Source organism: Lycium ferocissimum, chromosome 10 (genome assembly GCF_029784015.1).
Source record: "Lycium ferocissimum isolate CSIRO_LF1 chromosome 10, AGI_CSIRO_Lferr_CH_V1, whole genome shotgun sequence".
NCBI classification, from domain to species: Eukaryota; Viridiplantae; Streptophyta; class Magnoliopsida; order Solanales; family Solanaceae; genus Lycium; species Lycium ferocissimum.
Window position 1 is genome coordinate 37,364,207 of NC_081351.1, and position 70,884 is coordinate 37,435,090.

The 70,884-nt window shown below is 33.1% G+C and overlaps 5 protein-coding genes and 2 long non-coding RNA genes across 12 annotated transcripts; 2 read left to right on the top strand and 5 right to left on the bottom strand.

Annotated features, from left to right (window-relative positions):
* Nucleotides 1-9,752: 9,752 nt before the first annotated feature.
* Nucleotides 9,753-17,283, bottom strand: LOC132033735 (probable mitochondrial adenine nucleotide transporter BTL3). 3 transcript variants are annotated; one of them, XM_059423788.1, is made up of 5 exons: nt 16,709-16,842; nt 13,439-13,691; nt 12,871-13,174; nt 10,544-11,011; nt 9,753-9,973 (listed from the first exon to the last, which is right to left on the bottom strand). In XM_059423788.1, exons 2-5 carry the CDS (start codon nt 13,465-13,467, stop codon nt 9,905-9,907), a joined length of 870 nt encoding a protein of 289 aa, XP_059279771.1. In that variant the 5' UTR covers nt 13,468-13,691; nt 16,709-16,842; the 3' UTR covers nt 9,753-9,904. The 3 variants fall into 3 exon arrangements, with proteins under 3 accessions (XP_059279771.1, XP_059279768.1, XP_059279770.1); XM_059423785.1 differs by lacking the exon at nt 13,439-13,691 and having other exon boundaries at nt 12,871-13,210; nt 16,709-17,283; XM_059423787.1 differs by lacking the exon at nt 13,439-13,691 and having other exon boundaries at nt 16,709-17,280.
* Nucleotides 17,284-18,268: 985 nt separating this feature from the next.
* LOC132033736 (synaptonemal complex protein 1-like) lies at nt 18,269-27,351 on the top strand. Its single transcript, XM_059423789.1, has 20 exons — nt 18,269-18,899; nt 19,030-19,328; nt 19,421-19,470; nt 19,853-20,060; nt 20,149-20,274; nt 20,440-20,538; nt 21,614-22,290; nt 22,371-22,619; nt 22,709-22,837; nt 22,922-22,990; nt 23,068-23,178; nt 24,030-24,137; nt 24,227-24,337; nt 24,404-24,487; nt 25,351-25,440; nt 25,540-25,638; nt 25,892-25,978; nt 26,107-26,169; nt 26,567-26,670; nt 27,217-27,351. The coding sequence occupies exons 2-19, from the start codon at nt 19,175-19,177 to the stop codon at nt 26,666-26,668; spliced, it is 2,616 nt and encodes an 871-aa protein (XP_059279772.1). The 5' UTR covers nt 18,269-18,899; nt 19,030-19,174; the 3' UTR covers nt 26,669-26,670; nt 27,217-27,351.
* On the bottom strand, nt 27,338-27,978 carry LOC132033738 (uncharacterized). Its single transcript, XR_009408858.1, has 2 exons — nt 27,680-27,978; nt 27,338-27,519 (listed from the first exon to the last, which is right to left on the bottom strand). It is a non-coding gene; the product is annotated as an uncharacterized LOC132033738 (long non-coding RNA).
* A 1,164-nt stretch (nt 27,979-29,142) lies between these two features.
* LOC132033737 (probable carbohydrate esterase At4g34215) lies at nt 29,143-32,130 on the bottom strand. Its single transcript, XM_059423790.1, has 2 exons — nt 31,141-32,130; nt 29,143-29,869 (listed from the first exon to the last, which is right to left on the bottom strand). Exons 1-2 carry the CDS (start codon nt 31,756-31,758, stop codon nt 29,579-29,581), a joined length of 909 nt encoding a protein of 302 aa, XP_059279773.1. The 5' UTR covers nt 31,759-32,130; the 3' UTR covers nt 29,143-29,578.
* A 793-nt stretch (nt 32,131-32,923) lies between these two features.
* Nucleotides 32,924-33,738, bottom strand: LOC132035386 (uncharacterized). Its single transcript, XR_009409233.1, has 2 exons — nt 33,574-33,738; nt 32,924-33,220 (listed from the first exon to the last, which is right to left on the bottom strand). It is a non-coding gene; the product is annotated as an uncharacterized LOC132035386 (long non-coding RNA).
* Nucleotides 33,739-43,932: 10,194 nt separating this feature from the next.
* Nucleotides 43,933-58,353, top strand: LOC132033739 (nucleolar complex-associated protein 3). 3 transcript variants are annotated; one of them, XM_059423792.1, is made up of 14 exons: nt 43,933-44,018; nt 44,289-44,458; nt 47,004-47,173; nt 47,260-47,468; nt 48,875-49,083; nt 49,206-49,308; nt 50,193-50,356; nt 52,536-52,674; nt 53,051-53,230; nt 53,306-53,433; nt 56,220-56,543; nt 56,809-56,948; nt 57,049-57,146; nt 57,730-58,353. In XM_059423792.1, the coding sequence occupies exons 2-14, from the start codon at nt 44,301-44,303 to the stop codon at nt 58,195-58,197; spliced, it is 2,490 nt and encodes an 829-aa protein (XP_059279775.1). In that variant the 5' UTR covers nt 43,933-44,018; nt 44,289-44,300; the 3' UTR covers nt 58,198-58,353. The 3 variants fall into 3 exon arrangements, with proteins under 3 accessions (XP_059279775.1, XP_059279776.1, XP_059279774.1); XM_059423793.1 differs by lacking the exon at nt 43,933-44,018 and adding an exon at nt 44,035-44,194 and having other exon boundaries at nt 57,049-57,187; nt 57,730-57,870; XM_059423791.1 differs by lacking the exon at nt 43,933-44,018 and adding an exon at nt 44,036-44,194.
* Nucleotides 58,354-63,917: 5,564 nt separating this feature from the next.
* On the bottom strand, nt 63,918-65,619 carry LOC132035387 (protein CURLY FLAG LEAF 1-like). 2 transcript variants are annotated; one of them, XM_059425644.1, is made up of 2 exons: nt 65,238-65,619; nt 63,918-64,571 (listed from the first exon to the last, which is right to left on the bottom strand). In XM_059425644.1, exons 1-2 carry the CDS (start codon nt 65,433-65,435, stop codon nt 64,155-64,157), a joined length of 615 nt encoding a protein of 204 aa, XP_059281627.1. In that variant the 5' UTR covers nt 65,436-65,619; the 3' UTR covers nt 63,918-64,154. The 2 variants fall into 2 exon arrangements, with proteins under 2 accessions (XP_059281627.1, XP_059281626.1); XM_059425643.1 differs by having other exon boundaries at nt 63,918-64,568; nt 65,238-65,596.
* Nucleotides 65,620-70,884: the final 5,265 nt, after the last annotated feature.

Consider the following 70,884-nt stretch of genomic DNA (forward strand, 5'->3'; position numbering starts at 1 on the left):
AGACTAGTAGTTCCTTCTTAAACTAAAAGAGTCACCTAAAGAGGGGACATGGAGAATGAGAGTCAGTACAGTTAAAGAAAGTTGCCCAGTTTGGTATTTGAGTTGCTGGAAGTGGGTATTGCATTTTGAACTTTCAGTCTATTATAAGAAAATACTGAAACAGGCCCATATGGAGGTATTGTGTTATGTTTGAAATGTTATTGAATAACAAAATAAATAAGAAATGGAATTGAGAGGATATTAAGAAAGATTATGTGGTCTTTTTCGAATTATAGGAGGTCTGCTGGAGAAGGGGAGATAGAGGAGCTGAAAGGATAAGGTTTCTTTTAGCTCCCCAAGAACAGTTTAGTGCTCATAACAAATTTCCGTGGTCCTTTATATGCTAGTTCTTCATATCCTACAAGTTTCAGTTCTGTCCCCAACTCCCCATATCTGAAATAAGGGCCTATGCAAATGAGGCACCTCTCCGTGTATTTGATCCAACTTGGGCCCCAGTCAGTGTAAGATTGACCCAAGGCTATTTAAAGAATCTATGTTTACTTATATCACATGCACTATAGAGTTTTAGTAGCAGAAACATGTTGATAAGCTTCTTCTTGTTGATTTAACATTTGCTTCTTTGAAGTAAGAAATTTGTTATTTATGTAAAGGTCATTGTCTATAGAACTCCATCTTTCTTTATAAAACAGAATGACATGGAAAACTTTACTCTTTCTCCTTTATGTTGGAACTTATGGGAGAAAGTCTCTGTAATTGTGTTCCATTACCGTTAGAGAGCTGCAGTTGATTCTTGTTTCTGCATCTGTTATTTTCTTTTTGACATAAGTTTATTTCTATAGTTTCACTGCATTGAATGACATTCTGGAATCAACAAAATAGACTGTGCTACGTCTTGAATGGGTTAATACATGCCACATTCCAACATGTGCTATGTTTCAAGAACTTGAACAATAATAGAAATTATGGGAGATGGACAGTCAACCAGATTCAGGTTCTGTAATGCACCATTTGTTTACATAGCTTCATAAAGGGGAAAGACAATGGCTTAATTCTCTGTAAAAGGAAAGAGGAGAATACTGATTTATTGCTAGATAGCTCTGATGTAAATCTGCTTAGGAATTTTGGACCTTCTGTCAGGAGTGAAATCATAAAAAATAAAAAAAATAAAAAGTAGAAAAATAATCTCCAGACTTGCTCCTTGAAACGAAATCAAGTTGTTCTCATTCCCTTCCTGTAATAATAATCTACTCTCTAGATTTTATACCCAAAAAGGAAACAGGGAATGAGAGGACGAGTGACTGATGAAATGAGAGTTAGTAACTGAAAAAATCCTCTTGTATTAGAAATGGATTTGTGAACAAGTTTGACATTCTATAAGCTCGTCAGTTAATTTCTATCTAATGTAAATTCATCAGTCATTACAGGCGATTTTCTAATTTGTGTATCTTTCGCTGTGCAAAGTTATCAAATGAATGGTGATGCTTTTTGTTTTTGAGAAGGAAAATGGAGATGCTTTTTCCTTCCACTAAGTTCAAAAGTATTAGGACAGGACAACTGTGTTAGTTCTAGATATTACATATCGATATCTTCACACATTAGGTGTTGGTGTGACTGTTTTAGTCTGCAGTCTTCAACTGTAGGCACAGAAATCCAGTGATTTTGTCCGTTTCCCTTCAAGCGTATTGTCAAAGGGTGCTGCTATTTGGCACAACCTAAAATGGCATAACATCTATTAAAAAGTTCTAATTATCCTTAATGAAGATTTGGCTCCAATAAGTGGTATTTCCCTCTAAATTTTTCCCCTCCAATACCAAGCAATTATTACACATTAGTATGCTTAAGCTTTTCATTCTTCCAATACCTAGAACCCATAAATTTATCTCCCTCTAATATTTTTATATAATTTATACATACATAGGTCCCTCAGAAAGCTTTTTTGGTAGTCTTCTTAGGCTGGCATTTGATTTTGTTTGTTGTTTTAAGACTCTTTTTATTTTACATTTCTTTTTGTTTGGTTTCCTATAAAATATCCACTAAGTCTACTTAGTGGTTTGTTTTAAAAAAATTATACATACACTAATTTAGTTATTTGGTCAACCTATATATACGGTCTATCAATACAAACTACAAGTTAATGTATCCTATAAATATCTTTTAAACAATAGAAAAAAAGTCCTAAATTACATACAAAAATTGTTTAATTTTTTGACCAAATTGCATTTATTTTATATAAAAAATGATTGAATTGAATCAAAATTTAAAAATATTTACTCAATCCTATATAATATTTAGCTAAATTGAAGAATTCACGTTTGTCCTACGATCAATCAAAAAGGTCATTTTTTTTTAAATTGATTGAATTAAATTAAAACTTGCTAATTGTTCCTCAATTATATCTAATACTTATCTAAATTCTCTTTAATTCAAGTCAACAATAGTGTGAACTTGTTAAACCCACTATTTTTTTAAAAATAAAATAAAAAATTGATTGAAATAAATCGAAATTTGTAGGAATTCTACCTAATACTTAGCTAAATTGAGATAATTCAATATTTTCATTAAAGTCAACTCGGTGTTGACTAATTGTTACATTCACTATTTTTTATTTTCTTAAATTAATTTAATTAAATCAGGACTTACAAAATATTTATTCGATCTAATCATATCTAATGCTTAACAAATTGAGATAATTCGGTGTCAATCATCATTATTATTAATTTTTTTTAAAAAAAAGTTGATTGAATTAAATTAAATTGTTACTCAATCATATCTAATGTTAGCTAATTTGAGATAATTTAATATTTCAATTAAGTCAACCAAGTGTTGATAGCCAGATGGAATTAAATCACAACTTGCTAATGCTAACTCTTAGAAAAACTAAGATAATTCAACATGTCAATTAAAATTCTCTATTGTTATATCCACTTTTTTTTTTTCTTTTAAATGATTGAATTGAATCAACACTTGGAAATGTAATTGAGATAATTCAATTGGAAAGTACTGTTGACTACTTGTTACATTACTCTTTTATATCGTTTCAGATTTTATCGAATGTCGACGAAAAATACACCCAAAAAAAAAAAAAATTAAAATTAAATCAAAACTTGCTAATTGTTGTTCAATCTATCTAATGCTTAAGTAAATTGAGATAATTTAATATTGAATTAAAGTCAACCATAGTGTTGACACTACTTGTTACATCCATATTTTTAAAAATAATTGACTTAAATCAAAACTTCTTAATTGTTACTCAATGATATCTAATGAAATTGAGATAATTAAATATTCCAATCAAAGTCAATCATTATCATAGAACTCTCAAACATCTACTTTTTTTAATTGATTGAATTAAATCAAAAGTTGCTAATTGTTATCTAGCTAAATTGAAGCAATTCAATGTCTCAATTAAAGTCAATCATAGTGTTGACTACTTGTTACATCCACTATTTTATTGATTGAATTAGATCTAAACTTACTAATTGCTACTTAATTCTATAGAATACTTAATTGAGATAATTTTTATGTTTTAATTAAAGTTAATCATAGTGTTGACTACTTGTTACATTCATTATTTTTGTTTAGATTGATTAAATTAGATCAAAACTTGTCCAATTGTTATTCAATTTTATTTAATACTTGACTAATTGAGATAATCTAATTTTTCAATTAAAGTCAACCATATATTGACTACTTGTTGCGTCTATTTTTTTATTAAAAAAATAGATTGAATTAAATCAAGAGTTGCTAATTGTTACTCAATCCTATATAATGCTTATCTAAATTGAAGCCTCAATATTTCAATTAAAATCATCAGTCTACATTTTTGTTTAAATTGATTGAATTAGATCTACACTTTGGTCATTGTTACTCAATTCTATTTTATACTTAAATTGAGATAATTCAATTTTCAATTAAAGTCAACTATAGTATTGACTATTCGTTACATCTACTTTTACAACAAAAAAAATTTGATTGAATTAAATCAGAAGTTGCAAATTGTTATTCAGTCTTATCTAATACTTAGCTAAATTAATGGAATTCAATGTTTTTGATGAAAGTGGTGTTGTTGTTGACTACTTGTCTCATCATTTATTTTTGTTTAAATTGATTGAATTAGACCAAACTTGCTTTTTCTATTTAATCTAACTAATTGAGATAATTCTATGTTTTATTAAAGTCAACCATAGTATTGACTACTTGCTACATCTACTTTTAAAAAAATGATTGAATTAAATCAAAAGTTGCTAATTGTTATTCAATCCTATATAATACTTAGCTAAATTGAAGTAATTCATATTTCAATTAAAGTTAATCGTAATATTAACTTGTTACATCCATTGTTTTATTGATTTAATTAGATATAAACTTCTAATTGCTACTCAATTCTATCTAATTAATTGAGATAATTCATTGTTTCAATTAAAGTCAACGATAGTGGACTACTTATTACATCCACTAAAATTGCTCAGATGTTAGTTTTTCAATTTAATACTTAACTAAGCGAGATAATTCAATGTTTCAGTTAAAGTCAACCATAGTAATGACTACTAATTACATATATTTTTTTCTTTTAAAATTGATAGAATTAAATCAAAAGCTACTAATTGTTACTTAATCTTATATAATACTTAGGTGAATTGAAGCAATTCAATGTTTCAATCAGAGTCAATCATAGTATTGAGTACTTGTTACATCCACTGTTTTATTGATTAAATTAGATCTAAATTTACTAATTGTTACTTAATTCTATCTAATACTTAGCTAAGTTGAGATAATTTAATGTTTCAATTAAAGTCAACCATAGTGTTGACAAACTCTTACATCCATTTTTTTTTAATTGATGAAATTGAATCAATTGTTATCAACTTGTTGTATGTAATCTTATATAATACTTAGCTAAATTGAATCAATCATATATTTCAATTAAAGTCAACCATAGGGTTGAACACTTGTTACATCCACTATTTTTTTTTTTTAAAGTTAATGAATTAAATCAAAACTTGCTAACTATTACTCAATTATATCTAATCTTACTAAATTGCGATATATTAATGTGGGATTAAAGTCAACTAGTTGTGGCGACAGCCCCTCCGTTAGGTTTTAAATTAGATTATGTTCTAGTTGATTCATTTTTTTCGTCCCAACCATAGTGTTGATTACTTCACATTTTTTTTAATTGATGAAATTAAATCAACTCTTAGCAATTTTTTTTTACTCAATCCTAATCTAATCTTAGGTAATTTGCACTAATTCAATTTTGAATCGACCCATAAAACAGAACAGGCAAAAACATCATTTTCCAAAAATAAAAAATAAATAACAAAGAATTTTAATTAGAATAAAAAAAAAAAACGAAATCTATACCCTTTTGTTGTATTGAAAACCCCTCGAGTCTTATTAGCCGGTACAAAAAGTTAAGCGTTTGATCACCACCCGTTATTATAATAAGGAAGAAAAAATTCCTTAGCCATTCAATTGAGCTTGAATTTTTCAATATGTCAACAATATGTTGCATATGATAATTATACGATTTATCAAATGAAGATATTTTTGGAGTTGTATTTTAAAAAAAAAAAAATAGGCATGCAAATATGTATTTTTATCGGAATGTATACTTCATTAAACTTAATGAAGTGTAGTAGAACGTAAAGTATGTACAGATGTAAATTGAGTACATGTTCATTGACAATTTTTCAAACCTACAGAAAGAAAAAGAGAAGTCTCACTAGTATTGGTTATGGATTTAGAATAGGTGTATTGCACGTTTTTTCTTGTTGAATGTTATTGGGAAGAAAAAAGTAATTATGGTCTTGAAGAAAGAGAGAGTCAAATTTGAATTATTTTAACTTTTTCCTCTAACTTTTGAGGAAGGGTATCATGGAATAAAAAAAAAGATGAATTTACTGGTACACCCTCAAAGACCATGTAGAATTACATTAATACCCCTAAAAAGGTGGAATTGTGCCAAGTTGTGCCATTTGTGATTGTGCCAAATATATTTACCCATTGTCAAATTTCCAATCCAACTGGCCTACTAAGAAGCTTGGAATTGCTTGGGAAATCCTTCAACCTAAATCACTAGTTTTCCTGGGAATCTATTATTTTAGTCTAAAAGTCATGTCATAGCCAACCTAGTGCAGTTTACATCATGTGTGATTTGCGGGTATTATACGTAGGTGGGGTTTTTTTCTTGCAGGGAAAAAATAGGCGATTCGAATCCTTCGATTTCCTCTTGTCGGCTTTGCTCATTTCTGTCTTGTGATCGCGAAGGTAGCATGAGTGGCAGTTCCCTTGTAAAAAAAAAAAAAAAAAAAAGTCATAGCCAACTTTTGAAGCCAGATTGTTGTTTGGTTTCAATTTTTGGGCTCAGTCCCTATTTGCTTCTTTCAGACTATTGTCGATAGGTTATTCTTTGGGCAATGAACTAGTCGTCTCACTGCAACCTAGAGCATCGTATCTTTATTCTTCACTAAAAGTACTGTGCTTTTATTTTTTTGAGTACTGTGTTTTTTTGTTTTATTGTCTTCTACGAAGTCATCTTTTTAGGCAGTTCATCCTTTGTCTGAAGTCCATTCATAATTTCATGGCTTTAGTAAGAAATGCAATTCTTCGCTAAACGAATGCTATTTCTGTTTTTATAATTTCCAGAGCAATGTGAGCAGGTTATTCGAACCAAGAAGGCTTTCATGAGGTTGAAGTCGTCAATTCAGGAAGATATGCCCTTCGATTTCTGGACAATAGACCTTAGAGAGACTGCTTTGGCCCTTGGACAAATAAGTGGAGAAGATATCTCTGAAGAAATATTGTCCAACATATTTGCTAAATTTTGTATTGGCAAATAGTACATCTGAAACTTCGTTAGTGCTATATATGACTTTTTCAAGGAACCACACCTATCAATTATCGATGCATACACAATACATTCAGTATGAAAAAACTCGAAAGTTGGTCGTATGAGATTTGTCTTTGAGATGGCACTGAGTGTCTTAAGCGTTAACTTCATCGTCGTAACTTTCCTCAAGGAAAAAAGGGACACGCCACTTGACATTATAAATTACAAGAATTAGAAAACAAAATGCCAACACTAGCCGGAGGGCTGGCAATGTGTAAAACAAAGAGCCATGCAAATTATATATAAGTCCAAATTACCACATAGAAAATACGTAATTAACACAAATAATTTTGTAATTATTTGCTTCAAAGTGAAGAGAGAATTGACAAAGGAAGAATTGAAAGAGAGAAAGAAGAAAAAGAAGGAGAAGGGAAGGGAAAGAAAAGAAGAAGAAAAGAAAGAAAAGGAAAGGGAGAAAAAGAGGAAAGAAGAAGAGGAAAAGGAAAGGAAAGGAGAAGAAGAAACGCGAAGAACAAAAGCTCAAGGAAAAGAAAGAAGAAAAAAATGAGATTTGGAAATCGAATATTTCTTGTTCTTCTGTTTCCTTTTCTTTCCATTCATTTCGTTTAAAATCAGAAGCAATTCGTTGTTAGTATGAAACTGTTTTCCAGCTTCTTCTTTTTTCTGGTATGAATGAGTGTGGAAATGTGTCATGAAAACATATCATGAACTAGTGACATTGAAGTATTTTGTTTGTAAATTAACGACAGTGAGAAGTATATACATCCATTTGACGTTAAACATTCATATGAATTAAAAAGGATAAAAAGCTAACATTATTCTGCATACATTATCACAAAAATATGAATTAAAAAACTTATTTAAAATATAATTATCAAGAGAGTGTGTTTTTCTTTGAGAGAGTACATAAAAAAAGGAAAACTTAATTTTTTTTTTCTTAAAAATGTTTTTCTTAAAATTTGAAAATAAATCTAGTCTTCCACATTTAGTTTTAAAAAACGGTTTTTCCACATGTTAAGAAAATAATTAATTTTTTCAAAATTTTATAAAAATTGATTTTTCCACATTTTGGCCACAAAAACACAGGATTTTATTTGAAAAATAAAAGTGTACTAAGAAAATGAAATCATGAAAATCAAGATTTTTAAAGACATTTTAAAAAAATAATCAAGTTTTCCATATTTTTAACAAATCCATTTTTCCATATTTAAAAAAAAAAAATCATTTTCAGTTTTTTTTCTTTTTCAAAAACATAAAAAAAGAAAGCAAATTATCAATTTTTCTTTTAAAAAGGGTTTTAAAAATCATTTTTTTAAAAGAAAATTCAATTTTTTAATCCATTTTTTTATTTTTTTTTTTTTTTTTTAATGGGTTTAAAAAAAATCAAATTTTCAAATTAAAAAAAAAACGGGTTTTAAAACTCATTTTTTTTTAATGAAAATTTAATTTTTTATTTTTATTTTTAAAAAAATTAACACGTAAGCTGAAAAAATTAAAAAAAAAGAAGAAAATAAATAAATACACAAGGAGAGTGTATGTCACTCTCTTTGAAAAAATTATTCCGTTTTAAATAAGTTTAGGGGGTAATAGGACCCTGGAAAGGTAAGGTGTGTATTTTTTGGGTATAGTACGGGGGGTGTCGTATATCTCAATTAAAAAAAAAATATATTATCAAGATGTTTTTTTATACATGTTTACAACTAATGTTTGCCTTTTATTTTATTGCAAACAAGACTTAAAAAAAAAATAAAAAAATCCACACACAGTAATTGTATCACTAACAAGAGAATATGAAAAAACTAAATAAGATAAAGATTTTTCTAACATATATAAGCGGCTAAGTGTGGACTAACAATGCAGTACTTAAATGTACACAATGCTTTGAAAATTATACTCTATATTTGGGATTATTTCATTGATAAACAAACACGTGTACTGCACACTTTATTAAACCAAGCCACGTATAAAGTTATATAAATTGTCCACTTTAACCAGCTATTTTTTTATTCCGCGTGAACATATGTCATAGTACTGAATATTTATTCTCTTCTCATGTATACATGTATGAACTTCAATTTTAATTCTCCGACCCATTTATTTTCTCCGTGCACTTTTACTTGTTCACTTTTGACTTTTCACGTTCTTTAAGAATTAATAAATGAAGTACTCCTTCCGTCCCATATTACTTGGCCACATTTGTAAAAATATATGTCCAAATTACTTGTTCATTTACAAAACCAAAATAAAATTAATTAAATCTTTTCAATCTCCCCCTTAGTATTAAATGTTCTTGAAAATAATCAATTTTGATTAGAATGTATTTATTGAAGAGAGATAGAGATAAGATAGTAAAATATATCTTTTATTTATGATTTCTTAAGAGGCGTGCAAAAGGGAAAGTGGGCAAGTGAAAAGGAGCTTATCATTTTCTTAGAAACAATGAAGGAAAGGAGGAGAAATTGCCCATTTTCCTGGTATAATAACAACAGAAATTTGTGGTATATTAACCACCAAGTGTTTTTGCCTCAATTAGGGTTTGAATCTAAGAACTCGTGGTTCTCAACCCGACCATAGACCAACACCCTTGAATGCTAAAAAAAATAAGGAGTGCAATATGCCAATATGCATCCAAAACGTTGGTTCAACTTGAAAACTAGAGAATTCGATACACAATTAAATAGAGATAACAGACACCCGCTGTCCAATAACACAGTATCCTTATTTTCATTTTTCATTTTTTAAGATGTCAGTACTCATTGTGATGTTACCTCCATTGTTTTTGTTCATATAGCTCCTTTATCCTTTGATAAATCTTTTCTTTTTCAGTAGCACACCAGCCTGTGTTTGATAAACTTTTTTCTTTTGGGACACAGAAGAGTAAACTATAGAGTCTAGTCTGTGAGCCTGAATCTAAGCTAAGAATTTCATCAAGTGTTAGAGAAATTTTAGCTTTCATGTCCAACAAACTAGATCCTACCTCTTTAACAAAAAGTGATGAATAACACTGTAATACAATGCTGCTGTACCTCACTACTTAGCAACAGATATCCTTCATTCTACTTTGAGAACAATCTTCATGAACTCGTAGACGAAATAGCTTATGGAGGCTGAAGGTAACACCTGAAAATTCAGAACACGACAAGTGATAATGTGAAGTCTTGATAGTAACAGAGCTTTGAAAAGACGAAACTGAATTCAATCTGTCAAGATATGGTTGAATTTAGATTATTATAACCACAGAATGCGAATCAACTGAAATGAAATATGATATTCTCTCTAGTTCTAAAATGGAGTACTGTTTCTGCTACTTAAAGAAAAAGTCAGCCATAGGAGCTATCCAATAAAAGGAAAGGAAACGCTGAAGAGGAAGATAAAAGGCAGAAACTAGAGAGGCCACAACCCAGAATCTTGTTCTCTTAGTTTCCCCTCTTGATATCCATTTCATAGATAGTTTCTTCATTCGAAGAGAGGAGATGAAGCTTTACGCCTTAAGATTTAGTTAAACATAGCTGATAATACTTGTCCTAGTCTGATAATACTTGTTCTAGTTAACTATCTTGACCTAATGAAATATTGTGAATTCCACATGCGTAGTGAGGAGCACGACAATGGGGAAGAACATCGTTATTCAGTTTCTGATAATGAAATAAGTCATTTCCCAATAGGGATTAGCTATAGAGGTACTGATACCTGTAGTAAACTAGGAATTAGCCCTGCATATAGAGCTGGAACACCTCCATGTTCAATGATCTTCGCACAAGTTGCCAAGGAACTCAGTTTTGATGCTCGGCCTTGTAATTGAAGTTGCCTCCTAATGACTTCAAATGGATAGGTTGCAGCTTCAGCACAAGCACCAGCAATAGCACCATGAAGTAAGGTCCTCACAGGTCCCAACTCAAGCTGGTCAAAAGCATTGAGCTCTGCTCCCTGTTGCTTCATATACAGAATTCTTTTTCTGCCTTCAGGTGAATGCAAATAAGCTGATTTTAATATATCATATACACCATAGAAAACAGCCGCTGCTGGGGCCATACTCAAAATGGAGGGTACTAGTCCCTTATAAAGAGAGAAGAATCCTTCAGTTCGGATCACGTGTTGGAAAGCTCCAACGACACCACCCAAGGCTTCTCCACCCCGTGCCACTAACTTGGTCCGGACCTGAAAGGCTTTAAATTATCAGGCAACATTGGAAATAACAAAGCGGAAGACACAGAAAAATCAACTTCCCGAACCATAGGAGGATAATCAATTCTAATAAAGAAATCAGTTGATGTGAACACGTTACATATTCATATTTATTTAAAAAGAAGATCATCACACATTCTTACAGAAGAAGGAAATGCAAACTTCAGCGCAGCTGCTTCCGTTTTCAAATCAGAGGCGTGATGCTAATGGTTGACAGAATATTATTCCACGCACAAGTTCAAACATGCACGCGGTCTGTATTAACATTAACAGACTGAAAGATAAGGGAGAAACTAGTTTGGTCTTTATTAACATTAACAGACAATGTCCAGCACCCAGTTTGTTTTGCTGGTCCCCGGATGGAGGAAGAATTGCTCTATTCTTCCATCTCTTTCCTTGTTTTTCTCTCGGACAGAGCTCCTGAACTAAATCTTTTTTCTTATTTTGTTTCTGATCAATAGCAGCTGTACTAAATTTTAAACAGGAAATTTGCTTTTTGCCAGTCATATAAGTCATCTTCAGAGTGGGATCCTTCTATTATTTGATATAGAAGAAAATTAAATCCTCAACTTTCCGAGTAAGTCAGTTTTAGTCTAATCCTAAATGAAAAGTAAAAAATCTAAGATTCTTAATTTTATTTTATTCTTTACTCCAAAAGGTTTTCCTATCTTTCGGTACCTTGTATATCAATAAAGAGCAAAAACAAAAAGGGATGTGCTTCAGGGTCTTCGAATCATGATCACAATTTTGTGCTTTATAGTGTTTGTTCTTGCTCGAAAGTTAGTTTGCTTGAGGACGAGGACAGCTTTAAATCTTGCGGAAGTTGATAAGATTCTATTTATCACCAACCTCTTTGACTACAGCCCAAGGCTTTCCCTAAAGCACTGTACCACCTTCCAATCCTTTTCCTAAGTAAGGTCCCAACTCCTGAGTCCTCTTCTGCCAGTAACTGGCTTTGCTTTCCCCTTGTAACACCACTATCTTCTTCCACAACTCACCAACAAATACTATGAAGAAAACAAAAGTTTAGAGCAAACCTGCTTGAATAAATACAACTCATCAGCAGATGAACCAGAAACAGAGTAACTACCAAATTTATCATGTTTCCTTTCAGCAATTGTAAAGTACAGGAGAATTAGGACAGTTATGGATCAAAAATGGGATGAATACATGATTATGGACACTTGAAGACAATGGATCCAAAATATCAATCTACTTTCCTTCAATTCCTGAACTAATTGACTCATATAAAGGATCTCTTGATTTTTGGTTGCTGACTTTCCGATGCAAATCAAATTCTCTAACAAAAAGATGTCCTTTCTACTGGAAGAAACCTATAATCAACGAAACTGACAAACAGCTAGAATTTTGCAGAATTAAAACCATAAGATTATAGTGACAAAAAGCCTTTCTTTATAACTCCACATGTTAATTGTAGGAAACCTTTCTTTTTAACTCCACATGTTAATTGTAGGTCTCTTTTTGGATTGCTAGAGGGTGAGAGCCAGAAATTGTATTGAAGGAATGGAAGAACTATAAGGAACATATTAGAAGCTTTACGAAAGATGAGAAAAGAGCTCTCTTATTCTCCTTTACTGTTGCTATTTTTGGATTATAAAATCTACCAGTAAAGAAAGAAAACAATTACATAGAGAATTGGTATACTAGAAAAAAGTAGTTCTTAAATAATTAAATTTCACAATTCTGTAAACGGCTGGATCAAAAAGCTAAAACTAATGCACTGACAGTTTTATGTGCTTATACACGCAATCGATGGGCCTAGCTAAATATTATAAATATCAAAAGTACATATCTCATAACTCATGACTTACAGTGTCCAGTGGTAAGCACATCACTGTCGCAGTCACTCCAGCTGCGGCACCAGCAACAAACCGCTCAACATTAGTAGTTTCTTCATTTCCTGATAATCTTAGGAGTTGCTTTCTGTATGTGTCAAAAGCACAAAAATTAACTGCCTTAAAAGGAGCAGTACGAAGTATATTGACCAAGTTCCCTTTCCAAAAGCCTCTCAAGCCTTGAGTAACTGCAATCGTTTTGATGAGCTCCAACAGGTGCTTCTGTTCACCACGAACTATATATTCCAGCTTTAGTCTTTCAAGTGGAGCAACAACAGTTCTGCCACAACAAGATTTTTTTTCTTTTGATGAGTTTCTGCCACAACAAGATTTATTCATACAGAGTTGAAGCAAAAGATAATTGTAAGCAGAAACTGAGTTCAAGATCTATGTGAAGTCAACTACTTTAGAAGAAACTTCGAAACATGATTTATCTCAAACTTAAAATATAGAAAGTATATAGAAGGATCAAAACAAAACTATTTTAACAATGTCAAATAATAAAATATAAAGAAGTTAACAGGGCTGTGACGTTAGTTCATACTTCAAACATGAGTTGTCGACTCTGGCCATCAAAATGTCGGAGAGAAAATGGAAGGAAGAACTTAGAATTGGAAGTGCATGGAAACTAAAAAAAAAAAAAGTGTACAGAGAATCAAAAAGAATGAAGGGGTTGATTAGCCAGGAATGAGTGGACCAGCCCTTATTCTTAAGTCTCTCTCCTCAATATAAAGCTCCGAACAGTTTCTGAATATCAACCATTTCCAATATTTTATGTTGGTGCAAATTGCAGAAAACTGCAAGAGATGATAAAGGCAATATGTAAGCTTCAAATATGTACTTACGGAAAGGAGGAAAAAAAGGAAAATATCTTTAACTCGAGGAATAAAAAATTTAACTTCGTTGTATTCAGAAAAGTATGATTAAAAATTAGTTTAAAACTTAAGCATAAGGAATATCTAGACGCTTAATCCAAATTAAAGGATTTATTGAAAGTATTCAGATCATAATTGTTTTAGGTCAAAACGTGATGTTCCTCTTTCCAATTTGAACATCTTGTTTGACTTTTACAAAAGATTTAAACCACCTCTCCCGCCTCCAGCAAAAAAAAAAAAGAGGAAATAACACTAAACAACAATGATTTTAAATGATCATAGCATTGTCGAAATATGCATTATTTTATGAGTAACTGGTCGAAATTTTCAGGTAAAAGCTTACTTCTGATTCATCTATATGTCGGAATGAAGTATAAAAAGTGTGTCAAAGAATAACGTGATGCTTTTGGTTTAAGGTGACAAAATCCAAGAAAATCCACAATATTCATCTAAATGGAGAGTAACCTAAAAGTGAAGCAGGTTCAAAGTTTAAAATGGATGACTGTGCATGCCTTAAAACATTGATTTATGAGTTATGACTTAACAGAAAATAGGCCTTCGATTGTGAAAAGTAAGCCCAAGACAAGGGAGTGATAGCCTAGTAAAAAGAACCTTTACCTCCATGAGGTTGGGGTTTCGAGTCACCAAGGGAACAAAATAGGGGAAGGGCCATTGTTTGCTCCTGGATTTGGGGGCTTCAATGATAGGATTTTCCGTATCCAGAAAAAGAAGGTAAGACCAGACATCACACTATATCCTAATGCTTCAATCAAAAGCTTTGACCTTAAGACAACAACAGAAGCATAACTAGACGCATGACACTATCATTCATAATGGCAACATAGTGATATTGGATATCTAAAGTAAATATGTCCACATTGAGACTTGTTTGATATTGCCCCTAATCCTTTTTATTTTTATTATTGATTAACCATTATAGCTTCTTATCCCAAGGCAGAAGAATATCAGGATAAATCCAACAAGACTCATACATTTCCCGGCACTTATACATGTGGATAATAGTTTACGGAAAACATCCCCTTTTGTAGCCTTTTTCTCCATATTCACAGTTTATCCATATCCTATATTGAAAATTCAGGCCTCTCTGCATTACTTTTTTTCTGTCAATGGAAATCGACTCTCTTCTCCCACATATTCACAGCTTTTCCCTATCATATATTTGAAACTTCGTGGCACATTCTTTGTTTCTTAGCTTTCCAACTTTCAAGTGCAAACAAAGATATGGCGGTGTGTAGATAGGGTCAACTGGATTAAAGGTCTGAAAGCTTTCACAGACAACCAAATACCAAGAGAGCCAGTCGACTGCCACTAAACAAATAAGCCAGTTTATACATTCTTCTTACGGTAAACTAGTTGTGAAAAAATTAATTTGTCTCTCTGTTCACACTTAATAGTCTTTTTGTACTTATTTATGAGGACAAAACATATGAATGCATCACAGCTAGTTGCACCCCGTGGAAACCTCCTAACTGCCACTTAAGAGTTACCAGCAAGAAAAGACTAGAAAATGGAATCCTAACCATGGGTCAAACAATGTCCTCGAGAATTTAAAAAAATTTCCTCATATATTGTTAGAAGAACTCATCATCTAGCTCCCTGATCATTGTACTTTCTTTTGACATGTGCACAAGGAAGAAAGAAGGACAGCTGCAGATGGCAAGTAGTTTTACCTCAAAGGTAGTATGGGTAAATTCCCTACCACAGTTTAAGTATTTTGCGTAGGAGATCAAGTGCAGGGAAGCAATAAAAAAGTCAGCTATGTAATAATTCCTCTAGGCTATAATGAGAGGAGATTGACAAGTAAAGCTCTCTCTGTAGCACTTCTCGCTTTTTTCCCTCCTACAAAGCATTTGTCATTATTCTGCCGACTCGACCCGAAACGATTATGGAGTTACTCATTCTGTATAGAAGTTATGCATCTTGCGACGACTCTACTCAGCAAACACCAGAAGTAATCAATCATCAATCAACTACGAATTGGTCAACCAGTTGGTGTCGGCTATATATATCCTCTACATCTGTTCCACTATATCAGACCCATTTCGTTCCAATAAAAACTTCTAAATACTTTTTCGCTTTAATTAGGTTACGTTGGAGGTCTCTAAAACAGCTCTAAATCTCACATTAATTGCTACACAAACAGTGTCTAACCAAAAGGATCCTAGCAAACACCATATCCAATTTTAGTGATATAACAACAACTAAGCTTAATCCCAACTAGTTTGAATGCCAAAAATCAATGAGTAAGATTATGAATAAATTTCATATGCATTGTTCCAACTATTTAGACTCTCTCGCCATTAGCAATGAAGTCTTGCTAAAGTGGCAATGCTGAGGTGTTAAAATCCTCGAGGTTTTGGGTTCTAATTTTCCTGAAAGTAGGATACCTCTATTTATAATTACTTCTCCTCTTCATTATCAAGAAAATACCCCTTATATGGGTACTTATGAGTTCTGACTGTGTTACATTCGATCTTTTTGATCTGTAATCTCCCTAACAGCGGGTTTCCTTGTATTATGTCACTCCACTTGAAAGAAGAAAAGGTCCTCTCCGGTACTAAGAAATTATGAATACTCAACAATCTATACAGATAAAAATGACATCAATTAGCAAAAAACCATAAGCTAAAGTAAACTTTATTTCTTCAACCCAAAACTTGCACAGGCAAATTATTCCTATGTCACAACTCACAAGGAAGATAAATGTATTAAAAACTCTCTCCTCTACTTGAAGTTGCTTCCTTTTTCGTCTTATCCTTATCTCAAATTCCAATCACAACTTGCCAAATGGCACTTACAACATTTTAACACAAAATCCACAAAAAAATACACCTAACATTAGTATATATCAGCAACTAATTTCCAACAACTAACTTTGAATGCTTTCAGTGTTATAATTAAAATCTAATAACACTAACCTTGACACCATGGCAGCAATTGCTCCAGCCCACAAATGTTTAGTAGTGTTAACCGCACCACGTCCACGTAACCCAATAATTCGCTTACTGGGCTCCACCTTAGAACTCTCATCTCCATTACTCAACAAACATTCACTGGAATTTGTATTCTTCTTGGCTGACAAACTCAAACACAAAAAATTACCCCCAAAACCTGCACGAACACTCTTTTTTGGTCTACGACGACAAATGGGAGAATGTAACTCATTAGAATCATCAATTGATGATATTTTTAGGTAATTAGTTGTGGTTGTGGTAGTGGAAGAAGGAATTAATGGGTCAAGAAATAATCCACCAGAGAATAAAATTGTATCTGGGTTATCTATAAGATTTTGACTTTCTAAGTGTTTAAACCAGATAGTGTGTAGTCCTGTCATTCTAAATTCTAAAGCAAATTAAAGATAAGAAGAATATTGTTGGCATTCACAGTGTATAATGGGATAATGGAAAGGAAAAAATGGCGGTCAGCTTTGCTTATGTCGCCGTACTGAATGAGCGGATTCAGCCTTGTTAATTATTTTTTGTGTGGTATCAATGTACCATTATTAAAAAAAAAAAAAAAAAAAACAGTGCCATTATTAGTATTAAAATTTAAATGCAGGCCCTATATAGAGTAGTATATTCTCTGTTGGATAGCTAAAATCTGCTAGATGTGCCGGGACACCACAATTTAATAAGCAATGTTGCTAGTTCAAATTAGACTCTAGTCCTAACATTAATATTATCCATTTGGGATTAATTATTATATCCAATACGTATATGTGGATAATCAAATCGGGAGAAAAGAATATGCTATGCACTTACAATTTAAATAAACAATAATCACACAAAAACCTCTTGTAATGTATCTACGGAACTTTCATATATTTTTCTTTTATATAATACGAAGCCAAAAAATATTAATATTTCTAGGAATTCGTATTTTTAGAGTATAATATTTCAGGTAAACTATGATAATATCATTCTGTTTACCTATTTAAACTACACATTATATTGTCAAGGGTGGCTCAAGGGGCCCTTTTTTTCTTAGAGATGTATTTTATATAAACTGTTGGCTCAATCGGAAGAAGTTTTTTAAAATTAAAATTGATAAAATCTTATTCAAGATCAACAATGTCTCAAGAAAGATTGAACGGATTAACTATATTATTAATTAAAAAGGAATTGTTAGAACAAATTAATTATAAAACAATAATTAATGACTTCACACAAAAAAAATTAAAAAAGTAGACTTTAAATAAAAATATATATGATGATATTTCCTTTTTAAAAAATTGGCTAGGGCCTCTATTTGAAGTTTGACTTTAGACTTTCAACGTTGTTGAGACGGCCTATGTACTGTCTTCTCCTAATTACTTGATCAACTTGTGCCACTGAATTTAAATATTTATATGAATTAAACGAAATCCACTTGTATTGTCATTTTTCCACAAATAGATGATGTCAAGAGTTTCGCTGCATAATAAATTAATCATGAATTTTATTATGTTAAAGTCTTTATTTTTTTATTTTCTTAATTTCTTCAATATAGACGTGGAAATATTTTCGCAAGAAAAAGTTGAAAAGAAAACTAAAATCTAAAAATTTTATAGAATTATCTCACTATGTTTGCCTTCCCTTCCCCAGTTTCAACTTTCAAGCCAGTGAAAATCAACGAACCGAAAGATAAAATTACACGTTTCTAGGGACCAAATTGTAATTCTACCACCACTTTCTAAAAAAAACGAAAACGAGCCATCCAAAATATCCACCGACTTATAAATACCGCATTTCCCTTCGCGCCATCACATTTCAAATGTTCACTCTCACAGACTCGAAACGTTCAACTGAAAGAGAATTGCAGAAGACGATCGCTTCGAGATTCCTTTTCTAGAAACTTCTTCTCCGATACAGTATCTTTCTCAACACGAAAACTAAAAACTAAGTTCGCATATCCAATCGCAATTCGATTTTTCGATTTCTAGGGTTTATATCCGTGCTATGTGATCTACAAAGCAACAAAAATCAACATCGAACTGTTCCTACTTCGTGTATGTAGGAAATCTAAGTCCGCAGAGCTAATCGCTTCGATTTTTTCGATTTTTAAGGTTTAAATCCGTGCTATGTGATCGAAAAAGCCACAAAAATCAACATCTAACAGTTCCTATTTCGTGTATGTGAGAAAGCTAAGTTCACAGAGCTAATCGCTTCGATTTTTTGATTTCTAGGGTTTATATCGGTGCTATGTGATCGACTAAGGCACAAAAATCAACATATTAACGGTTCCTACATTGTGTATGTAGGAAATCTAAGTTCGCAGAGCTAATCACTTCGATTTTTTGATAATATCCTCGCTTTGTGATCGACAAGGTCACAAAAATTAACATTGAACGGTTTCTACTTCGTGTATGTAAGGGAAGTAGGAAAGTATTTGTGTTTGATTAGAAAATGAGCAAATTATTAGGATTATCAGGCATGAAAGGCCTAGATAACTTCAAATCGCTGTCGAGATCTGGTTTAGGAGCTGCAAAACCGATGTCAATAAGTACACGCTCTGATATGGTTTCTACTGGAAGTTTTGCGAATTTGAAGCTTACAGCAGGTAGTATTTTAATGTGTTAGGTTTTTAAATTTGCTGAAAAAATGGATACATTTTCTTATGCATTGCTTATTTTTTTTTCTTTACGTCAACAGAGAAATTGGTGAAGGAGCAAGCTTCTGCTAAAACTGATCTGCAATTGGCGGTAAATTGGTTCAACTGTTCGAATTTAATTCCAATGCGTGTGTGTGTGTTTTTGTGTGTGTGTGTGCGCGCGCGCTTTTGTGTGTGTGCTTGTGCTTTTGTGTGTGTGCTTGTGTGTGTTTGTGTGTGTGTGTTTCTATGCCTTCCCTACTCTGTGGGTATCATGTGCCGTAGATTCAGTTATCAGATGTAGGTTTCATGTCTAAATTTGAACTCAATAATTAGGTTACATGTTTAAATTTTTACTTAATAATTAGATTTCATGTTTAAATTTGAATTAATTAGGTTTCATATACTGTTACTGTATTAGGTTTCATGTTTAATTTTGAACTCAATAATTAGTAATTTCACTTGTTCTCTAACCATGTGCCATCATAATACAGAGCTCTAAATTGAAAAAGTTGACTGAAGATGTTCGTATGCTAGAAGAAAAGTTGCAAAATGCATACAATGAAAATGCTAAATTGAAAGTAAAGCAGAAAGAAGACGAGAAGCTATGGAAAGGACTAGAATCTAAATTTTCTTCAACAAAGACGTTGTGTGATCAGCTAACTGAAACCTTACAACACCTAGCTGGTGTGGTTCAGAATGGTATGTAAGCTGAACTGTCCATTGATGGAACAATCCTTTCTAGGTTTTTTAATTTATATATTTTGATTGTGCACTTGACTCTACACAGCTGAGAAAGACAAGGCATCTTTTGAAGATAGACAATCTGCAAGTTCTGTTGTTATTGATAACTTGCAAGACAACATGAAAGCCCTCTCTTTGAGGTTGGAATCATCCGAAGAAACTGTTAGAAAATGTAAGTTAATATAAATGCGTTATTTTGTAATATAGTTTATCCCCAATTGAGAATTTCTAAATAGTCAGAAACCGTATCTGCTGCTGAATAACTATAGATTTATGCTTCTTTATATAGATACTAATGTTTAAAGTTGCCTAACATGTTTTTGGGTTGTCATTAAAGGTACAAGGGAGCTGAATGAACTTGCTAACGAGAAGGAGAAAATGGAGAACTATTTCAGGGTTGAACAGAGCAAAAGTAGCCGTGTAATTGAGGAGAAAGGTTAGATCTTTTGTGCTTGCACCTTTAACTTTCCAGAAATAGCAGATGTTGCTTAAAAATTGGTTCTATTGTCTGCATCAGCAAGCTGATCCTCTCCTCTCTTTTATTTGTTTATTTTAGTTCTGTTGTCTATCAAATGCCAGTGCTCTTTGGTTGGATTCAGTATGGACTTCACTGGAAAAAATTACTTAAGCAGCTCATGTTCTATTTCACTTTTATTAGATGGTTGATTTGTTTGTGAACAATCTATGCATGACTGCTCTTAATTACATAAGAAAGGTGTTATACGGGTCTGTAGCTATACCAATGCCCACAGTTTCTCCTTTTGAACCTAGGGGGGAAATTCAAGTCTTTTTTGAGAGTATACTTGTTGAGTCCCACATCGTTGTAGGATGGAACACTTGGACTCCTTATATGGTCTTAGGCAATCCTCACCTCATGAGCTAGCTTTTCAGGTTGAATTAGACCCAAAGTCTATTTTCTCATTATGGAATCAGAGCAAGCAGAGGTCTTGGATTCGAGTCTTCCCGCCCCCATTAGCTTTTTAAAAAAATTCACGTGCTTAACCCATGAAAAACAATCAAGCCTGCATGTGAGGGGGCATGTTTGAAGAGATAATTAAGTAAATAAAAGTGTGCTCTCTCCAACAGCTTAAGCTTTTTTAGATGAGATGATCACACACTTCACAATAACATCTCTTTTTTATGTTACGCTGTAACTGAAACTGTTCGCAGTGTTTGGAAACAGTTCATTTGACAATTCACTTGACGTCATCTGTCATTGTACGTTCTCTATCCGTTGGAGTTCATACTGTGCACCTTAAGATTCTTTTAACGATAAAACTTTTCAGAGACATAGTTTCTCCAAAAAGGTGTTAGCTCTTTTGGAGTTTTTGCCTTGTTAATCAGTAAGGGAAATTTTTCTTGTTATGCTTCATTCTGTGTCACAAATGTCCTATTACTGACATAGATCTAAACATCTCTATTTTTGTGATAAGTTTATCTCTTGGTAGTTTCTCAGTTCCAAATATTTTTCTCCCTTTATTTACTTTTTACTTTGTTGTAATTTTTTTAAGATGCCATGATCAAGGAGTTTCAAGCTACCATAGCAGTTAATGGACTTGCAGTGGAGAATTTGAAGTCTAAGTTGGAAGAATTACATCTCGAATCAAGATTAAAAGAAGATGAACTGGAGGACTTGAGAACTACCAAAAAGAATTTGGAGGAAGAAAAGAGTGATCTTGTATCTAAAAATAGAAACTTCGCTGAACAATTAGATACATCACTTCAGGAGATAAAGAACCTTAATGAGTTTGTGAATGAAATGGTGGTAAAATTTACTGATTTGGATAGTCAAAGTCTTGCCTTTGCGGAGAAGATTATTCAGCTTAATGCTTTATTTGACTCTGGTTTTGAAATGATGAGAGAGAAGGGGGAACTTGTGGCTCAGCATGCTCAACAAAAGTTTGGCAAGCTCCAGGATCAATATACAAGCATTACATCAGAGAAAAATGCTCTACAGTTGGCTAATAATGACCTGAAGGAAAAGGTATCTGCACTTCAGAAAGAGCAAGAACATGCAATGGTGCAGCACGCTGAAGAATCCTGTTTAGCAGAAGATCAAATTAGAAAATTAGAGTCTGAAGTAGAACTGCTTCTTTCCAAGAAGATGGAGATGGAAGGGCTGATTAGCAAGTTGCAGGAGAATATTGTCACTTTATCAGAAAATTCAAAACTCTCGGAGAATGAAATGGTCAATTCTTCTCACAAGATATTCATGTCTAGTAGCAGTATCTGATTAAACATAACAAGCCCAATTTTGATATCTTGCAGCAAAATTTATCATTGAAACTCTCCGAGATGGAAACAGAGAACAAAGACCATATTGGAAAGCTTCAATCAGACATGCTGACAAAGGAAGATGAAATTCATCATTTACGCAAGGAAATTGACACCTACACAGGAACGGTTGATTCACTGGAGAAGCATGTTACAGAGATTAACAATAAATTGGAGGAGAAAGATCAGCTTGTTCAGGAACTTCAGGGCAGGGAGAAAGAGTTGGAAGCTGAGAGAGAAAAGGTTTTTCATAAGGATACTTTTAGTTCTACAAATCCAGTTATAACCAGTAGAATGTGTTTAAATGACTAGAGTTTTGCACCTTGTTGCAGATTCAGGCATCTTTGCTTGCTGCTGAAAGCAAGCTCGCAGAATCTAAAAGGCAGTGTGATCAAATGTTAGAAAGCAAACAGCTAGAACTTTCTAGGAATTTAAAGGAATTATCTCAGAAAAATGATCAGGTTAACCTTAAAATATTTTTCTGTTGTTTTCTTTGTATGTGTTTCCTCCTACCCTACAAGTTACACTTGTAAGATCTTGCTCAGGCCATCAGTGACATCCGGAGGAGGTACGACTTGGAGAAGTTGGAAAGTATCAATCTAGAGAAGGAGAAGGTAGCTAATAATTCTTATGATAAAGGACATCTAATGGAAGTATATTATCGCCTTTCACTTCATTTATTAATCTTCAGGCTGAAAAAATTGTTGGAGAGATGGAAAAGAATTGTGAGTTAAAGCTGTTGGAATGCAGAGAAGAATCTAAGCAGAACTTGAAGCGTGTACAGGAACAACATGCTAATTTGGTATGTATAGGAAAGGATGCACAATTATCATTTACTTGTATAGGGTCATGAAATCTTCTATAATTTCTTATGAATTCCAAAATTGACAGTCTAAATATTCTACTTCATCCCAAGTTATTCTTTGCACACAGTTCAGTTTTTTCTCTGTGTATAGAGTTCGACTCCTGTCAGATTTTAGTGTTGCAGTTGCATTGAAGTTCAATATTCTCTCATGATTCTCACGCTTATTCGTTAAGGTTGCAGGGAAACTATTGAGAATGATGATCTTTATCTAAAAAAATTGTGGTTATTTATTGGATTTCTCATGATTCTCTATGAAAATGAATTTTGGATCTTGCTTAGATCCTTTTAAGCAACAGCTTTTCAAGGCTTAAAATGATGTTTAATGCTCAAACATTATTCTTTTAGTTGCTTGTCAACTGGAATCACAATTGTGATCGGGCAACTTGAATGTGATTTGCGCGTTTGTTGAAGTTACCTTCTTCAAGGCAGCTTTGCCCAAAATTTAACTCTATTTAATTGCCTAAATAACCTTTTCTCATGCTAGAATGTAAATATCTATAGGAATATGTTGGATATAATTAACTTACAATCAGTTAGTAGGATCATCTAACAAATTAAAAGATTACTATACTAATCCCGTTTGTCACATGTAATGGATTCTCTTTTGCCCACCATGCATCCGGATGGGCAGTTAGGCTAAGTATGCTGCCTAAGAAACATAAAACCTTCTGTTTGCTACTATGTAATTCAGATAAGACTCCAACATTTCTTGGGCTTAAAAGATAGAAGTTTGTGAATATGTTGAAAACAGACTTCATTTAGCCTATAGCTGAAGCATTTTGTCGCAGGTATGTCAAATTCAGCAGGAGCACAGCAAGAAGGAAATAAGTCTTGTTGGCAGTCACAATGAAGAGCTAAAACGTGCCCGTCTTCAGTATGAAAATGAATTGAGAGAGGTAAATTCTTTTAAGCTCAGTTTTTGTGTCTTAGCTCATTATTCTGCATGTATATTGCCTTAGTCATTGATGTGTGATATTTATCTCAGAAAACAAATTCAATGAGGAATGAGCATGAAGCTCAGTTAAGAGCTCTGAGACTTGAGCATGAGGATGACTGCAGAAGACTGCAGGATGAGTTGGATATGCAGAAGTCTAAAGTATGTTCTAATTGATTTTCTGTTCACGTTGAATTTTTATCTTACTGTATTCATGTCTTATCTCAGGAGGAGAAGCAGAGGGCTCTTTTGCAGTTGCAGTGGAAAGTAATGGGAAATAATCCGGAAGAGGAAGAAGTGACTTCAAAGAAGGTTTGACTCGTATTCATTATATATTAGATATATGCACGGACCTTACCCCCCCGCACACCCTGCCACAAGAGGGAAGAAAGATTCCTATTCTCTGCTGTAAGAAGGTTCTGTTGTGTGATTTTCTTACAATATTTGCTCTCTGTTTCTTAAGATTTATACATGAATTATGCTTAAATGGAATAGTGAGGATTCATATAGCCGACCCCAACTTGTTTGGTACTGAGGTGTAGTTGTTTTACCCAGTTGCTGTCTGCAATCACTAGTTTAGTGGATCCTTTCTGATTTAATAGATGCTTCATGAGGAGTTAAATTTGATTATCAAATCTTATTATGGTATAATTAATGAACTATCTAATTGTCAGTAATCTAACCACATAGCTATACAAAGTCATTGCAGTCGAAACACTGGCATATAAATCTGCTAATTGATCAGTTTTGAATTTATATATACATATAAATTATGTTTTCTCCCATATCAGGTAACACTTTTTTGCCTTTTTAAGGTAAAGGTAAAGCCATATTAGGTAACACTACAACTGCAGAAAGTTATTTGTGTTTAGTGGTTGAACTGGTATCTTCTAATCTGTATCATGCTGATCACTGAGTTTAACTAGTTATACTCGTCTCCCTGAGATCCGTTTGATATGACTGGATCCAACATGCGAACAAATGAAAAAGACTCCAAAACTTAACCTATGATAGAGATTTTGACAACTTGTTATATTTCTGATCCGAACTGAAAGATATGTGGAAGGATCAATTTGATTGCTACTTATAGGGGATTCTGAACGCGTTAAATACAGCCAATTTGGTTAATAAACCTAACTTCAACCATCATTGCTGAAAATTTGTGAAATTCGCAGAACTACTCTGGCTCGGTGACCAAAAGAAACCAACCTGATAGTCACAAAAGGGGTCAGCTTGCACCTGAGAGAGCGGAAGCTAAGGATGTGGTAAACATAACATGCAAAGCAACAAATCATTCTGGTTTCCTTTCAATTTTCTAAAACTAGCATGTTGATCTTAGCTTATCTATTTCAATGTTTTGGTAGGATTCACATCATCTGGTAGGAAGTCAAACACCTGTATCAAATTTGTTGAGGAAAGTGGAGCAAGTGAATACAGGAAGTCTGGCCACACATAGTAGGAAGGTAAGTGGCTAACTGCAGTTATCGGTAACCAAACAGTTCGGCTTAATTAGCTTTCTGCAAAATTAGCTTGAGAATAAGTAGCACTTGGTTCTGTAGAATGCTTACACTCTGATTTCGTCACCCTTCGCTGGAGATACCTTTCTAAGATCTGGATGGTTAATTCAGCATTTTGCCTTTTCAGTTTATATCGACAGACACCTGCATTGGTCTACATGTCCTATCTCACTGTTCTTCCTAACTTCGTAAATTTCAGGTGACCCATCATGCATATGAAGTTGAAACCACAAATGGCAGAACAATTACGAAACGAAGGAAAACAAAAAGCACAGTCATGTTTGATGTATGTAAAATTGAATTCTTAACAGCATTGCTGGACTTCGTTGCCTGATTCCAGTATGCCAGTTACTAGACTGCTGGCCTGCCAATGTATATGGTGAGTCTAACTTTTATGTTACTGTATTATGAAAGGATCCATCAAAGCACAAGAAGAGAAGGACACCAAAGGTTAAGACTCCCAGAGAGGTTATCGGGGTATGACTCATTCATTTACCTGCTTTCTGTTCACTTGCCATCATTACCAGATTCCAGTATATTGAAGTTACTACCTGTCATTTTGCGACTATGCTGGTGTTTAGATAAGTTTAACCTTTATATTGCTGTATTATGAAAGGGCCCATTAAAGCACGATAAAGAAGTGACACCAAAATCAAGACCCCTAGAGACGTTATCAGGATATGAACCACTTTTTGACCTGTTATGTTTTCACTTCCCATTCATGGTCCTTCGTGCCTTAATCTAAGAAAATAGCGCGTCTCCTTGATGGGTGGTGCCTTGAGAGCTTAACTAGCTAAAAGAGTAACGAGAGACAGACAAATCTCCATACTTGAGCTCAACTTGTTCTAACATCCACTACTTAATTTTGGCACAGGGTATTAAAGGAGGAGGTCATCCAAAACCTGCAAACATAGGTGATTTGTTCTCAGAAGGATCTTTGAATCCATATGCTGATGATCCGTATGCATTTGATTAGAGGTACTATTAGTCATTCTGATTGCATATCTGATAAATAAACTTTTACACTATCAATCAGCTCCCAGTGCATTAAATAATTTGTCTCTCTAAAGATACCGAGAGAACACAGAGGTTTGAGCAAACATTTTTCACTTGTTATAAGCAAGAATAAAGTTTTATTTTATTCTGATTGCACAAACCTTTCAGAAATAATAATGTGCCGTCTTGCGGTCGTAACTGCGCTGTACACTATCAATCAGCCCTCCTCTGCATTGAATAACCCCACGCCCCCACTCCCGATTCAGCATGCACAGTTTTCATCAGACATTTCTTATAACTTGTTAGAAGAAGAATAAAAGAGTAATTAATTATGTGCTTTTGCAGCTTTATCAGGAGTGTCGAATGTAATCTGATTCACTTCCTGTTGTTATATCTTAATCTTATATCTGTACTGCCTTGGTCTTTCTTCCACATGCCTCACATCCTTGTTTAGTTTCTTGCTTTTATCAGTGTCTTTCCCACTATTATTTGGCAAAACTCTTAAATATTAATTTTATCCTTTCTCAGGTGTAGAAGTACTACTCCAGAGTGCTTATCTGAAGTGAACTGTGACCTGTAAATTCATGCATGCTGATTCTTTGATAGTAGACATAGATTTGGCTGTTTCCTATATAGAAAGGAATTATGATTTTTGTTTTGTCGGGAAAAAATGAAGTGTGTATACTATTGCAATTAGTATGCGAATAAACTGTGAGGGAAATTACGTGATTAGAGCTCGATTGGAGAGGAAGTGCACCAGTGTAAAGTCACTAGCTGCGTAGAACTGCATATATTTTTTGTTATGTGCTTTGAAACTGTAAACTGTATAAGCTTAGCATTTGTTGTACTTAAGCTTTGGTCGTCCTCGGTTTTAGAGGGCCAAGTGGAGATTCCACCCACAAGTAGCAAATTTGGCCAAACTTCCGAAAATCTGTTTATTTTGAAACCCTCTCATATTGCATTTTAGAAGGAAGAAAAAAATTATAGTAACTCTTGACCGTTGCCAATCACTCAACTATCCCACTTTCTTGAGATGTAATTGGACAAAGTATAGAAAGCATCCTCGTGCGCGGTCATAAATGCCTCTATTGGAGTTACACCATTAAGAAATAAAGATAGTACTTGAGACTTAAAACTTCTCCTCTCCCTTATGATTGTTGAATATATATTGTGTTGTACTGATTTTATATTCATCTGAAAAGTACTGCCGTTTACTCATGCCCACCGACAGGGGGAATTTACCACAATGCATTTGCGGTGGTAATGAAAAAAGATATAGTACTAGCACATATATTTCAATACCCATGCCTATGTGGCCATCTGAAAACGATTCGATTCGCATTATCACATAACGTGAATCATGTTTCCTTGTTCGGGAGCATTGTGGGTACTTACAATCTTATTAAACTATTCTCTTTGTCCCACTTCACGTGACACAATTGTTATTTGTAGAGTCAGGGTTTTCTTTGATTGCTATTATTTCATAAATCTTTTAAATATTTTGAATTATTAATTATTGTGACTTATAGTATTTTTTTTATATTTTCTAAATACATAAATTTTATAGATTTTATATCCGTCTTCAGATTGAAAATTATATAATTTGATCATTGCACTCTAAATCGTACTATCACATAAAGTGGGACTGGGGGAGTGGTAAGCAAAAGCAAATGACCTCTCGGAGGAAGTGACAAACGGATAATAATGTATCTTCTAGTAAAGTTAGCAGCATCAGCCAATACCTATTACAATCAAACCTTATGTAATGACAGTACTTATCTGAAAATTTTATGGTTGTTATAGTGAGGTGATGTTATGTATGTATACTGGAATTTGATGTTTGGATCTCATTTAGTTGTTATAAATAAATAAATATGCAAAACTTTATTTTTTCTGTATTTTTTATGTTATAAATGAAAATAAAATACTTGTTAAATCTCAATTAATTTTCATATTTCATTAATTAAAAACTAAAGTGACTAATAAATCCATAACTAGTTGTATTGTGCTGATAAATAATTAAAATCTAGAACATATGCATTTAAAATTAATTGAAAATATAAAGATTTCAAGTTTGACATAAGAATTCTACTATTGTAGGTTGTTTCTTAAATTCCAGTAGAACACTTGAATTGACGAAGTTTATTGTCCAAACTTTTAGCAAAAGAAATTCAATAGCTTTCTCTTGATGATTACCATACATATCTTAATATTTTATTTTTATACATAATATATTTCTTACAAAATATTATTACACAATATTTGAGTATGGCTGTTATAGAAAGGTAATTTTACAAAGAGTGTACCGCTATAATGAATGTCATTGTTGTTATAGAGAAGTAAAATATAACATGAAAAATTGGTTTCGGAGAAAATCAAAACGTTATAGTGAAATGTTGTGATAACTAACAACAATTATAGAGATGTTTGATTGTATTATCAACTTTTTTATTCCCCAGCATAATTCCAGGGAGAAGCTGAAGCATAAGGCCATTTTACAATTTCAGTGCCATACATTCAATATAACATCAACCATCAAGTTAAATCATGAAATAAATAGTTATTTAACTTATATACTATGTGTGCGAGTGAGATATACATCATCAAGACTTGAGCTTTATGAAACATGAAATAAATCTTTGGCTTTGCCTTTTGAAAGAACATAATTGAACGGAGTGAATAGAGTGTAACCAAGCAGATTCCACTTCTGCGCGCCCACTTGGGATGTGTTTGGCCTTCTCTGAGGTTTGATGAGTATCATCTACCTATAAAAAATTTGCACCCCTGTGAACAATATAATAAACTACTTGTTGATTTGGTAGGTTTGATGCAACCATAGACGGGTTGGATCTTGATCCCGCGAATAAATCTCTGATATCTGCAATCTGCATTATCTAAATGGACTAAGTAGAAGATCTAAAACAAAATTTGAGCAACTTTTGGGGGCATTGCTAGTCACTGTCTGAATAGGGAGAAGAACAGCCTGGGTGGTTTGAGTTTGAAGAAAGGCATCAGCTAACATCTGTCCAAGATGGACTTGTGCTATTGTTGTAATGTGCACATTATCCATCCCCACTGGAAGCCCTTTGGCATCAACAGTTCTTACATTTGGAAAATTAATACCCAGTTGAGCTTTTCTAACCTGCTCCCTATAAGGTCCTAGAGATGATGCCAATGCCACCTAACAAAATAAGCCAAATTATTCAAATTTTTGCCTCAATAAAGATGTGGACCACTCATAACTAACTCCAATAATGACATTAAAAGGATCTGCACAATTTTGAATTTTGAACTCCTTGTACTAAAAGCAAATTGGGCTTTCTGAAAAAGAAAGCAACCGTGCTAAGTCACCTTAAATTTTCATGTGGTACAAGAAGAAAGACTGACCAAAACAAGGTACATGGTAGTCCCCCCATCCCAGGAATTTTTAAAAAAAAAAATGACACTGAAAGTACGAAAGTCTAATCACTTATTTCCCGTCTTAATTCAATAATTAACCACTTACGTAGATGCTTACTTAAAAGTATTGATTAAAAACTAAGATGTACTTTAAGTTATAATTTTTATAAAAATATTTTAAATTTTTCAAAAAACAAAAAAAGAATTACTCCTAGTAGTAGAATACTTTTTCACCCCAAAATACTAATTGTCCTATTTTTTGACCGAAAGAGTAATACTCCCTAGTCCCTATGTTGTCATTTATGTGTCCAATATACTGATTTTTATTTTTTGTTTTTACTCGTTCATTTTAGCAAATCAATAAGTAACTATTTTTGTACCCTTATCATTAACTAATCATTTCCAAACTAATTGGGGTACGAGTAATCAAATTTACATTTCCGAAATGCTTTTAATAAGGATAGTTTTGTAAAAGGGGAAAGGGTCAAAAATACCCCTCTACTTTGGGAAAAGGGCTAAAAATATTCTCCGTTACAAATTTGGGTAAAAAATACTCCTCCCATAATTATAGTTTTCAAATATAGCCCTATCTTAACAGAAATCCCCAACTTAACCCGATTTCATTTTTAAACCCGGCTCAACTAAATAAAAAGACCCATATGAATTACCCGCTCTTGTGCCTAGTAGCTCCAGATGTAGGACTTGGGAACAAGTTGGTCGCATATGGGTTTTTTATGTAGTTGGGTCGGGTTTAAATGGAGCGGGTTTAAAAATGAAATAGGGTTATTTTGGGGGACTTGAGGATTTCCATTAAGATCCATATTTGAAAACTTTAATGACGGAAGGGGTATTTTTGACCCAAATTTACAACAGAAAATATTGTTAGTCCTTTTACCAAAGTAGAGGGGCATTTTTTATCCTTTTCCCTTTGTAAAATACACATCTAATTCATATAAGAAGTGCAAACTGCAAACGGGACAACTAAAAAAGAGGGTGAAGAGAGTATATTTCTGCCAACAAGTGTTTGAATGACTAAAAATATTTTCTTTTTACCTGAATCACAGGCAATGTAGGTGACTGTAGATCACGGAGCACATTCTTGAATAATCTCTTCAATCTAAATTTGTACAATTTGGCATCCTCAAGAGTCTGAGTATCACTCTCACCTTGGTACCACAGCAAAGCTTGAAGTTTCCCACCTCCTTGCAAAGCAGCCTCTGTTCTCCTTATCATATGATTATACAAAACACCCCCACGAGCCCATTCACTAATATTTGTTCCTCCAATAGCACAAGGGACCAAACCAATAACTCCAATACTTGGATCTCTTTTAAGAACTGAATTGGCAAATGACATTCCTGGTCCAACCCCACAAACTTTACCCAAATCTATGTCTTGGTGAAGTGGTTCTTGAGCTTCAACCCATGTAAGTCCTGCACTGAGTCTGAGGATGTTTGGATTGGATTGACACTCTGGTGGGATTACACCATCCCATGTTTCATTAACTATGCCATTTTGCCCATGGTTAATGACACCACCTCGGCCAGACATGTTGCTTTGTCCGGCTAATATGAATATGGTTTGGACCTGTGAAGTTTGAACATTTGCTAGATCTGCTGGATTCACCCATCTAATGTGTGTTAGAAGTATTAACCAAAGAAAGGGAATCATTGTTTTCTTGAAATTTAAGGCAAAATTGAGACATCAAACAAGTGATATCTCCATAGGAAAGAATATAGGAAGGGCAGGGTGGAGTGCTACTGGCCAATTCTTTACGCAAAGATGTGTTGATTTCTTTATTACAACTGTATAAGATTTATTTATTGATTCCAACCTACTACTACTTTTATTTATCAGCCGTTGATTAAGACTAGGAGACAAACTTTTTAGCTGTTCAAGTTTCCACATCTAAGCATATGTCAATTCCACCCATTAAGCATTTGGGCACTTTGTATCATCATTGTCCTTGATGATCACTTTCATTTCCATATCATAGTGTTAAAAAGTGACTCTTAACATTGATCTAGGTGTCTTTTCTTTCCTTTTAAAAGAACGCAACAAAAGTGAAGCCAATATATACACAATTACTGTAATCCACATCAGCTGGAACTAGATGCCCCTCCAAATCCCCCCAAAAAAGAGATTGTAACTTTACTTGCAATACCTATCCTAAAAAAAAAGGTTTTGGGGGTTGGTGGGGGGGGGGGGGGGGGGGGGGGGAATGAAGAAAAATAACTATCTTTTGCCCTACTAACTTTACCAATACTCGAGGGAAAAGAATGTACATATTAGATAGAAACAAGAAACTTATAATTAAAAAACAGTTCCTCCACCTATTTTTACAGGTGAATCCCTTTCTAGACTCGAGTTCTATTCAGAGAGAGCATTCAATTGGAAGTAAACAGCAAATGAGAAGTTATAGAAAACACAAGTTATTCTTTTTTTGGTTTCTCGCCCGATGTCCGATCTCCGCAATAAAACCCCGACTAATCTGGACTCGCACCACATGAGCTCATTAAGTGGCAAAGCGCTCCCTTTTTTTCCATATTCAGAGCTCGAACCCGAAATTTCTGATTTAAGGGTGAAGGAATCTTATCTATCCCACCACAATCTTCGATGGTGAAAACACAAATTACTTGCACAAGTGAAATGGAAATAGAAAATTAAAGCAAATGCAATCTATTGCTACAAAATACAAATACAGCAGCATTATCCACCACTCAATCTAACTAATCAGAAATACATTCCACGGCGAAAAAAATATTCTCATGCTAGATAACGAAGATTTGAACATTTTTTTCTCCAAAAATTTATCCACAAACTGAACACCAACTAATTAACCATAAAATCATGCAATTATTTCAAAAATCTGCACTACTTCATAGATCAAATCTCAGTTCTCACGTACTCCTAATTAACAAAAACACTTCAATGAAGAACTATTGAATCGAACAACAGTACTGAATCAACAATTAAAGGCGAGCAAAAGAAGCATAGTCCAAACAGAGAGTAAAACCACAACTTGAATGAGTAACTCCGTAGCGCTGCATAGTTTGAGCTTCTTATTCTTCAATTTCTGCTTCAATATCTCCATCTTCAGTTCCCACACGTCTTTCAAATTCTCCTCCTCATTCTGAAAATCATCAAAAATTCAAAAACTTCAACAACAAAACAAAAATTGCAATCCATGTAATCACAGGAAATTTTCAAAAATGTACAGCTTTTGAAAATATTTACGTCGTGTAGCCCAATATACAATACTTATTATACAACATTATACCTGGAGGAAATCATTATACATAATGTATTAACCTTGTGTAATAGTGTATAAAAGGTGTTTAAGCACAAATATGGGCTAAATCGAATGTTTCTACACAAAATACGGGCTACCTGGCGTAAATATTTTCAAAAATAGACATAAAACGTAATTTTCCGTATTATGATCAAACGCATGGAAACAGAGGGAAGGAAAATAGATTGAAAGACCTTGTATTGGTTAAGATTTGTAGACTTGAGAGTAGTAGTGTTTTTCAGTGATGAGATAAGATTGCAGATTTAGCACATTGAATTGCGAGTTTTGGCTTGACAGATTCACTTATTTCTCTTTCACTTGCAATGTCCTCCATTTTCTCTCTCTGTTTTTCGCGCTTTCGATAAATGCTTTTCCAATGAGTTCAATTTCAAATGGAAGCGACCCCGCAAAAGAAGAGTTATATATATTGTGAAAATTGCATGCTATGGCATTTTTATTGTGTCTTGTAAATTTTTAAAACTCAAAAATAAATTTTGTAACGTTGTGATATTACTAATCTTTTTCTACTTTATAAACGGTGAAGAATAATTAATCCCCGTGTAACGAGTTAATAGACATATGCAATAGTATATTTATGGGCAATTTGCATATTGTATAATAGTACTATTTTTGTGTAGGTATTTAAATTTTGTTCCTTCATTTGACATTTGTGGGAAAATAGCCTTTTCTAGGTTTAATGAAAATATACTGGCTGAAATACATTTAAGTTGAGCGGCAAATATAGTGAGTAAGTAAGTAACGGCAAATTAACATATTTCATGCTATGTTCAACATACCTATCATGTTGTATAATTACAATTAATTCTCATGATTTCAAGTTTTTAATCAAAGCACCTCAATTAAAAGCTTATTTCAAATCTTTACCTCTATATTATTCGTTTAGCTTCACTCATAATATCTCTTTACTTATTGTTTTTCATCATACTAATGATATCTCTCTTTTATGATCTCGAAGCTACAAAAAAAAAAATACATTTCAAAATGATGGCACGCAAGTTATGACAAATTAGTAGACTCATAATATATCCAACCTAGTTTTCCTGTTTGATAAATTATAAACTCTATCGGATTTTCAAAGTTTCTAGTTTTCACTCATGGACCTCATCTAAACTTATTTCACTTTTTTCTCTACCTCTCCTTTATTTACTCACTCACATGCGATACCTCTCTCATTAATTTATTTCATTTCACTTGTGATGCCTTTCTTTTATGATTCCAAAACTACAAAAGACAAAAAATCAAAATAATGACATACAAGTCATATAAGTTGGTAGGATTTCATGATATATTCAACCTAACTATCATACTGGATAACTTACAAACTCTATTGGACTGATATGATTTCAAGATTGTTCAATTGGTCACCAAATCCTGCCAGATTGAAATTACTTTGCGTTATCCGCATTCGATCAAATTATTGACATACTTGTGGATCGACATGTTTCTGTTGTTCAAGAAGATGTTTTTGAATATGCAATTCCAATTTTGAAACCCCAAGTCACGAGTGCGGGGCAAAATTAAAGACCAATGCCTTTGCAAATGACCCAACATTTGGAGTATATTTGATTGGATGAGCGAGTTTTTGTGCGAATTGTCCTTCATATGGACTGGTCTTTAATTTTTGCCCTGAAATCGCTGGTCTTTAATTTTTGCCCCTACTTCTTATTTAATGAAAATTTGTAGGCCAAAGTACCTTTATTCGCCCGTTTAAGAAACCAGACATTATGAGCTCGAACCCCAGCAGATTAAAAAAAATAAAAAAATCCAAGGCAGGGTTTCATAAAAACTATGCCTTGTTCGGCATAATTATGTGGGATAAGTTAATTTATACAAAACTATGCAGGACAAGACATAGTTTAATGTAACTACATGGAAACTATGCCTTTCAAAGTTACATAGAAACTATGCCTTTCGGGCATAGTTCTATGGAAATTAAGTTATCCTACAAAACTATGCGGAAGAGACATACGAGTAGTTTCTATGTAAATTTGTCCGAATAAGCATAGTTTTATGAAACCTTGCCTTGCGAAATTGTTTTTTCTTAACTTTGCTGGGTTCGAACCCAGAATGTCAAGGATAACTTTTAAGGAATTTTTACGCGTTATAGCTACTTCTAATACATAATTAGTGGTAATAACTACCTTTTATTTTAATTACTAATAATAACTAAATACTTTTCTAATTTAACTATTATAACTATACGCCATTTCACAAATACACCTAAAAATTAGCACCGCCCAATCCCATATCCACTTTTAATGGTAACAATATTAATCACTTAATATACATTACCATTCTCTCCTTTTTTCATAACTCTTACCTTTTATAATCGTCTTCTCTCTTGTTCGCAAAATTTCACTTCCATTCTCACCAATCAAATTGAAGATTCAAAAAAAGGAAAAAGTTTCAAATGGTTAAATATCCCATCTCGCTTTGTTTCGTGAAATTTTCGCTATTTGTGTTATTATTCTTCCACAAAATCAACTTGGTGGAAGTGATTGTTTTTCTTCAGTATATGGTTATTGCACACGAGAGAAGGGGAGAGAAATTTTTTTTTAGGGTTTGAGAAGACGAAAGTATATGTATTTGTGTATGTTCTATGATATAACTTTGTTGGTTGGTGGTGTATTTTTTTAAGTTTCTATATTTGTGTATTTTGTTCAAATTAATTAAATTAATCTAGTTTTAAATACGCGCGGGACGCAAATACATGGTAAGTTTTCTATATATTTATGTATTTTGTTCAAATTAATCCCATCAAATACATAGGTGATGCAAATTGTTACTCACACAAATACATGAGATTTAATTTAAAATACATGGGGTTTGATTGGAAACTTCAAATACATTAGTTATGCTATCAAATACACGGGTAAATAAAAAACGAAATCAATATTGAAAACTTCAAATACATTACCACTACATACATGGTGATGCAAATTGTTACTCACACAAATACATGATATTTAATATAAAATACGTAGGTTGTTTGATTGGAAACGCTAAATACATGTTATCTATCAAATACATGGGTAAATAAAAAACGAAATCAATATTGAAAACTTCAAATACATTGGTTGTTGATTGATCGTGTTTGTTTTGTCATGTATTTTGTATGTTGAAGATTTAATTTGAAATTTGAATTGTTACGTTTGAATGTTGAAGAATGCATGGAAGAAGAGAAACGGTAAGGAAGGGAATATTACGGAGATTTTGCGGAAAAGAAGGTAAAAAATATCTTAATTTCTCATTTAATACCACCTTCATTAGAGGAACATTTCCTTTTTTTACCGCATGCTCATGTATTTGGTTTGCAACAAATACATGGGAAAACATACACAAATCAGCTAATTTTTAGCTACGAATGGTAATATTAAAAGGGAAGGCATACAAATGGTAGGAAGTTTCTAGTCATTTGAGAAATTTTACCAACTTTTAACCACTTTTTTATTAGGGCCTGTTTAGAAAGCCATCTGGTAATTGGAATTGGTGTAATTACTAGGGTAGTAATTACACAGCCTAATAATTACACATAATTACAACGATTTGTTTGTCATAACGTAATTACGGTGTAATTACAAGCGTCTTATTTAGTTGCACAAGTGTAATTATACGCTTAGTTTAATTTAAAAATAAAATTTAACTTTATAAATGATATTAAATTATTTATTTAATAACACGTTGTTTCTTGAAAATAAATTAATTAATAATCATATATTTGTAACTAATTTTTTATTTTAATTAATTATAAACTTAAAAGAAGACTTTTTTTGTTTGTTTGTGAAAATATCATGGATTGGATGTTTGACAAAAAAATAATATTTATATAATGCCATAACATTATTCAAATGTTTGAAACAAAAATCCATCAAATGTAAGCGAAAAATAAACAAAATGCAATGTGAAAGCAAATAACTTAAAATTGAAAATATAACCTAAATTCAAAATCCAAAAGAAAAAGTTTAACATAATACTCTTATGTCAAATTCCAACATTGCATAAACAAGTTCCAACATAACTTAAGTAAATAATTCAAAAGAAAAAAAATATAAGTCTATATCATTCAAAATCTTTAATAACGTTACTGTTATATCGCCAAGTTTGTTAATGACTCATTCTTTCCAATATTAAGAGGTGTAATTTAAAAAATTAGAACAGGAATATGGTTTGCACTAAAAATTCTTTTGTACAACATGACTTTTGCTTTTCTCAACAAAGAGGAATTAAATTATCCTTAAACCACAATAGAGTCAAAATATATGCGTTGTAGAATCGAACCTATTGAATAAAATCATAATATAATCTCTTGAAAAGTATTTTTCGCACAATTGAATCAAGAGATAAAGACATAATATAACATAAGTGAAGAAGGGGAGTGAGAGGAGACCTTTTGACATTTCTTGGAGCGAAAATTTGATAATGAATAGACTCGTGTTGACGCTTTTCAGCCTATGTCTTGGTTTGTAACTCAAAAAAAAAAAAAATGAACTGGATAATAGATAAATATAATAATTGATTCAATCGCAAAGAGAATAAAGATAACGAAAATAAAGAAACTTGATTCATGAGTAACAATGTATGAATGAAGTTGAAGAGATGAAGTAAATAGGTGGAAACCATTGCAAGGTAATAGCAAGCAAGAAAAACATATTTGATGGAAAATCTTCTAATAGAAATTCACATTAATGAGAAAGTGATACATCAACCTTATTTTGGTGTCAACATGATCTTCCCCAATTGAATATGCACAAGTACATACCATTGTTTTAAAAGGCGTGAACCGAGACATTTTACTAAGCATTGGTCGAGGCGTAAGCCCTATAAAGCTTTAATTTTGTTTAATAAATTTCTAAAATACTGAAAATGAAAAAAATATGAAATTAAGTACATAAAAGAAGTTATATAAAATTTCAAACAATTAGTTAGGAAAAAAGAATGGTAGTAAAGATAGACACATAATTATAATCAAGTTAATAGTTTAAACATTAGTAATTACTGATAGTCCATCATGTTAGGGTTTGCCCTGAATTTCCTACCTTATTTGAATTTTACCATAATTGTGTTTTACTTCAAAAATGATTTCTCAGTAGAAAAGTTTTTCTTTGTAAAAAAGAATTCTACCATATTTATTCTTTTTCTTGTAGGAGAAGATTTAGAAACATAAATAGAAGATTTATTCTTCTCATTCACAACACAATAACATCCACAGTCTCATTTGTCCGTCAATAGTTTATGCTTTTATATTAGTTTTTCATGTGTAGGCCAATTGGTCAAACCATATTAGAAAATTATGTCTCTTTTTAGTTTATTTTCTTTTGTTATTTGATTTATCGTTTTCAAGGTTTGTAATTGTAAGCTTCCGCATGACGCCCATATTATTTCGATCCCAACACAACACGCTCAAATATAAGGACTTACATATCAACTTCCGTGTTCACAGTATTCTACTTTTAGTCACTAAGCTTTGTCACTAATCATTTTTTTTTTTACATACTGGCAAAAGAACTAAAATGGAAAACTGATATAGACTTACTTTAAGAAATGTTTTTTGTTAAAGAAAGATGAGGCTTGAAAATTAAAGCAAATGTAATCTATTGCTGCAATTACAAAATACAAATACAGAAGCATTATCCACCACTCAATCTAACTAATCAGAAATACATTCCACGGCGAAAAAAATATTCTCATGCTAGGTAACGAAGATTTGAACATTCTTTCTCCAAAAATTTGTCCACAAAAAGAACACCACCTAATTAACCATAACATCATACAAAACTTTCAAAAAATCTGCAGTACTTTGATCAAATCTTAGTTCTCAACTACTCACTGCACCTATTGATTGATCAAAATTACTTCTATAATCCAATAGTAGCAAACAAATACACTTCAATGAAGAACCATATGTCAAGGACATCACCAATCAAAAAAACACAGAACTACTAAATACAAATACAGTAGCATTATCCTCCACGCAATATAGAGTAATCAGAAATATGTTCCACAGCGAAAAAAAAATCTCATGCTAGATAATGAAGATTTGAACCTTTTTTTTTTTTTCTTCATAAAATTCAAGAAATGTACTATCCACAAATAGAGGCGAATTCAGAATTTCAAGATGATGAGTTCACCATTGCGCTAGGAATTTTCTTTTTCCTTTTTAAAAAAAAAGACGCAAAGTGCATTAAGTTGTGTTCAATCCCGCGACCTCAAGGGATTAAACCCAAAGACTTAACCAGTGCTCCACTCAATCTTGTTTGACTATGTGTTCCTTTAGTTAATATTAGATACTCCCTCTGTTTCAATTTGTTTGAACCTAATTATTTTTTAATCCGTGCCAAAATGAATGACCTCTTTTCCTAATTTGAAACAAATTCACTTTATGAATGATTTACACCAATTTTTTAGGGTTTCAAAGTTTTCTCTTTTCTTAAATGTCTAAAACGGTTAATATAAATTGAAACGGAGGGAGTATATTTTAAGAATGATATACATAATATACCAAGTTTAGTCGGGTGACCATGTGTTCGCGTGACCCATTTTTCCTACCTAAATTCGCCCCTGTCCACAAACAGAACAGCACCTAATTAACCATAAAATCATGCAATTATTTCAAAAATCTGCAGTACTTCATAGATCAAATCTCAGTTCTCACGTAATCCTAATTAACAAATACACTTCAATGAAGAACTATTGAATCAAACAACAGTAGTGAATCATCAATTAAAGGCGAGCAAAAGAAGCATGGTCCAAACAGAGAGTAAAACCACGACTTGAATGAATAACTCCGTAACGCTGCATAATTTGAGCTTCTTATTCTTCAATTTCTGCTTCAATATCTCCATCTTCAATTCCCACACCTCTTTCAAATTCTACTCCTCGTTCTGAAAATCATCAAAAATTCAAAAACTTCAACAAACAAAACAAAAATTGCAATCTATGTAATCACAGAAATTTTCAAAAATATACAGCTTTTGAAAATATTTACGTCATGTAGCCCAATATAACCTGGAGAAAATCATTATACATAATGTATCAACCTTGTGTAATAGTGTATAAAAGGTGTTTAAACACAAATATGGGCTAAATCGAGTGTTTCTACACAAAATACGGGATAACTGGCGAAAATATTTTCAAAAATAGACATAAAACGTAATTCTCTGTATTATGATCAAACGCATGGAAACAGAGGGAAGGAAAATAGATTGAAAGACCTTGTTTTGGTTAAGATTTGCAGAATTGAGAGTAGTAGTGTTTTTCAGTGATGCGATAAGAATTGCAGATTTAGCACATTGAATTACGAGTTTTGGCTTGACAGATTCACTTATTTCTCTTTCACTTGCAATGTCCTCCATTTTCTCGCTGTTTTTCGCGCTTTCGATAAATGCTTTTCCAATGAGTTCAATTTCAAATGGAAGCGACCCCGCAAAAGAGTTATATATATTGTGAAAATTGCATACTATGGCATTTTTATTGTGTCTTGTAAATTTTTAAAACTCAAAAATAAATTTTGTAACGTTGTGATATTACTAATCTTTTTCTACTTTATAAACGGTGAAGAATAATTAATCCACGTGTAACGAGTTAATAGACATATGCAATAGTATATTTATGGGCAATTTGCGCATATTGTATAATAGTACTATTTTTGTGTAGGTATTTAAATTTTGTTCCTTCATTTGACATTTGTGGGAAAATAGCCTTTTCTAGGTTTAATGAAAAATACTGGCTGAAATACATTTAAGTTGAGGGGCAAATATAGTGAGTAAGTAAGTAACGGCAAATTAACATATTTCATGCTATGTTCAACATACCTATCATGTTGTATAATTACAATTAATTCTCATGATTTCAAGTTTTTAATCAAAGCACCTCAATTAAAAGCTTATTTCAAATCTTTACCTCTATATTATTCGTTTAGCTTCACTCATAATATCTCTTTCGTTTATTGTTTTCATCATACTAATGATATCTCTCTTTTATGATCTCGAAGCTACAAAAAAAAAAATACATTTCAAAATGATGGCACGCAAGTCATGACAAATTAGTAGACTCATAATATATCCAACCTAGTTTTCATGTTTGATAAATTATAAACTCTATCGGATTTTCAAAGTTTCTAGTTTTCACTCATGGACCTCATCTAAACTTATTTCACTTTTTTTTTCTCTACCTCTCCTTTATTTACTCACTCACATGCGATACCTCTCTCATTAATTTATTTCATTTCACTTGTGATGCCTTTCTTTTATGATTCCAAAACTACAAAAGACAAAAAATCAAAATAATGACATACAAGTCATATAAGTTGGTAGATTTCATGATATATTCAACCTAACTATCATACTGGATAACTTACAAACTCTATTGGACTGATATGATTTCAAGATTGTTCAATTGGTCACCAAATCCTGCCAGATTGAAATTACTTTGCGTTATCTGCATTCGATCTGTCTTGTTAAATTATTGACATACTTATTGGATCAGCATGTTTCTGTTGTTCAAGAAGATGTTTTTTGAATATGCAATTCTAATTTTGAACAAGTCACCCCAAATTTGAGGGGAAAAAATTAAAGACCACCAATTTGAGGGGCAAAAATTAAAGACCAGTGCCTCTAAAGGGCAGTCGTGCAAATGACCCAACATTTGGAGTATATTTGATTGGATGAGCAAGTTTTTGTGCGAATTGTCCTTCATATGGACTGGTCTTTAATTTTTGCCCTGAAATCGCTGGTCTTTAATTTTTGCCCCTACTTCTCATTTAATGAAAATTTGTAAGCCAAAGTACCCTTATTCGCCCATTTAAGAAACCAGACATTATGAGTTCGAACCCCAGCAGATTAAAAAAAAAAAAAAAATCCAAGGCAGGGTTTCATAAAAATTATGCCTTGTCCGGCATAATTATGTGAGATAAGTTAATTTATACAAAACTATGCAGGACAAGACATAGTTTCTATGTAACTACATGGAAACTATGCCTATTCGGGCAAAGTTACATAGAAACTATGCCTTTCGGCATAGTTCTATGGAAATTAAGTTATCCTACAAAAACTATGCCGGAAGAGACATACAGAGTAGTTTCTATGTAAATTTGTCCGAATAAGCATAGTTTCTATGAAACCTTGCCTTGCGAAATTGTTTTTTCTTAACTTTGCTGGGTTCGAACCCAGAATGTCAAGGATAACTTTTAACCACTTTTTTATTAGGGCCTGTTTAGAAAGCCATCTGGTAATTGGAATTGGTGTAATTACTAGGGTAGTAATTACACAGCCTAATAATTACACAGTAGTGTAATTACAACGACTGGTTTGTTTGTCATAACGCAATTACAGTGTAATTACAAGCGTGCTATTTGGTTGCACAAGTGTAATTACACAGTTAATTTAATTTAAAAATAAAATTTAACTTTATAAATGATATTAAATTAGTTATTTAATAACACGTTGTTTCTTGAAAATAAATTAATTAATAATCATATATTTGTAACTAATTTTTTATTTTAATTAATTATAAACTTAAAAGAAGACTTTTTTTTTTGTTTGTGAAAATATTATGGATTGGATGTTTGACAAAAAAATAATATTTATATAATGCCATAACATTATTCAAATGTTTGAAACAAGAATCCATCAAATGTAAGCGAAAAATAAACAACATGCAATGTGAAAGCAAATAACTTAAAAGTAAAAATATAACCTAAATTCAAAATCCAAAAGAAAAAGTTTAACATAATACTCTTATGTCAAATTCCAACATTGCATAAACAAGTTCCAACATAACTTAAGTAAATAATTCAAAAGAAAGAAAAAATATAAGTCTATAACCTCATTCACAATGAAATTCTACTTTAATAACGTTACTCGTTATATGCCAAGTTTGTTAATGACTCATTCTTTCCAATATTAAGAGGTGTAATTTAAAAAATTAGAATAATAATACGGTTATGCTAAATGAATAAAATAAAATACGAGCAATTATATGAAACCACAAGAAGTAAAAAATGGTAATGAGAAGAAAGGAAATGAAAAATACATAATATAAAAAATAAAAATACATTTTAAAAAATAAAAAAAAGTAAAAAGTAAAAATAATTTTTTTTTTAAAATAATAGAAATAAAAAATAAATTAAAAATAAAAGAAATTAAAATAAAAAGAATTAAAATAAATAAAAGAGAAGCAAATTAAAAAGTAATCCTGTTGAATTGGAGAGCGTAATTACACCCAATTCCCACCTAACTGTGTAATTACTTGATCAAACAAATACGTCAAACCGTGTAATTACAGTCAATTACACCCAAATCCAATTATCTAGGCGGCTTTCCAAAGAGACCCTTACTTAAATTGCCAAAAAATTAAAGACCAGCAATCTGAGGAACAAAAATTAAAGACCACCCCAAGAGAAGGAAATCATGCGAACTGCCCATGAACTTGTGTGAAAGCCCACATTCCTTCTTAACTGGGCCGAAAGAAATACTTGACCCAGACCCAAACCCAAACCTGCGTCCAATCCATATTCATCCCTCCAATTAATTCCCCCCGCACTCAGCCGCTTCCCTCTACTCTTTTCCTTTCTGCAAACTCTACTCATTCTCTCTCAAAACAAAAATAATCAAATTAAAGCGTATGTTCATCTTCCTCTCTCTGCATATTATACAAACTCTACAGCCTTTTTTTTGTTTTACTGGCTTGATTTTGTTACTGTGCTATAATTTTCGTTTTAGGAAGAATCAATTTTATGAGAATTTAACTTACTAAATACAAAAGCCCTTTCTTGACGTGCTCACTGCTAATTAACCTGTAATTATCTCTTATTTCATTCTTAGTGAAGCTCCAGTTTATATCCAGTTGTTTTTAGAAGCTCACAGTTTTGTGTATATATACCATTTTGCAGAGATTATTAGTAATGGGAAAGAAAAAGCAAAAGATTGTGCTACCACCAGACCTACCACCTGAAATTCCTGATGAAGCAGTTGAAATATCGGATGATGACGTGGCTTTCGTTAACGAAAATAGAGAATATACTGGCTTCTTGTCCAATTTGGATACCAACTCTATTAATAAGTAAGCTATTATTCACATAAAGGAATTGTTTATATTTCATTTTTCTGTAAAAGTAATTTTTTTTTTTTTTAAAATCTTGCAAGCTATTATGGCTTTGTGTGTTACAAAAGTGTTGGTAAATGATCAATTATTGACATGTTTTTTTGGTTGGTTTTGATTTTATTTTTGTGGATTGATGCATACATAGCCCCAAAAAAAAACATTTTGATTTGTTAACTTGGATGATTTGAATGTGGTGTAAATCTGTTATTTCTGCTTGGATAATGTTCATTTAAAAGTCTACATATCCGAAAACTAGAAACGATACAGCTTTTGCGAAGGGGAATATACTGTTTTAATTTCTCATGGAGGAGACTAATATTTGAAATTGTACTCCCTCTGTCTCAAATTATCTGTCTCAAATTATCTGTCGTGTTTTTCTTTTACACTCCCCTTAAGAAACATTAATTAGGAGGGATTTTGAAGTATTTTACCCTTCATTGGTGTCTAAACAATCATAACATCACCCCATAATTGAGGTCTTTGTGGTCTCCAAGAACAATAACTACAAAGGGTAAAATGGAAAATGAAAAATTAATTTTGTCTCGAACGTCTAAAACGACAAATAATTTGAGACAACTATTTTTCGAAATCACGACAGATAATTTGAGACAGAGGGAGTATCTGGTATTAGTTCTTTTTGGAAAAGTGGCTTTTCCCCTTAGGTTACTTACGATTGGTTGATCAAATGTCGACTTTCATAAAGAAGAAGAAAATTCATGGAAGAACGAATTTTAAAATGCCTAGAGCTTTATGTAGGAGACCTGCACATTGTATAATTGTGTTTCATTTGACACTTTCACATGTTAATGTACTATATGGAGTACAATAGAGCTTTACCTAACAGGCTAGTGTGTTTTCCTTCTATACTGCTGTTATCCTTGCCTTCATGTTTATCCATTACCTAAGTTGCGCGGACCCTTCATTTTTGATGTCGAACCCATCTTGACACGAGACTGGGGCGGGTGCGGGATATGTTTCAGATTTGGTCAACCAACTTCGGATGCTTTGACCGGGGTCCATGGACAAATGTGGGTAAAAATTTGAGATTTTGATTGCTACATCTAGTACCGGACCGATGATTTGGACGACACGCCCAGGTTTTTTTTTTTCAAGCGTGGAAATCTCAAATAAAAGATAAAACAGTTTTAAGACATGGAAATGGAATGGCCATCTTGGAGAATGAAAGATTGAATTCTACCGTACATGTTAGTTTTCATAGAATATCTCTCAAAATTTAGAATATCTTTATAGCTCTATTTTTATAGTTTTGAATTTTCTTAGCTGTATCCCGGCATCTGCATCCATACCTGGATTCGCATCCCTGAATCTTAAAATTTAGATTTTGCTGAATCCGACACTCGGATCCATACCCGTATGGGATACCCGCACCCGAGTCCGAGCAACTTAGTCTCTTTTCAAGATACCCAATAGGTAAAAGGTCAAACTTCTCGCATCGAAGGAAACTATGTTGGTATTCTCTACCAAAATCTTCCCATTAACAAAAATGATTTACTCGATTATCTGCTGTGTTTTTTACATTTACCCACAAAGAGTTGGGAGGCCAATATACTCTTCTCTCATGATCAGAATTGCCAAACTTAAGATTGATATTTCACCTACAATTTTCGAAGTGTAACAAATAATACTGGATATAGTTAGTTTTAGTTATATAAGATCAAATAGGTAGAAAAGGAAGTTTAGCTCAAGGAATTGGCTTCCCATTGCAACTTTGGAATTGCTTTTTTTGGTTGTGGAAGTGGGTTTAATTGGGAAAACAATTCTTTTAAGTATCACTTGTCTGAGCTTTAGCAGGCTTAATAGCTCATTTGCAATCAATCCATTCCAATAGTGCTCACCCATCTGAATGAGTGATTCAAACTGACCAAGATTGACAGTTGGGCATGTTTGGCTGCCAGATTTCTTAAGGCCTAATGTAAGGTTTGGCCCACAGTGAACTTTTTTTTTTCTTTTCAAATATTCAAAAATCTAGTTTTAAGTGTTGGAAAAATTAACTTTAGTTCCAAAAGTTTGGCTCTTTTTTCAGAAGCTCCAGAGCTCAATTAGTTTTTAATGCTGATCTTAGTTTGGTAACTTGTCAATGGCCCCATAGTTCACCATATCTTGTAATTTCTTAAGCTTTTGTAATCTTCCCACTGTATCCTGGATAGTTGAACAGTTCTTTCTTATACCCCTGTAGTTGGGGTCAGTTTCATTTGCCACTCTTGACGTATTCCTCGGCATTTAGCCTTTTTTGGGTTAATCAATAATGTGATGCTGGAACTTTTATTTGTTCAACGGATTGCTGTGTTCCTTAAAATTTTGTGATAGTGATGTGTCCTTTTTTTATTTGTTCAACTTCTATTTTTTGCTATCTCCAACCTTGGAGTATGAATTAGATGGAACATCTATTTCTTTTAGTTTCTCATTTCCTTTTCCCGTTCTTATGCAATATTAACTTTTTAAAGGTGCTCTTTTAACTGGACTTATTTTTGTAATTTGAAAGGCAAGTTACTCGTGTTGCTGATGTGAAAGAAGATGAGCTGGAGTCTCTTTATGAAAAGCGGTTAAAGAAGAAGTCACTTAATAAAGAAATAGAAAAACAGGGGCTAGAGGTTGATCCTGTGGATGCTCTTCCTGTGAAGACATTAGATGGAAAACTTTATTACAGGACAGGTACTTCAACCTCTTGTTCACTCATCATCACCTGGTAGTTTATCTGCTGTAACCGTTAATTGAGTAATAATTTTCATATTATACAGTGCCAAAGGCTACACAAAAATCTGAAAACGAAGATAAGGATGAAGCTAATACTGACAACAAAGATGCTGGTAGTGATGCAAGTGTGGTGAGGCTGACTAAAGCAGAGAAGCGTGCAAAATTGAAGAAAATGAGGAAAGAGGCTAAGAAACAGGCAAAAGAGGTGGCAGAAGTAGAGGATGTTCAGCAAATACCTCAAGCTGAAGTCTTGGTATGTGCATTATATGCAGGATTATATATCCTAAAAGATATGCTGTAGTGCTAGAAATATATATCTTAGAGGAACTTTAAATTGTAGATGACAATGCAAAGAGGGAGAGGCACTAGAACTTTTGAAAAGAGTATATATGATGAAAGTGGGGTATGACACAAGTTAATGCTGGTTCCTGTTGTTGCACTGTCACTGTTAATTGGTGAAATTACTACCTGTTTCATTGTTCCATGTTTTCCTAATTTTGGTAAAGGAGGAAATATGAAATCACTTGGATTGGTGTGATCTTTGTAAGAAGTGTTGTGGCATTTTTATGCTAGGCATTTCCGTGTTATATCATCCCAAAAATCAGAATGACCAACTTGTCTTTGGCTGTCCTGAGAATACTTTCCTCGTATTTCTTCAATACTCTTTCAATATATAGTATCAACGAAGTTCTGTGAGCTCCTTCTTAAATTAGTTCTCCAACAAAATAACCAGTGTTATTAAAAGCCATTGTTAAGCATTGGAGTAATGCAAAATGACGGGTTATTGCCTTATGGAAGAAGCTATGCGTTTTAGACGGTGAGCTAAAAAGTGAACCTACAAGAAGAGGTTGATTCTGTTAAATCTAATTTCAATAGATCAAAAAAGGAAAAAGAGAAGAGGAAAATAGGGCTTCATATACACATCAATGTCCTCTTTGGAGCCTTGAACCTTACTCTATTATTTTAGAATTTTATTTGGCTAATTCAGATACTAATGCTGGACTAGTTTGCCAAAAACCTTCCTCTGATGTTGCTACCTTCTCTTCTACTAGCTTCGTTTCTCTGCTCCTTGTGAATCACATCTTTCTTCTTCTTATTTCTCTCTTCAACTCTCTTAGTTCAATTACTACTACTACTCCTCCTCCTCCTCCTCCTCGTACAACAAGCACCCAAGGGTGTGGCCTAGTGGTTAATGAAGTGGGTTGAGCATCATGAGGTCTCAGGTTCAATTCCCAGCATAGACAAAACACTAGGTGATTTCTTCCCATTTGTTCTAGGCTTGGTGGACAGAGTTACCTGGTAACTGTTGCTGGTTGCTGGTGGGAGGTGGCAGATATCCCGTGGAATTAGTTGAGGTGCGCGCAAGCTGGCCCGGCACCACAGTTATCAAAAACAAGTTCAATTACTACACCAAAAGTATAAAACCAAATTGCTAATAATTCTTTTCAATGGTTGATTAATTGACAAGTGACTTTGCAATTGAATTTATAATTCGGTGGCATTGCTGAAGCATATTTCGGTGATGTTTATTTCGAATTCTAGAATTTATATTGTCATTACTGTACGGTGGTTGCTGCATTTTTTAATAACTATAGTTTAAAAAAGAGGACACTTAAAATTTGGATATTAGTATATTGATTTATACATCCATTGTGTTAGGATGAGGTGAGAAAAGATATGACAGCAGAAGAGGCCAATGAAAAAAAGAAGTTTAGACTAGCTGAGCTGGGAACTGCACTGCTTACAGATCCTGAATTAAACATCAATTCTCTCAAGGAGATGCTGGAGATTTCTAAAGATGGCGATCGTGATATAGTGGTACTTGCCCTTAAGTCTTTGTTGGCTGTTTTCAGAGATATCGTTCCCGGGTGAGAAGTTTGCAAGAGTTCATGGGCTGCTTCTAGTTTGATTGTCCTAGTTTCTTATTCTTATATCAACTTTACTATGTAAGCAATTAACTCTTATTTTGTCTTTTCAATATGGGCTCCAGGTATCGCATCCGGCTGCCAACCGAAAAGGAGCAGGAGATGAAAGTTTCAAAAGCTGTTAAGAAAATGCGGTTCTATGAATCTACCCTCTTATCTGCATATAAGGTTGATTTATGGATCAAAATCTCAATAATAATTGATTGCACATCTGAATTCATATTAAAGCTGTTAGCGCATATTTATGACATGGTTTGCCAATTTGTTTGTGTTCCATTTCTTTGATTGCAAATTATTGTGCCCCCTTTTTGCTGCATTGTGTTAACAGACTTTTGACCTTTTGCCTTGTGGACTGAAAAATATGAACTCAGACCATAGAAATTGTACTTTGTTTCGAATAAATGTATAAAACACAGGAATATATATTGTTCGAGCTGTTCTTGCTTCTAATGTTATGATAGCATCTTGAGGTACTTTGTGCAGATAAAAGTGCTAGGGCTGGACTATTCTTTATCCAAGGCATTATATAAATGATCTTTGCTATGGGATATTAAATACAAGAATTAAAGTAAACCATCACCTGAGAATGAGTAATAAGTTCGACGAGTGTAAGGGCTAGCTAGACCTACCTACTCGGTTAAGCATTTTCACGTACTGAAGTAAATTCTATGAAATGCGTAGAAGTAAAGTATAAGAATCTGTCATTGAAAATGAGGTCAATCAAATGGGTACAATCTAAGTTGTTATGGATGACTGTACCTTTTCTCAAAGGAAATTCTTGATATATCTCGTATCAGCAAGGCAAATAGCTGAGATGAAGAAAATTTGAAATTTGTAGTAACATAGAATGTGACTTCCTATTTTTAAAAGGTCTTAAAAACTTAACTTGCATCCTTAGAAATGTTTTTTTTTTTTTTTGTGACACATCCTTAGAAATGTTATTTATGTTTGTTGGATTGCATATTCTAATATAATTCTTGTCTTGGCACATTTGAAAATATTCTGTCAGATAATTTTGCTCAATACTCCTTTTCCTGTTTGTGTATTGACAGGCGTATATACAGAAGCTGATAGCCATAGAAAAGCAGGCTGTATACAAACGTGTCGCAGTTCGCTGCATCTGTACTTTACTCGAGGCAGTTCCACACTTCAATTTCCGAGAGAGTTTGTTAGCTGCTGTCATAAGAAACATAAGCTCTGAGGATGATATATCGAGGTAAATTATGCTTACTGCTCCTCCTTTGTTTTCTTCCAGGCTCCAGCTTTTCCACTTTTCCTTTACTTGGAGCTTGTTGAAGGATGGAAGTTTCCATCTTCTTATATCTTTTCCCCTCCATGTATCCTATTGGGTTGCCCTATGATCCTGTTTTAGTGACGGGAAATCTGCAGATCTCATGACGAGTCTAATACGAAATTTCTTCATTTCGAGTTGCTTTGGTATAATAGAGAATGCAAGAAGAGCATTATTTTGTTTCTGTTCTGACTGCCGTTGCAGCAAATTAAGTTTTAAAATAATCTACAACTACAAGCACTGATTTCAGAGAAGGACTGGTATTGAAGTGCTTAAGATTGAGGCTGAATAAATGGAAAATCAGGTGCCAATTTGGTTAGTTGGAGGACTGAGAGACCCCAATAATGCACTCTTTTTTGATAGCCGAGGGCTAGTAATGCACGATTCAAAACTCGGTGGGGTTATGGGCCCACCCCTATACCCGTCTCTACTTCAATATGAGCCTTGTCTAGGGCACAGTTCGAACCCGTAACATGCGCCTAACCCACACATCCTGTGTTGCACTCTTACAGTTACCGGTAGACCAGTGTTTCAGGGGCAAAAATTGCAATGCACTTCTTTGTAGACCTAAGCTATATTAAAACTATTTTTTGGAGCATCTGAGGATTTGAAGTGATGGAAGATTTGAAAGGGGGTTTCTCTGAAAAGTTTAAGGATTTAATAGGGCTTTTCATTAGTTAATCAACCCAGCACCTTTGTTTACTTTAGTGCTATACATTCATCCAATATATTATGTCTAATCTGTTTTCCCATTTTAGTTGATGTAAGTTGACTAGGCATGCATATTAGGGAATAGCTGAGACTTACTCTTAATTTTAAATTATGGAGCTGAGCCTTTAGTTCTGTTATATTGAATCCCTGTCCACCTTTTTGCTAATATTAACTTTAAAAGCTTTGACAGTAGAAGAATTTCCATTTTAAGAAGGTAAGCATAGTTCTGGGACAAACTTACAGAGGAAGTAAGACACTTAATTGAGTGATGGAATGTTAGAATTTACAGCTCGTAAACTGAGTGATGGAAAGTTTGAATTGGGCGTTTGTGAACTTTGTAAATTGTAAACCATCTTGTGAGAAAAGTAAGAGCTATGATTGGGATGTAAGCAGTCCAATGCAGGGGCAATTAGTATATACAATTGCAAATTTTGTAAACCATGAAGTGAGAATATTAGTTGTTGGAAAGGAGTGGAAAAATTAGCATGCGAGTATTTATGATATGGGTTGTTTCAGACGAGGATCTAACACTGCATTTGCTAATACGAGTTCTTTTTCTTGGTTTAAAAAAAAAGAACCCTGCATCTTTTTTTTTTTTGACAATGTTAACATAAAGAACCCTGCATCTTATGGGTAGGATTTGTTGAATTCAGCTTTTAATTCAACAAGCTATATAACTTCATTGATGAGGGACTTCGGCTTGTGAACCATCTTGTGAGAAAATTAAGAGCTATAATTGGGATGTAAGCAGTCCAATGCGGGAGCAATTATTATATACATTTGCAAATTTTGTAAACCATGAAGTGAGAATATTAGGTGTTGGAAAGGAGTGGAAAAATTAGCATGCGAGTATTTATGATATGGGATGTTTCAGACGAGGATCTAATACTGCATTTGCGAATACGAGTTCTTTTTCTTGATTAATAAAAAAAAAGAACCCTGCATTTTATGGGTAGGATTTGTTGAATTCAGCTTTTGCTGTATAGCTTCATTGACGAGGAACTTCAGCTCGTATTGCTATTTATATCACCTGTAATGTCGTATGGATCTGCAACGCAATGAATATTCATCTTATGTTGCTTCATGTCTGTCCAAAAGTAGAATGCTAATATGTGGTCTGAAGATCTACTAATTTGCTTCTGTTGCAAAGCTTGAAAATTTATTGTACAGAATTCAGTGCTTCAAAAATTCAAGGGCCACTTTCTCGAGGAAAAGCGAACACCAAAACACTGCACTTTAAAGTTATTGAGATATGTTGTATTGTTTTGTAGATTAGTTCTCTCTCTCTCCATAGATGCATGCTGATTGTGAAACAGGATATTCAAAGAATACACTTCTTTTTCAAGTAGCAGTTATGTTCTCTCAAGTTTGTCAATCTACTGCTTGTTGACAGGAAACTTTGCTGTGCTACTGTTAAGTCACTTTTCACCAATGAGGGGAAGCACGGTGGTGAGGTAACTGTGGAGGCTGTTCAAATGATCGCAGACCTTGTTAAAGCTCATGATTGTCAACTACATCCGGATTCCATTGAGGTCTGCAATTTTAATGCTGATACTTTGGTTCTAGGATTTTTTCTTAGATTGTTTATGATGACATTGAACTTGGAAATGATGTGAATTTGAAGCATATATCCTGGTATGGGCAAAAAAGGCGAATTTTAATGTGAAATGTCATGACCGTGTCAAATAATTGACGAAGAAAATGGTGATATTTCATAATGTTGCTAGTCGACATATGATATGAATATTCTGGACAACATTCATTAAAAGTACAGGGTCTACCTGGGAATTCTTGCTTATTTTTGGTTGGCTTGCTTAATTTTTGTTGGCATCGTAACCCAATAGAAATAGTTTTCGATTTAGCATTGGGAGAATATATTATCCTCCTAACATGATTTTGTCATGCTAGGTGTTTATGTCTCTGACATTTGATGAGGATCTTGGAAAGCGTGAATCTCAAGATGCTCATAAATTTAAAAGTAAAAATGCTAAAAGAAAGGACCTTAAGGAGCAAAAAAAGGAACAGAAAGAATCTGCCAACGAGAGAAAGAGAACACGTAAAGAGATGATGTCAAAGACACGAGAAGAGGTATTCGTTTGCCAACATGATCTGTGACTGGACTTGTTAATTATAAATTCATTTTTACATCACATGTTTTTACAGGTCACTACAGAATTGAAGGCTGCTTCATTAGCTACAGATGTTACTGAAAGGAGAAGGATGCAGACTGATGTATTATCAGCTATTTTTGAGACATACTTTCGTGTCCTAAAGCATGCATTAAAGCCTAGGTATGTTTTTCTTGCTGATGATTTAATGAAGCATGTCAATCGATGAAATCACTTATCATGAACACACTAGATTTGACCTTGAACCACATCATATAACTAGTTCCTTAGTGAGGATAAAAAATACCTCCATTCCATTTTTTTGTGCTACCTGACATTTAATATTATTGTGATGAAGTTTTATTGCTTTAATGAGAAATCCTGTCATAGAAATGTACAGGAAAGTAGAGAATCTCACACAAGAACATGATCCTTTACAGAGAGCTTTTAGCTTTTTAGAAAAAGGAAAAAGAAAACAAGTAAAATCCTAGGAGAAAGAAACACATAATTGTCAAGCCAGTCAGTCTTGTCCTTTCCCTATGCAAAACTATAACTAGCCATCACTACAAAGAAGAGGTATACGAATCAAATGTGCAGTTGAGATCAATTTATGAAACCAGAAGAGGATATCTGAGGAAGGCGAATAAGAGGAAGAATGAAGACCACCTTCCATTGCCTTTCTTATTTTAATTGATTTACTCATAAAGAAAACAAAGAAGACAAAGTTTTTTGGATAATTCAGTCTCCAACTCTTTGGATTTAATGCCAATCCATCTGAAATTGGGAAGGATTCTGTTTTAGAATTTTCTTTTTGTTATATAAATGCATCTCCCAATTCTTTTTTCTTTCGATCAGGAGCAGGTTGTGAGCTCCAATCCCTTTATTGTGCTTTCATGGATGCTTTGGTCTTGTCATGATGTCAAATTACACTTGTGTTGTCTTAATGCTTTTGATATTAATGTATTTTCCAACATGTTGGATTTTACTTTGTGTTGTCAGATATGCATTTTCTATTCTTTCTCTGTGCATGTTCTTCATGCAGTTGTGATATTTCCTTTAGTTGCCTGCATATTGTATCTTGAGTTTAACTGTCAAACAAGAGGCTATTTTGATGTATATCCATAATAGGGAAAAAGGGGAAAGCTATGGAAATTGGTCGCAGGTAGTTCAAGTTGACAGCTTTAGGATTTAAGAATAGCATCCATGCTGTTGATTGTGTGTTATATTTCATCTTTTCTTGAGCCGTGGGTCTTATCAGAAACAGCCTCTCTACCTTTACAAGGCCGGGTAAGGTCTGCGTACACTCTACCCTCCCCAGACTCCACCTGGTGGGAGTACACTGGGTTTGTTGTTGTTGTTGGTGGTGCTGTTGATTATGTTAAGATGCCATGTATTGCATTTTGGTTTCTCTAGGCAGCGTTTGCCAGTTTTGCAAAATTAAATTGTTTTAATAACTGAAGTTATGAATTAGCGTAATCACCTCACAAGGTTGATAGTAAATACTGGGAAATTATGTAGATGACTATTCTAAAGCTCAAGAAGGTTTGAGTTATGAAATTTTGGCTTGGAGATTAGATGAATGCTTCAGTATTCTTAATGCTAAGAATTACCCATTTAATTGTTTTAAGCCATTGTATGAAATTGTTATAAGTTATAGTAAAATTTTTTCTGGTAACCCTCCAATGACCAATCTGAAATATAAGTAACACTGTCATTCTTAAAAAATAAAATAAAAATATTAGCAACTATGTTGGGAAATGTTAAATGAGATCATTTGTCTGCAATAAGATTGAAGGATTGCAGTTATTAAAAAATAAAAAAAAATTGAAGGATTGCAAGTACGATAATTGGCATAAGACATTAGTTTTTAATAGTAAACTCATAAGAGACCATCAGCCACGCTACTTGCAAAAGCATTTGTAAGTTTAGTATTGCTTTTCACTAATTATGTTGTGTGGAAGTGAAAAATACGCAGTTTAGATTTTGTAATTGAAGTGTGTTTCATTTGATGCCCCATCAATGGCTAATTCAATGCAAGTTTACCATAAATCTATTAGGTTTACTACAAAATTTATGAGTTTCCTGCACAACTTAGGTAGATTTTGCTTGCAAACTATACAACAACATACCCAGTGTAATCCCACAAGTGGGGTCTGGGTAGGGTAGAGTGTACGCAGACCTTACCCCTGTGTGAATTAGAATTATCTTCTGCATGTAAAATTTTGCCAGCTTAGCCTCAAATTTTGACGTTTTAATTACTACCATTTTCTAAATTATTTTTCCACAACTAATATGTAATTAATAGAATGGAATCATAATTTCCGGTTTCCTTCCAAATAATACAAACATGGTGATTTCTAGTTAAGGAGGTATTAACATCGAGTTGTATTTCGAGTTTACGGGACCTGCATATTCTTGGCTGTCACTATTGAAATGAAACATTTAAAGATGGTAACTGCATAAATAAGTTAGAAGAAAGAGTCTGAGACTGCGTGAGGCCTATCTTTTGCAAAGCATTGTGTATTTTACATTTACAATTATTGATTTATTTCCAGACCAATTGACTATAGGACTTTTAATCTTATTGAAAATGGTCCAGTTCCTTAATTACTGGATATGCTTCCGAATCATTCTAATTTCGGGATTACAATAACTACGTAGTTGTATTATCACGATCAACATTTTACGTTTCCAATAAAAGAATCACAATCATACATTACCCCCTCCTTCCCAATACATGTGGCATACTTTCCTGTTTAGTCTGTCCCACAAAGAATGTCACACTTTCTCATTTAGAAATAATTTAACTTTAAACTTTCCATTTTACCCTTAATGAGATGATTTATAGCCACACAAATGGCTATGGCTTGTTTTAGATCACAAGTTAAATTTTTTTTTGCCTTTCTTAAACTTTGTGTCTACTCAGTGATGCTTTCTCGAGAAGTAACTTCACTGTGATTGTTTCTCAGATCAGAAGCAGGTTCCTCACCTCAGTCAGCTGGAAGTCATCCACTTCTTACTCCTTGTCTTAATGGAATTGGAAAATTTTGCCAGCTTATTGACTTAGATTTCATGTCTGATCTCATGAATTATCTGAGAAAGCTTGCTAGAAGTGGCAATAACTCTGATGGCTCTTCCAAGGATGTTTCAGCATGTCTGACGGTATCTGAGAGGCTCCAGTGTTGCATTATCGCTTTCAGAGTGATGAGAAACAATTTGGACGCACTGAATGTTGATCTTCAGGATTTCTTTGTCCAACTTTACAATCTGATAATTGAGTACAGGCCAGGAAGGTAGTTCTGTGTCCTTATCAAATTACTATATTTCAAAAATTTGGCATTGGTAGTCTTAACTTTTCCCCATCTTTTTTTTTTGCGCTTTGGCCTTTTGGAAAGGAGGAAAGATTGTCTGGGGGGGAAGGGGGGGAGGGGGTCTCAATCAAGGAAAATCTGTAGATTTTCTCCTCTCTGAGTACCAGAGTTGGAGATTTATTCTATTAATCTGAGGTTACATCATCTAAGGCTAGAGTAACACGGTTAGCCATTTCTTTGTAAGCAGGGATAAAGGTGAGATCTTAGCTGAAGCTTTCAAGATAATGCTTTGTGATGATCGACAACATGACATGCAAAGAGCTGCAGCTTTTATAAAACGCCTAGCTACATTCTCTTTATTCTCTGGGTCTGCAGAGTCCTTGGCTGGTAACGGCATATTTTGCTAATCATTACTAGACTGTAATATGTTCTTAACCAAGCTTTTATATGTTATGATTTATGGTTCTCGTTTGTCAAACTATTGCAGCCTTGGTGACATTAAAGCATCTCCTTCAGAAGAACGTGAAATGCCGGAACTTATTAGAAAATGATGCTGGAGGTGGCTCTGTCTCTGGTGCCATTGCGGTATGAACCAGTCTTCTGATTAATTATATGGCACTCATGGTGTTGAATTGTTACTTACATAAGTTGGGTTTTACGTTTCTTTTCATTGAATATGGATCATCTGTGCCACATGATATTTCCTGAAGAAAACAAGAAAATTCCACCTTTTTGGCCCTTCTGTTTACGGACATCTCTAATTTGTTTCCCCAGCTTCGTTTATATACTTTCTTTTGGGTGGGGGATCAGGGGGAGGAGGAACCGAAGGCATGGTAAACATAGGGCTTGGATGTCGACATTATGGTGGTATAGAAACTTTTTATAGCTTTATAACTAGTACTTTCAGGAGTGGGCATTCCTAATGCGAAGTACTTCTCGTTGTGTTTTCTGAAGTTGTATTGTATTAAACTTTCCATCAGGGAAGTTGTGGATATGTTCAATGACATCTGTTTTCTGTGTGCCACTCATGGTACTAACTATAGGCTTTGTAATTTGTACTGAAATGACCCTCTTCTCATGAAAAAGAAATGTCTCCAATTGTGCCATTCATATTCAGCAGATAGTTGAACCTCTAGAATGTGCTGATGCCAATTCTTTTCTGTTGCAGAAATATCAGCCTTATGCAACTGACCCGAATCTTAGTGGTGCACTTGCTTCAGTGCTTTGGGAGCTGAACCTCTTGTCAAACCATTACCACCCAGCTGTTTCTACAATGGCATCGAACATTTCTATGTTGGGCACTGGTGATAACCAGGTTCACCTGTCCAACAAAACTCCTCAACAAGCTTTTAAGGAGTTGTCACTTGAGCAGGAATCGTTCCTCGTAAAAGTTGAAAGCTCAAGTACCAAGAGGAAAAAAGGGAACGCCTCGTCAAAGCATCCTAGTATGGGCACTGACCTTGATTTCACTGTTCAAGTTGATGAAAATGATGTTAAAAAGAAACTCTCTGAGCATTACTCGCTGCTGCATGACATAGCTGAAAATGAAAGACTAAGAGGGGAATTGGTTGGGACAACATTGTCTCTGAATCTATATGAACAATATAAAAGGCAGAAGAAAAGAAGAACAAAGTAGTCCTATGTTGTCTACAGTTTTGTAGGTAGATCTACTTAAAAGGTTTAAGCATTCTACTGTATTTTTGGATGGGAAAGTGCAACTCGCGATTGTTTTGTACAAACTGGGCATAATGCCTATTTTGCTTTCTAATTATGAAATGGATCTGATTATTTATATCCAATGTGCTGAGGTGTGTACCTGGGACACTTGGTTGTAGCAGGTCTCCTTTATTCCTTTATATACTTAGGAGGAAAATCTATTATTTTACAAAAATTAATGAGAATTTTTTTTTTCTACAACAATGTCTAGAAAGCAAAGAAATTAATGCAAAAGCTAATTAGAGTTTCAAAATTCTTACTTTACCAATATCGAAATCTGGTTTAAAATAAAAAGGAACAAAGACCCCCTGAATATTTAAAAGGGAAAAGGGTTAAATATACCTCTCTACTTTAGTTTATTGATTAATTTTGCCCTCCGTTAGCCAAAGAAGCCAAATATACCCCTCCGTTAGCCAAGGTATAAACATATATCCCTAAAATGGATGGAAATTCTAAATCAGCCAAAATTACCCATTTAACTTAAATTACTCATGTCCAACCCGACCCAAAAAATAAATCTCCCCCACCCTAATATACCCTTCTACGCTTCTATTCTTCAGTCAAAACACAAATCATCTGCCTAGTTCGAGATTGAGTCGTAGTTGATTGGTTGATTTGATATATTCAGTCTGTTTAAAAAGAAGTGTTTGGGGGGAAGGTAGGGATGACTTTGAATGATTGGAATGTGTATCTGATTTCTTAATGATTAATCCGTCTGTTTGTAAAAACACCATGCCTGGTTTTTGACATAGTGGACAAAGAAGGTTTCAGTACCTAGGTATTGTGAGCCTACTTAATTTATGGTCATTTCTTAAGAAAGGTCATAATTGAAGCAGTGAAAATGTGCTTCACTGTGGATCTTGTAATGTTACTGCTTTTCTCGGATGATGAAATATCCTCTGGATTTACTCTTTAGTGTTGTTAGTCTTTAGCAAAATATGCAAGTTAAACACCATCTGGTGCTGCACCAATGTGTAACAGTTTTCGCATGCTCACGTAGTTTATATGCATAGCATACATGCTGTAAGATCTAACAAAATGTGTCATTTCTTGATAAAGCTTAGACTATATAGAAGCTATATTAGAGGCAGATTATTAGCTATATCTAACAAAATATGTGGAACTCCGCCTAACACGTTTTTGTTTCCAGCTGATTTGAGGCAGATTATTAGACAAGAGATGGAGAATACATTAACAAATCAAAGATGATTTGTGTTTTGACTGAAGAATAGAAGCGTAGAGGTATATTAGGGTGGGGGAAATTATTTTTTGGGTCGAGTCAGGTCGGGCATGCGTAATTTAAGTTAAATGAGTAATTTTGGCTGAATTGGGATTTCCATCAATTCAAGGGGTATAGTATATGTGTATACTTTGGCTAACGGAGGGGTGTATTTGGCTACTTTGGCTAACGGAGGACAAAGTTAGCCCAATAAACTAAAGTTGAGGGGTATATTTGACCCTTTTCCCTATTTAAAATTTTGTCCCGAGAAATCGACCCAAAAAAAAAAAAAAGAGAGAGAGAGAGAGAAGGAAAGCAATACACGTCCTCTTTTGAGTTTTGACCTGAAATAACAGAAGGCTTTGCTAGGGAGATAGGAGAGTGATGGGTTTACAAAAATATCATTCTGATCTTGCTACCACAATTTCTGAAGATTACCAACATATATCTGTTCAAAACATCAATTTACATGGTAGAGAACTTCTATAGATTCTTCACAGTGATGAGCATGAGCTCTCTGTCGTATCTTTTGTGTCTAGAATATTAAAGATGACAAAGATCTCTCACTGTGAAGGTACGGTAGCTCATAGTATATCACCAGTCCTTCAGATTCTTGGACCTGCAATACTTTCTTTATTCTAACGTGAGCAGGAGCTAAGCCTTTTGAAATTACTGACTTAGCAACCAACAACTTCGTATTAGATGTTAGTACAATTAGCGGTGGAGTTAAGATTTTCATTAAATAGATTCAAAATATAACGAGGTAAACATATTAAAAAGTTACGGGAATCCAACATCTATTATATATAACAAAAATTTCGATATTGCATATACTATGTATGTTTTCGCCGAAGGAAGTTCAGATGAACCCTTTGCACTCCAGTTCCGCCTCTGGATACTATTTATTTTTTTGGTCCGTTTAAAAAAGGAAGGCTTAATATCTAGATGTGACTCGAATCCCGTACGTTTTATAAGTTGTATTACTTAAATTTATCTAGTGACCAAATAGACACTTTAACTTGGCAAATATGTATTTTTGTGAACCCCTGCATCCACAAGACCAAGTGTGTGAAAAACACTTGCTAATGACGTGGCAAGTGAACCTATTATTTAATGCCATGTGGAATATAAAATAAAAAATGGCAAGTGTAAATAAAAGGTTTTAAAAAATAAAAATTCGAAAAAGGAAAACAAAACCCACTTATTCTTCAATCCCACCCTACTCGTTCCCCCTATCCCCATGTCGTCCACTCCCTTCCCCAATTCCTTTTCAATTTCTATTTGTCCCATTTTTGTAAAATCTTCTTCTTCATCATTTTTTTGTCATATAATAATCAGCTCACCACAACATTTCTCTTTTATTTATTCCGTCAGAAAATGATGTCGAGTTGTCGACAATAGGAAAAAAAAAAACTTCAGAGGAATTAAACAATTAAATTTGGACCTTTCATTCCCCGGTGGAGCATCTTTGCAATGCAATCGAATTGCAAAAGTTAACCAAAAAGCGATCAATTCATTTTAATTTGTATTTTCATTTATAAGTTTGAAATTTGATATTTTGAGATTCCTATCAATCCGGCTCTTTGAATCTGAAGTTGTTTTGTGTTTGAGTTTTTGAAATTCGATATTGTTGTGCTGGGTTTTTTCTTTATGTTGCAGTCGGTGGGCAGAACAAAAAATTGGTAGAGGAGTTCGGCGGCAATTACTAATTTTTTTACTAGTTGAGGCGGAGGTAGCCATTTTTCCCCAACCGCCACAGATGAATGGAGATGACCAAGATTTTAGGGGCCTTTAATCATTTATATAAAAGAAAAAATAGGGATATTTGCCATGTTAGCTAATTTTAATAGCATCTCACGAGCTTAGAATAGCTTTTCATGCACGCAGTTCGTCACATCAGATTTTTGTGTTTACTGAGTACATATTTGTCAAGTTAAAGTGTCTATCTGGTCACTAGGAAAGTTTGAGCGTCTAACTTACAAAATATGCCAAGTTTAAGAGTCTATCTAGGTATTAAGCCAAAAAGGAATGATCCCTTCTAAATTTGAAAATAATTACCCCTTCTATCCCATTTTAACTATCACTGTAATTTTTTTCACGTCCACGAAAAATAATAAATACATGATATAATTTACTAAGTTATCCCTATTTAATAGTAGATTGATTTCTTTGTCTAAATACTGTGCCAGCAGGGGTATAGTTAGAAACAATTATCAATTCTAGTCTTGAATTCCTAAATTGACAGTTATTTTGGGAAAATCTTTTTGAGCTAAAGTGACTGCTAATTTAGGACGGAGAAGTAATTTAAATTTTTCATTTTATCCTTAATTAATGAGAAGCTTAATCACATAAATGTTATTGCATGTTTAAAATAACAAGTTTAGAACTCTTACTGTCACAAAAATATGCATGATACGTTTATAATCACAACAAACGGAAGGAGTAATTCATTTATTTTTCCTTCTTAAGGCAGATTTGACAATGACATGTTACCTGTCGATGGACGCCTAGTTGTTATCAGACCAAATAAGCTACATACTATAGTTAAGAATGAACTCCTAGTTGATGCTAAAATTGAACACAAACCAAACTGAAAATTTAAAGAATCAAACCAGAACGAATATACTTCTGTTTAACTTTGGTTTTCTATTTTAGAAACTGAAAAATCAGATCAAATTTTAATAAAATCGCAGAACGAAGCAGTGAACAGTGAACACCCTTATTTCGATACAGCAAAAGTATTTATAGTATTTTCTATTGGAGACCTAAAGGCAGAAAACTGAAACTTTTGAAAAACCAATGTCTTTACATGCTTCTATATATGTTTTGTTTTTTGTTCTCATTATACTCCCTCCGTCTCAAATAATTTGTTGTGTAATTCTCTTTTATATGCCCAAAAAAAAGATTAATTAAGAGATTTTTGACTATTTTACCCTTATTTATGTCTTAAGAAATAATCTCTCTTCATTGAATATTTTACTCTATTTTTGTGTCAATCTCTCTATAATTAAGGGGTTTGTAGTCTTCAAAAATAATTACCACTAAGAGTAAAATAGAAAAGTAATTACTTTTGTCTTCAACTTCTGAAATGACAAAGAATTTGAGACAACTATTTTTAAATAATCACGAAAAATAATTTGAGATGGAGGGAATGCTTTTTAATTACTTGTGCTTTAGCTTGAGATAGTTCCTCCGTCCATTTTTACTTGTTCATGTTTGACTTGGCACACTCCTTCAAGAGTAATTAATAAAATGATAAATTTACTATATCACCCTTTGAATATAATAACTCCAATGCGGAAAATGCATTGAGAAATGAATAGCACTTACTAATAAGAAGGGGAAAATAGAAATGAAATGATAAATTATCTCTTGATTTTTCAAACTAAACAAGAAAAAGTGGACATCTATTTTTAGTATAATATATAGAGACGTAAAAGTGGAGGGGGAGTGGATGTTTTTGCACTTATCCATTTTTAGCCATTTGATAAGTTTGGCGGTATAAACTATCTTCTAAGTTCTAATTTCATGCTAAGCAAACATTAACTTTTGTTGATTTGTCATAATTTTGATTTCATGCGTTAAAGTCATAACATGATCATAAAGCACAATGCTTCAGAGCATGGGTTATTTCATTTTCCGATGATTTATTAGTAGTCACTATTATGAGTCAACCTGAACGATTTGACAAACTATTAAGGAAACAACGCAATCTCTCTTCATTTTTTTGACTTTTTTTTTTTCGAACCAAAATGACACATTCTTCATTAATGTTCCAGGCATTCAAGTAATAGGATGATGTAAGGTCATAAGTTTTTTCGTTCTCTTGGATAATCATAGTAATGATCAGTAAATAAAAATGAGTTTATTCATATACTAACCCCAGTATATATAAAGAAAAATTGAACCTTATCAATGTTTACTAGCTATTTCATACAAATTTTGACATATGGCCTCAAAAGATTAATCTTGAGACCTTATGTAAAAACAGATGACAAGCACATGCACTAAGAAAATTTAACTTTTATGTAAATTCTTTTTACCTGTTCTAGCAGATGACATACGTTATTTTTCAAAATTACATGTCACTCATATTTTATGGAGCGATTTACATAAATATCTTCTGGAAGCATTAATAATATAATTTTCTTTTATGTTTTTTGTGTATATATATGCTTAACTCATTTAAAAATCCTTTTTTGGTACATTAATTTTTTTGACTATGTTTTAGGTACATTAATAACTTGAGGCTTAATTTTAGGTACATTAATAACTTGAGGCTTAATTTTAGGTACATTAATAACTTGAGGCTTAAATGGCCTGATTAAATGAGGAGGTTGAAACAAATAAGCAGTGCATTAATTACCTTGTGATCGATAGTGTCGGTCCAGACATATTCCAGGAAAAAAAGAAAAACAATATGCAAAAACTAATTATATAACTCAAAACGTTTGATGTTTCAAAATTTTCAATAGAGCATAGCCAATTTCTTTTTACAAATCATGCATGATACCAAAGAGATGGGAATCATACAGTTAGCAGGTTTTTTTTCGGGTAACATAAGTATGTACATATAATAACATAAAGTATATATAAGCGTGCCATGATATTTTAACTAGCTATGAGGCTAAATTATTTGCCACTTGGACATTAATTAATCAAAAGGAGCTTAGCCTTTTCTTGAAAAGGGTATAAGGGGTTTCATCTATTGGATTCACAAATTTGCAATTAGGACATGTTGATGAAGATTTGTACATCATTACTAACATATGACATTTCTTGCAAACTGCAGTGACCATCTCTTGTTGATCCACGTCAAATGTTAGCCACGAGGGTGAACGATTGATCAAACCTTGGGACTCAGTACTCTTCTTTTTGACGAAGGAATTTGAATGGCTAACAAAATTATCATCAACTTGGTTGATCTTTTCTGGTGATCCACATGGTAATAAGTTAAGTTCAAGGTCTAAACTCATACGCACTGGAGTAGTTTGTGGCTCAGGATCATTCAGTCTTGGATCTTTTGATGTCCTTTTTTGTGTCCTTGTATTGTAGAAGTAAATCTGCCCAGACTGCTTTTACAAAACAGCCAAAAGAATAGATAAGTTTAATTGGTCCAGCCATCAACAAGCCAGAATTTTCAAGATTCAAAATATAAATAAGTAAACATACGAAAAAGCCAAAGGAATATATACATAAAAGATTTTTTTTTTTTTTTTACCTATCTACATAGTGTAATTTTTCAAAGAAAAGAGCGGCTTGTCACTAATCTAGCTTACATAACATTTACGCTTAACTTATCTGATTTTTTCTACCCTTTTTTTTTAAAAAAAAAAAAAAAGAAAAAAAGAAAAGCACAACATTAATATGATTTTTCTGGCGCCCAAGGGTGTATGGCCTAACAATCAATGAATGACGGGGACTCAAATCTCATCTAGGTAATTTCTTTCTATCCGTCTAAGTTTTGGTGGCAAAATTACTGAGCGGTAGAGTCAAGAATTCTAATAAGTGAATTAAAAAAATAAGAACGCCACACCTGAGATTTGAAATTATGAGTCATGACTCTAAAACAATTATTTGAAACACGTTTGCCAATATACTAGAACCTTCTCTTATGTCTAGGAAATTTTTGTATACAAAAAAAGAAAAAAGAAAAAAGTTGTTTTTAGATATGCCCATACTGACCAGGACACTATCGCTATAGAAAAAAAACTAGTAGTATTTTTTTTTTAATTGCATACCTTAATATCGAGGCATCTTTGCCACTCCAGAGGCAGTGGAGTCTCAGGATTCAGTTGTGTGCCAAAGAGAGTTGTCTTAGTTTTTGCTTTCTGTGGCTTTTCATCATAAGAAATTTCATCTTCCCATTTTCTCTTCTTAGACAACTCTTCCATAACATTTCTTTGTGTTGGAATTTGACTTGTATGAAAGGAAACCATCACAGACGAATTGGACTATATGATCAATTTTTTTTTTCTCCCAATAATTTTAACTCTGTTTTTGAGATCATATAAAATGGTGTAAATAATGTGGACGGTTATATAGGGGAGGCAAGCAACTGCAATAGAATCTAAAAGAGCAAAAGTTTAAATGTGGAACTAGAAAGGGCCCCATCTCTGTATGACGTGCTCTTCAAGTGAAGTAAATTGAATTGAATTGAATTGAAGTTGGGACTTTGCAATTACTATACACCTCCAACCTGCTATTTAAAGCTGAATTGAAGATGAGTAAGTACTAACTAACTCTCTCTTCGGTCAAATCTACACTGTATTCTCATGCATGCTCTAATTAATATACTTATACATCGCTTTTGGAATCACACATGATCACTTCAGTTAAATGTATTTTATTGGTAAAAAGACTTTAGTTAAAGGCGCCTATTAAAATCTTTAATTTTCCCCTTCCCTAGCTAGAATGAAAAGTTAATTTCTAGGCCATTTTAAGTTATATGTACAGTCTCTTTAAAATAATTTTTACATTATCATGTCACCCAACAAATAATAGATGTTTATGAATTGTAAAAATAGGATAGATTACCTGTTACAATAAGTAAAAATGACTTGATAGTGCAAAAAAATCTTTATACCGACGGTATGTAAGAGTTAACCTCTAAACGAGTATGTACACCAAATCAATATTTTCGGATTTCAAGAGATTATAGACGGATTTCAATAGCAAAATCAGTTCCACATCAACCAATACAAACCCTAGGTTTTTGAACACCTAAAGTTTTGGACTTTCAATTTTCTTGGCTTTAAACAAGAAAAAGGGTTATTCGTTGATCACTATTTAATAATAATGCTTAGTTGTTTTTAACTTTAAAAAGATGAGAATTGAATTTTTTATTATTTATATAATAAAAGCGAAACGCAAAGGACAAATACAAGCAAGGGGGTTAGGCCTTACCTTACTAATCCTATCGAGATGTAAAAAACCTCTACCATATATATATATATATATATATATACATACAAAGAGCGTTAATTTCAAATTAAGAGGAGGTTCAAAATATAAAAAAGTAAACATACGAAGAAGTCTTTACGGGGGTTCAATATCTACTATATATACATAAAAAATAATTTTAACCTTATAAAAAACAAAAAGATTTTTTCAAAATTTAGGGGGTTCATAGTGTGACTCCGCCACTGTATGTATATATATATACACACACTTTATAACCAAGAAGTAATTTATATTTACAAGAAATTCAATGACTTTTGAGTTATTGCATTCTTGTCACTGTCCTCTGATTATTGTTGGCCTACTATCAACAACTGACCGGTGTAAAATATCGTGGTGTGTATTGCAAGCTGTCATTAATGCCAATTACTTTAAAATGGATGGGAAAGAACTCGAAAATGTTCATTCCTGAGAGATATTTATCCCTGCGGTATGGGATAAATCTTTAAGGAAGATCTTCACGAGATCCTTTATCTTTAATCCATTACGCACGATTTCTTTTTCTTTCGATGCTTGTAAGAAACTATAGATTTCTATGCTTATACTCCCTCCGTCCCAAAATAAAAGATCACCTTAGCAAAAATAATGTCTCAAAATAAGTGTCACCTTAGGAATTCAAGACAAAAATTAATAAGTGTTTCCAACTATGCCCTTATCATTAAATAAATAGTCCTCTTTCATATTGCTCAATTTTCAAAGAACATCTAACAAATAACCGGGGTAGTTTAGTAAACTTTACATTGTATTTATTGATTTTTTTTTAATGAACGTGATTTTTGCTTGCATGACACTTATTTTGAGACGGAAAAGCATATTAATAAGGATAATTTATAAATTACACTTAATTAAGCTTTCCTAAGGAGAATGCAAAATATGAACCGGACAAGTGATACACAAAGTGTAATAACACACATATTCTTGCATAACTTATTTTGACGAATATTAATAGTGCATGCAGAGTCTAATAAGACTAATCAAACACGTTTTTTCATATGACTAATCAATTAATCAAAATTTAATGCAGTAAAACCAAACGACCCCTAATGATACATCTTCCAACTACACACTTAAAAGCAGATATACGTCACAGTTTTCTTCTACAGGAAGCCTAGACAAAAGATTAGCTGTAGAGTTATTGTATTTAGACACATAGGCGGTGACGTTAATAAGTGATAGAGAAGATGAAGAGGGGGTAAGGTGGTGTGTGTGTGTGTGGCCCGGGGGGGGGGGGTGTTTATATATACGAAACTGTCATTAAATAAGAAGAGTCCGTATACAGTTGAAGAAGGGCGTTGAATAGCTAGAGAAAATTTAATAAGGAGGTGGTCATAACTCATTAATACTCCCAACTTTCTTAAATGGCTCACTCAAATAACTACTAAAAACTTTAAAAGCTCTATACAACCATTGGAAAAAGGAAAAGAAACATCATAAAAAATGTTTATATATATCATGAGTTAGTTGATTTTTTATTACTCCCTTCTTTCCGAATAGATTGTCATGTTTCACTTTTGAAGAGTTAAATTATGTGAACTTTGATCAGCATTTTAAAATATAGTATCAAATTGATATGCGGAAGGTTGCAACTTGTAGTATTTTTCATATAGTTTTCGATTATTTAAGAAATTGTAGAATATTAAGTTGATCTAATTCAATTTAGCTTTGAAGATCAGTCAAATTAATTCTCGAGAAGGAGGCCTGTCAACTAATTTGGGATGGAGGAAGTACTATAGAATTGTTACGAAGTCATGATTCTTAATTAGTTATTTAGGCATAGGAGGAATTTATCATTTGATTTATTAGAATATTCAGTTTCTGTAGTGGTAGTTAAGAGTCTAGAATTTTAGTTGTAGAAGTTAACTACTTGGTTTATGCGTTCACTTAAAGTGGTATAGTTAGTTATGAGACGAATTTTCAACCATATTTTCAACAAACAAAAAAATCCATGTTTTCAACATATTGCTTGCATCTCTTTTTCAAAAAAAAAAAAAAAAAAAAAAAAAAATCGTAACAATTACCTATCCATTGAAACTACACATAATCTTTGTCACTATATGTATGCTTTTAATAGCTCACAACGGCCCTCAACCATTTTTAAACAACCAACATTTAAATGAGTCATGAATACGTATTCCTCCTCCCCCCACCCTCTACTTCTTTGTCTCATCACTTCAATTGAAACTAATTCCCTTCAACTTCAGTCGTCTGTATTTTGCAACACTTTTTTTTCTTTTACCAATTTACTTGATTATTCTTGGGGTCAATTCTCTTATGATCTAATAAAATGATAATATGGAGTTCAGTGTGGTGTCTGCCTATATTACATTTCCAACTTGTTATGAATTGTTATATACTTATATATTGTTGTAGTAACTTAACACCATGGTATGAAATAACTATTAACTATCCACTAATAGTTCAAAGATATATAAACTCTAGAAGCTATAGTGAGACCATTAAATTCCTAAATAATTTGGTTCCCTGAATTAGTTAAGAGATAAAAGTTGAGTCATGCATATACAGAACATTGAAGATTTGATGAGCTTATAAATCGGATAACACATGAACTACAATTGCAAAAATGCAAAACACATTCAGAAATTGCGAGAGATAAAATGCTAAGTTAACCTCTTATATTTCAAATACAAAAGTCGGTTAACATTTGCTAACTATCTCTAAGTCTGTATGTGCTCTGATAATGTGTACAACAACTTATAATTTTTTATGGCATATTATAATTTTTGCATGGTATTAGAGCCATTTTCAAGATTCACATCTTTCAACCATGGCCTCTCCCTCGTCAACAAAAATGAAGAACAGAGGTCAAAATCAAAGCACCAACCTTTTCACTAATTGTATATTTACTTCTTATTTCTTGTACTACTGGCAATTGGAGGTCAAAATCAAAGGAGTCAGTACCATGGGTTTTGTAAGACTACGTTATCATATAATAGTTGTCATTGTTATTATGTCTCTCTTATAATCTAAATAACGCCTCATCCAATTAGTAACAAATTGAAGGAGTGTGATGTGACGTTTCAAATTTCTTCACCCTTAATTAAAAGTATTGCGTTCTATTCGATGCAAATTCAAATTAGTTGGGCCAAGTGCATTTAAATATAGGTTGTCTAAATTAAAACATAAAAAGAAGGAAAAAAAAAAAAAAAAAAAAGAAACAAACAAACAGGGTGAAGCGAATAGGGACGAGTATTCTAAAATCCCAACATCTATAAGCGAATAATAAAGTATCAGTTAAGTTTTAATTTTTCTACATAATTGAAAACATCACACAGCCATGTATCAATGGAACATAGAAAAAGAGGTAGCACAAGTGAGTTGAATATTGAGTAGGCATCTTCTAATGAGGAAACATAAAAAGCCATGCATGGCTCATTATGCTTAGCCCATAAGCCGGGAAAGTACGTACGTAACCTATTTATGTATATTCACCAACCGCACATTCATTGACTAATTTACTACTACTCCACCAAGAAGCAAACCCGATCGATTTTCTTAATGAATCAAATTTTCTTTATAATCAAGTTAAATTGATATTCATACAAGAGATAACCACTCTTATATCAAATCTAATGTGATAATACAGAAAATTGAGTTATAACATGCTAACAAATCAACTTAGGGGCGGATACACCATGCCCCATCATGTCGTCACATGACACTGCTGCGTTAGTTTTTTTTTAATTAAATATATATGTTGATAATAAGCAAAATGAAAAAAATGGATATAAATTTTAAAAAATGATAATATTATCATTATAGTGATTTACTCATTGGTTCATTTCTTCAAATGTTGACACCATTTATAAAAAAATATGCGTACGTTACTCTGGCCAACTTAATCTTATACACTTCCTGTATGTAACTTAAATTTGTCCTGAATAACTCATTAGATCGATACTGCAAATAATTAAGTAAAGAAGTAACGAAAAGAACAAATCAAGCGGGAAAAGGAGACATTAAATAGGGACGTTTTAATGATGATTTATGTTTGTAGATATATGTAGTACTCTCTCGGGTTTAAAAAGAGTGTCCACATAACCTTTATTTTTTGATTTAAAATGAGTGTTCACTTACCAAATCAAGAAATAATTAACTTCATTTTTCCAGATTTCCTCTTAATAAGTGTTAAGTGACTAAATCTCAATACCTATTTAATTAGGAGCATTTTAGTCAAATTACCTATTTTTTTTCTTTCTAGGAGTTAGTATTTTCTTAAGGGGTGTGCAATTGGCTAAGTGACTACTTTTTTTATCCGGAGGGAGTATAAAGAGAGCAAGAGAGAAATGTGAGAATGGAAGAGGGGGGTTGTGTTAAATTAAATGTAGCAGGCAGCTACCTATTATTAAATCATATTGAATTCACTTAAATGCAAAATTCAAGGATGAATAGAAAGAGCAAATGCATTGA

Bases quoted from the DNA above. Each gene is read 5' to 3' on its own strand.
- LOC132033735 (XM_059423785.1), bottom strand. From the start codon at position 17,124: ATGACAGGACTACACACTATCTGGTTTAAACACTTAGAAAGTCAAAAT. The intron at 13,211-16,708 runs GTTAGTGTTATT...TTGTTGTGGCAG, and splicing joins ATTGCTGCCATGGTGTCAAG to AAACTCATCAAAAGAAAAAA. The intron at 11,012-12,870 runs GTAAGTCATGAG...AAAGCCTTTCAG, and splicing joins TGTGCTTACCACTGGACACT to GTCCGGACCAAGTTAGTGGC.
- LOC132033736 (XM_059423789.1), top strand. From the start codon at position 19,175: ATGAGCAAATTATTAGGATTATCAGGCATGAAAGGCCTAGATAACTTC. The intron at 20,061-20,148 runs GTATGTAAGCTG...GACTCTACACAG, and splicing joins AGCTGGTGTGGTTCAGAATG to CTGAGAAAGACAAGGCATCT. The intron at 22,991-23,067 runs GTAGCTAATAAT...ATTAATCTTCAG, and splicing joins TCAATCTAGAGAAGGAGAAG to GCTGAAAAAATTGTTGGAGA.
- LOC132033737 (XM_059423790.1), bottom strand. From the start codon at position 31,758: ATGATTCCCTTTCTTTGGTTAATACTTCTAACACACATTAGATGGGTG. The intron at 29,870-31,140 runs GTAAAAAGAAAA...TTATTTTGTTAG, and splicing joins CTACATTGCCTGTGATTCAG to GTGGCATTGGCATCATCTCT.
- LOC132033739 (XM_059423792.1), top strand. From the start codon at position 44,301: ATGGGAAAGAAAAAGCAAAAGATTGTGCTACCACCAGACCTACCACCT. The intron at 44,459-47,003 runs GTAAGCTATTAT...GTAATTTGAAAG, and splicing joins GATACCAACTCTATTAATAA to GCAAGTTACTCGTGTTGCTG. The intron at 53,231-53,305 runs GTATTCGTTTGC...ATGTTTTTACAG, and splicing joins TGTCAAAGACACGAGAAGAG to GTCACTACAGAATTGAAGGC.
- LOC132035387 (XM_059425644.1), bottom strand. From the start codon at position 65,435: ATGGTTTCCTTTCATACAAGTCAAATTCCAACACAAAGAAATGTTATG. The intron at 64,572-65,237 runs GTATGCAATTAA...GTTTTGTAAAAG, and splicing joins AAAGATGCCTCGATATTAAG to CAGTCTGGGCAGATTTACTT.